General features: G+C 46.0%; 1 protein-coding gene across 1 annotated transcript; it reads right to left on the reverse strand.

The window, feature by feature from the left end:
- Window positions 1-21361: 21361 nt before the first annotated feature.
- On the reverse strand, window positions 21362-54492 carry BUB3 (BUB3 mitotic checkpoint protein). The gene is made up of 7 exons (XM_068258270.1): window positions 54383-54492; window positions 40533-40727; window positions 38568-38637; window positions 35727-35878; window positions 29021-29179; window positions 24569-24746; window positions 21362-22070 (listed from the first exon to the last, which is right to left on the reverse strand). Exons 2-7 carry the CDS (start codon window positions 40725-40727, stop codon window positions 21850-21852), a joined length of 975 nt encoding a protein of 324 aa, XP_068114371.1. The 5' UTR covers window positions 54383-54492; the 3' UTR covers window positions 21362-21849.
- Between the last annotated feature and the right edge of the window lie 17597 nt (window positions 54493-72089).

A 72089-nucleotide genomic window follows, 5' to 3' on the forward strand; every position in this document is an offset into this window, starting at 1 on the left:
GTGATCTCTCATTTTCCAAAGACTATGGTCTGATGTGTGTATGAGCCTTAAGGCTCCCTGCACACTGCATGCAATTCCGATTTTTAATCAGTTTTTACATCCGATTCCGATTTTTAATCGTTACTGCATGCTGCGTTTTTTTCCTCCGTTTTTCTGTTGATTGCATTCAGGAAAAATCGGAATTGCAAATTGGAATCGGAAACGGATTTGCAAAACGAATTTGCAGTGTGCAGGGAGCCTTAAACTGTTTATGGTAGGGTTCTCAAACATTGCACAGTTGGTTACTGGGTGACTGGGATTATTATTCAGGAAAGTGGGTGGAGCCTACAAAAGCCAATCAAAATTCACCAATTGATTTTCAAGGGGAATATTTAATTGCTGCCATTTGCTGCCACTCGCACTGTTAATGGCACAAGCCTCAAACCTGCTGCTGCAGTTGGTCATTGGGTGACTGGGGTTCAAATTCAGAAAAGGGGGTGGAGCCACAGCCAATCAGATTTGTTTCATTTCAATGCAAATTATTGATGCCAAAGACCACAAAGTTCACAAACTTGGTCATTGAGTGTTTGCGTTAGGGTTAGAAAAAGTGGGCGGAGCCAACTCCAGCCAAATACATACCCAAGCAATGTCGGGGACATCAGTGGGCGGAGAAAAATACAAATTTAATTGGGAAAATGTAAACTGCAGCCATTCTTACACTGTTAATGGTAGGGATCTCAAACTTAGCACAGTTGGCCACCGGGTGACTGGGATCAAAGGGAACCTAAACTGAGAAGGATATGGATTTTTTTCTTTTAAAATAATACCAGTTACCTGGCTGTCCTGTTGATCCTGTGTCTCTAATACTTTCAGCCATAGCACCTGAACAAGCATGCAGATCAGGTGCTCTTATTGAAGTCAGACTGGATTAGCTGCATGCTTGTTTCAGGTCTGTGATTCAGCCACTGCTGCAGCCAAAGAGCTCAGCAGGACTGCCAGGCAACTGGTATTGTTTAAAAGGAAACATCCATATCCCTCTCAGTCAAGGGCGTAACTAAGACCCACCAGGCCCCCCTGCAGAAATTTTAAGCAGGCCCCCTACCTCCCCCCCCCCCCCCCGGGACCCACTCAGGGCCAGTTTGGGGGGCTGGAGGGGTCGCAAAATGAGGGGAAAGCTATTGCCACACTCGGCGGGGAGGGGGTGGCGGTCCCCCCCTCCCTCACCTCGGGCTCTCCCCTCTGCGCTCCCCTCCAGCTTAAATAACTATATGTGTCTCTCTAGTGTCTCTCTCTAGTGTCTGACGCGACTTCCAGTCTATACAGGAAGTCGCGTCAGAGGCTAGAAAGAGAAGCGTCCACGCTGGAGCGCACGAAAGGTATGTAGCTGCCACTGCCCGCCGCTGCACACATATAGTTATTTAAGCTGGAGGGGAGCGCAGAGGGGAGAGCCCGAGGTGAGGGAGGGGGGGACCGCCACCCCCTCCCCGCCGAGTGTGGCAATAGCTTTCCCCTCATACTGCGACCCCTCCAGCCCCCCAAAATGGCCCTTTGAAGGGAACCTGAACTGAGTAAAATGATTTAAAATAAACATGATGTGAATATTACATACCGTGCTTACCTTGCCGTCAGTTCCTCTCAGAAGCTCACCATTTTCTTCTTACGATTCCTTCCAGTTCTGAAAAGATTTTGTCAGAATTTAAATAGATCAGTTGCTGTCAGTTATAGCTGAAAGGACAACTGGTAAGTAATGTGCATGTTTCTCTATGGCTCAAGTGGGTGATATTACAGTTAAACAGTGTGCTGACCCGGAAGCTGTTAGGGGAAAATGTCCATTTTTCAAATGGAAAACTGAGAATTCCATTGATCTCAGTGGACAAACAGAACGCGGGAGAAAAGAAAGAGATTGATGAGTAGACTACACCGGAGGTAATTATGACGGCTGCATGTGTATCTTGACTTTTAATTTTCAGTTCATGTTTGCTTTAAGATTTCTTTTAAAGGGAACCTGAGATGAGAGAGTTATGGAGGCGGCCATATTTATTCCCTTTTAAACAATACCAGTTGCCTAGCGGTTCTGATCCTGTGTTTTTAATACTTATGTCCAGAGACCCTAAACAAGCATGCAGCAGATCATGTACTCTGACTCAGCTGACTCTGGTTTTACTGGATTAGCCATATGCTTGTTACAGGGTTTTGACTCGGACACTACATATGCCAGATAATCAACAAGACTGTCAAGCAACAGGTATTGTTTACGAGAAAATAAATATGGCAGCCTCCATATCCCTCTCACCTCGGGTTCCCTTTAAGGATTGGTTCACAGTGGTCACTTGCATAACGCATGTGTTATAAGGAGCGTGAACTGCAATGGAGGCTTGACATAGACTTTGATACAAAGCCTGCATGCAGCGAGTTAGAATAATGTGATCCGCAGTACTGTGAACAGGCCCATAGAATTGTATGGGCAGTGAGATGACATGCAGAATTATTCTGCAATGCAACTGAGCACTGTGAACAGGGCCTCAGTTACGGTGACCATACGTCCCCGCTTTACCCGGGACAGGTCCCGGATTCGGGGTCCCCTGTCCCAGGCTGCGCTATATCCCGGGAAACTTCCCGCTTTTAGCCGTGGGATGACTCTGGCCACCGTACTATTGCATGAACTGGCCGTTCATAGCCCGCAGCCCCGCTCCAGCCTGCATAGTCTTCAGGCAGGCAGAGCAGGGCTACGGGAAGATTGTGTCCGAAGCCCTGTACTGGAGACTATTTGTGTCTCCAGTACAGGGCTTCGGGCGCCATCTTCCCATAGCCCTGCTATTCCATTCAGCGTGGGAGATATGCAGGGGCGTAGCAATAGGGGGTGCTGAGGTAGCCACCGCATCGGGGCCCTTGGGCCAGAGGGGCCCCGAAGGGCCCTCCCTCAAATACAGTATTAGCTCTCTCTTGGTCCTGTGCTGGTAATAATCACTTCTAGAGATACTTTGAATAGTAGTGATCACTAACAAACTGTTCCCCATCCCCTTCTTGCACCTCTGACACTGTGGTTGTCCTTGGCAGGTTTTGGTGCACCGTATCAATTGTCATGTATAGAGTGCTTGGGGGGCCCCATTGTAAAACTTGCATCGGGGCCCATAGCTCCTTAGCTACGCCACTGGAGATATGCAGGAGCAAGATGGTCCGGGGAGCTGCACACCAGAGGCCGGCCGGCAGGAGAGACTTCTGTCAGGTGAGTAAATTCTTTTTTTTGCAGGTGAAATGTTGCCCACATTGCGTTACTTTCTGCTAAAATGTTTCCCACTGCGTTATTTTCTTCTGAAATGTTGCCCACCGCGTTATTTCCTGCTGAAATGTTGCCCACGTTGCGTTATTTTCTGCTGAAATGTTGCCCACTGCGTTATTTTCTGCTAAAATGTTGCCCACATTGCGTTATTTTCTGCTAAAATGTTGCCCACTGCGTTATTTTCTGCTAAAATGTTTCCCACTGCGTTATTTTCTGCTAAAATGTTGCCCACTGCGGTATTTTCTGCTGAAATGTTGCCCACATTGCGTTATTTCCTGCTGAAATGTTGCCCACATTGCGTTATTTCCTGCTGAAATGTTGCCCACATTGCGTTATTTTCTGCTGAAATGTTGCCCACATTGCATTATTTCCTGCTAAAATGTTGCCCACATTGCGTTATTTTCTGCTGAAATGTTGCCCACTGCGTTATTTTCTGCTGAAATGTTGCCCAAATTGCGTTTATTTTCTGGTGAAATGTTGCCCAAATTGCGTTTATTTTCTGGTGAAATGTTGCCCAAATTGCGTTTGTTTTCTGCTGAAATGTTGCCCAAATTGGATTTGTTTTCTGCTGAAATGTTGCCCAAATTGCATTTGTTTTCTGCTGAAATGTTGTTCAAATTGCGTTTTTTTCTGGTGAAATGTTGTTCAAATTGCGTTTTTTTTCTGGTGAAATGTTGCCCACATTGCGTTTATTTTCTGGTGTCTAGGGTAACTGTTGCTGCATTTATTATTTAATGGTCATAGTTGGCTATATTTGCTGCTTTGGGGGTTACTGTTATGCTCCGCCCATACAATGTCATGGCCATGCCCATTTTTCGGCATGGCGTGCTATGCGCGTCACGAACAACCCCCCTCCTGATCCCCCCACGCCCATTTTTCGGCTCCTCCCACCCGTCCCAGGTTGGACCCAGAAAAATCTGGTCACTGTACCTCAGTGGTTCTCTGTAAAGTAGGCCTGAACGATTTTAGGAAAAAATTGATTTGCGTGATTTCTGTCCAAAATCGTGATTTTGATTCGATTCACGGTTTCCTTCAAGCTTTGTTCCACCTCTGTGCCTCTCTGTCCCCCTGTTTCTCTCTGTACCCCCTCTGAGTCTCTCTCTGTGCCCCCTTCTGTCCCCCAAGCTGCGGCAGTGCTGTACATAACTTCCAGCACGAGTCCAGCGATGCCCATCCATCCACTTCGCCTCCTGCAGGCTCTATTGCACGGCATACTTCCTGTATGTCATGTGCCATACAGGAACCAGGAAGTACGCCGTGCACAAGAGCTGGAAAACTGTGATAGAGGACAGACAGCGTTGGACTAGTGCAGAAGGAATGTTCGATGCTGTGGGCCGCAACCGCTGGGACTTGAAGGGGGGGGGGGGTTGAAGCTGCTTCTTCAAACTTCCCCCCAATGCGGAGATGACGCCATTGCAATAATCCCCGCTTTGACGATTCCGAAATCATAGTTACATCGTTATTTGGGTTGAAAAAAGACATGCGTCCATCAAGTTCAATCGTGATCTTGGTGATCGTGATTTCGGTTTAAATTAGATTTGTTGTTCAGGCCTACTGTAAAGCACTGCTGAAAGAACGTCTCTGCGCTATAGCAGCGTGTAAAACATATAAATAATCATTATTATTATTATTCCTCCAGTGGCGTAGGGTGATTTTATAAAGCCAATATCCTGCACCCTCCTTGATTAATATTTACGCACAAGCATCACAAAAGGACATCCACCCTGGGTCTTTCAGCAGCTGGGCGAGCCGTCATTTCCATGGAGACAATATGTATACTCTATTCAATCACCCCCACTTACCAAGCCGCACTTGCGATTAGGCCAAGGTGGAGGGTGGCAGCGCAGCAGAGTGGCGGGGCCCTTACCAAAATACCCCGTCTTCAAGTCCCTTTCCTCCAAATAGCTCTAATGCGCTCCTCCTGAAACCTAATTTCATAATTTACTGGCAGACAGGCTGGAAGAGAAATAAAATAATAATCATTTGTAGCCTCTGGACAACAAACTCTGCTATTCTTCTGAAAAGGTAATTAGCCCCTTACAAGAAGAAGAGAAAAATAAAATACAAAAACGCCATCTCGTACTAAGCTAAAATCTCATCAGAAGAGAAAGCGGGCCTCATTACAGGTAATTACGCAGAAATTAGAAACATCATTTAACGAAATGAGCGAATAATGCCGCCGAGATTGAGGGAATCTTGGTGCACTTCTGCGGAACACTCCAACTCGCATTACAAAAATTGTTACCCTTTAATGGAATAATTTCTCCTTCGTCCGTCTGGGCGGCTTTCAGGAGCTGCTGCCGGAGAGGGAGCTGACATGTAAAAGCCATCTCAGCAGGAAAGTGGGATTATAAAGAGCCCCTCAGACAGCATAATGAGCCAAATTAAGCTAAGGGCTGAAAGACGGGGAAGGAAAAAAAAAAGGAAAAACGCAGGCACTCTTTTTATGATCATTATTATTATTATTATGAATATCGGCCTTGTGTTCGGGGGAGATTGTGCTCCTGGAGCTCGGAGGGACTTGGTCAGGAGGATCAGGGAGCCAGAGGTTGTTGTGGCCTCATTAATCAGAATGAAGGGGCCCGGCAGGGCTCTCTGAGAAGCACAGGGGACCCCCTGGGTTGTTGAAGAGCCTGTAGCATGTTGGCAAGCTGACCTCAGCATCAGGCCGCTACGAGAGAACATCACCTCTAAGACTTGTGTATGTGGATACCGTGTATACCACAATAAGCGTTGAGATGATCATGGACTATAGAAGACACGCCCCCACCCCATCTCTAATCTGCATCGAAGGCAAGGAAGTTGCAAGAGTTCCCTGTGCCCGCCTCCTGGGGACAACTAACTCCAAAGACCTGACTTGGAAGGCCAACACCACCCAGAGGAAAGCCCAGCAGAGGCTATTCTTCCTCCGCAAACTGAAGAAGTTCAGCATGGACAAGAAACTTCTGGCGAGCTTCTACTCCGCTACGAATGAATCTGTCCTCTGCTCCTCCATCCTGGTCTGGTACGCTGGCTCCTCCGCCAACTGATGAAGTTCAGCATGGACAAGAAACTTCTGGTGAGCTTCTACTCCGCTACGATTGACTCTGTCCTCTGCTCCTCCATCCTGGTCTGGTACGCTGGCTCCTCCGCCAACGACAGACACAAACTGCAGAGGGTAATCAGATCAGCGGAGAGGATCATCGGGAAACCACTTCCCTCTCTGGAACTCCTCTATAACTCTAGACTGTGCTCCAGAGCAGAGAGGATTGCCAAGGATCCCTCACGCCCAAGTTTCCGCTTCTTCAGTTGGCTCCCCTCAGGCCGGAGGTTTCAGGCCATCTCCACCAGGACCTCAAGGCACAGGAACAGCTTATTCCCCTCAGTTGTCAACTTTTTGAACTTTCTTAACTCACTCCCCCACCACCCCACCCCTATCCTTACATCTCCTCCTGACTGAAATCTGACTGGATTAGCTGCATGCTTGTTTCAGGTGTGAGATTTAAATACTACTGCAGCCAAGGAGATCAGCAGAACTGCCAGGCAACTGGTTAAAGAGAACCAGAGGAAGCACCCTCATGTATTTTACCTTATCAGTGGGAACATGACAGTAAACACCTAATCTGCTCTTTGTTTCATTGTTCTTTGTTTCATTGTTCTTTGTTTAATCTGTTATCAACTCTGATAAGAATCCCCGACTGAGCACTCAGTCTAGCTTTGCTACGGAATGATTATAGCCGAGTCTGTTTTATCTGGTGTCTTTTCAAGCCCAAGCCTGCCCCCTTGTGGCTCTACTATAATGACTCAGCTATAATTATTCCCTGTAAAGCCAGACTGAATGCTCAGTGCGGGATTCTTATCACAGCTGATAACAGACACTTAGCAGTGAGGATGAAACAGAGAGCAGGGTAAGTGTTTTCTCTAATGTTCCCACTGATATATATGGTAAAATACATGAGGGTGCTTCGTCTCTGGTTCACTTTAAAGAGAATCTGTATTGTTAAAATCGCACAAAAGTAAACATACCAGTGCGTTAGGGGACATCTCCTATTACCCTCTGTCACAATTTCGCCGCTCCTCGACGCATTAAAAGTGGTTAAAAACAGGTTTAAAAAGTTTGTTTATAAACAAACAAAATGGCCACCAAAACAGGAAGTAGATTGATGTAGAGTATGTCCACACATAGAAAATACATCCATACACAAGCAGGCTGTATACAGCCATCCTTTTGAATCTCAAGAGATCATTTGTGTGTTTCTTTCCCCCTCCAGCTATCTTCCACTGAAGTGTCAGGCTATTTCTTCCTGCAGAGTGCAGACAGCTGTGCCTGTATGTAATTCCTCAGTATGTGAAAGCCCAGCCAGCTCAGAGGAGGATTTATCCAGCTTATAAAAGATAATAGAACAGAGAGAAGCTGCACTAATCTAAATATCACACAGGCAGTGTGCAGAGAGGGGCCTGGATGGGGGAATTCATAGCAGAACCACAACACTGAAGAACTTGGCAGCCTTCCAGACACAGGCCTGACAAGTCTGACAAGAGAAAGATAAGTTGATTTATTACAGAGATGGTGATAGTAGAACGTGCTGCAGTAAGCCAGAACACATTAGAATAGCTTTTGGAACTTGTAGGATGATAAAAAACAGGATGCAATTTTTGTTACGGAGTCTCTTTAAGAAGGAAAAAAACATGGCAGCTTCCATATACCTCTCACTTTAGGTTCTCTTTGATGATTGCTGAGGTTTTATCCCACCGGCCTCTTGCAGCTACTAAGTCCCGACACGATGAAGACATTATAGTGGAACTTGGGGGACACAGTGACATGGAACTGGCAAGGAGGCAGGGCACTGGGGCACTAATATTCACTACAATGATGAAATAGCGGTAATGGGGAGAGGTGATCTGCATGCATGTTCAGGGTCTATGGCTAAAAGAATTAGAGGCAGAAGATCAGCAGGAATGGCAGGAAATATGCATTGTTTAAAAGGAAATATGGTAGCCTCCATATCCCTCTCTGGAAAAAAGGGCGCAAAGCCCTTCCTGAAAAAAGTGCCTATTATAAAAGGCAGGTTTTATGGCAAAGAAGGGAAATTTGGGCACACGGTGGCGCCAGCTATCAGGTGCCCCAGGGTCTGAAATTTACCTTATTTTCCGCAAATCACAGCTTTGCGGAGGGGGTATGTTAAGGTTGGGTGGTTAAGTGTTGGGGGGGTTTAAGGCAGGTTAGGCTTCCGTAGAAGGAGGTCTTAGGGTTAGGCAACGACAGAGGGAGGTCTTAGGGTTAGGCATCCGTAGAGGGAGGTCTTAGTGTTAGGCATCAGTAGAGCGAGGTCTTAGGGTTAGGCAACGGCAGAGGGAGGTCTTAGGGTTAGGCAACGGCAGAGGGAGGTCTTAGGGTTAGGCATAGGCAGAGGGAGGTCTTAGGGTTAGGCATCGGTAGAGGGAGGTCTTAGGGTTAGGCATCGGTAGAGGGAGGTCTTAGGGTTAGGCATCGGCAGAGGGAGGTCTTAGGGTTAGGCATCCGTAGAGGGAAGTCTTAGGGTTAGGCATCAGTAAAGAGAGGTCTTAAGGTTAGGCATCGTTAGTGCGAGGTCTTAGGGTTAGGCATCAGTAGAGAGAGGTCTTAGGGTTAGGCATCGGTAGAGGGACGTCTTAGGGTTAGGCATCTGTAGAGGGAGATCTTAGGGCTAGGCATCTGTAGAGGGAGGTCTTAGGGTTAGGTATCAGTAGAGGGAGGTCTTAGGGTTAGGCATCAGTAGAGGGAGGTCTTAGGGTTAGGCATCGGTAGAGGGACGTCTTAGGGTTAGGCATCTGTAGAGGGAGATCTTATGGTTAGGCATCAGTAGAGGGAGGTCTTAGGGTTAGGCATCGGTAAAGGGAGGTCTTAGGGTTAGGCATCGGTAGAGGGAGGTATTAGGGTTAGACATCGGTAGAGGGAGGTCTTAGGGTTAGGTATCAGTAGAGGGAGGAGGTCTTAGGGTTAGGCATCGGTAGAGGGAGGTCTTAGGGTTAGGTATCAGTAGAGGGAGGTCTTAGGGTTAGGTATCAGTAGAGGGAGGTCTTAGGGTTAGGCATCAGTGGACGGGAGGTCTTAGGGTTAGGCATCAGTAGAGGGAGATCTTAGGGTTAGGCATCAGTAGAGGGAGGTCTTAGGGTTAGGTATCGGTAGAGGGAGGTCTTAGGGTTAGGCATCGGTAGAGGGAGGTCTTAGGGTTAGGTATCGGTAGAGGGAGGTCTTAGGGTTAGGTATCAGAGGGAGGTCTTAGGGTTAGGCATCAGTAGACGGGAGGTCTTAGGGTTAGGCATCAGTAGAGGGAGATCTTAGGGTTAGGCATCTGTAGAGGGAGGTCTTAGAGTTAGGCATCTGTAGAGGGAGATCTTAGGGTTAGGCATCTGTAGAGGGAGGTCTTAGGGTTAGGCATCAGTAGAGGGAGGTCTTAGGGTTAGGCATCAGTAGAGGGAGGTCTTAGGGTTAGGCATCAGTAGAGGGAGGTCTTAGGGTTAGGCATCAGTAGAGGGAGGTCTTAGGGTTAGGCATCGGTAGAGGGAGGTCTTAGGGTTAGGCATCGGTAGAGGGAGGTCTTAGGGTTAGGCATCGGTAGAGGGAGGTCTTAGGGTTAGGCATCGGTAGAGGGAGGTCTTAGGGTTAGGCATCTGTAGAGGGAGGTCTTAGGGTTAAGCATCAGTAGAGAGAGGTATTAGGGTTAGGCATCAGTAGAGGGAGATCTTAGGGTTAGACATCAGTACAGGTAGGGTTCTGTGTGAGAGTAAAGTTAGGTTAAGACATAGTAAAATATCGGTAAAGATTACCAACATTTTACTATTGGAAGTAGTGAAATACCTGTAATTCTAGCGATATTCTACTAGTACCAATGCCCTGCACCCTTTTTACCATGTGCCATTCACATGTATGTCCTTTCTGGACCCCTGGGATAGCATGCAGTGGCATGAGCACACGCTCTGTGATAACTGACAGCTACAGAGGATGTAAATATACAGTACTGCTGTCATCAGCTAGCTGGTGCACATACGGGGATGATGCCTGGATAATAAATCTCTTATATAAACTATACATTATTCCCATGAGTATACTGGGCATGCTGCCTATGTATGTAACTCCTGGTTGGATATGTATGGACACTTTTATGGGACATGTGTATTATTCTATATATCGACAATGGAAGCTATATGCTGGCCTGGTTTACTATGGCGAAAAACCATAAATCAAGATATACAGTGGCTTGCAAAAGTATTCAGCCCCCTTGAAGTTGTCCACATTTTGTCACATTACTGCCACAGACATGAATCAATTTTATTGGAATTCCACGTGAAAGACCAATACAAAGTGGTGTACATGTGAGAAGTGGAACGAAAATCATACATTATTCCAAACATTTTTTACAAATAACTGCAAAGTGGGGTGTGCGTAATTATTCGTCCCCCTGAGTTAAAACTTTGTAGAACCACCTTTTGCTGCGATTACAGCTGCCAGCCTTTTAGGGTATGTCTCTACCAGCTTTGCACATCTAGAGACTGAAATCCTTGCCCATTCTTCTTTGCAAAACAGCTCCAGCTCAGTCAGATTAGATGGACAGCGTTTGTGAACAGCAGTTTTCAGATCTTGCCACAGATTCTCGATTGGATTTAGATCTGGACTTTGACTGGGCCATTCTGACACATAGATATGTTTTGTTTTAAACCATTCCATTGTTGCCCTGGCTTTATGTTTAGGGTCATTGTCCTGCTGGAAGGTGAACCTCCGCCCCAGTCTCAAATCTTTTGCAGACTCCAAGAGGTTTTCTTCCAAGATTGCCCTGTATTTGGCTCCATCCATCTTCCTATCAACTTTGACCAGCTTCCCTGTCCCTGCTGAAGAGATGCACCCCCCAAGCATGATGCTGCCACCACCATATTTGACAGTGGGGATAGTGTGTTCTGAGTGATGTGCAGTGTTAGTTTCCTGCCACACATAGCGTTTTGCATTTTGGCCAAAAAGTTCCATTTTGGTCTCATCCGACCAGAGCACCTTCTTCCACATGGTTGCTGTGTCCCCCACATGGCTTGTGGCAAACTGCAAACAGGACTTCTTACGCTTTTCTGTTAACAATGGCTTTCTTCCTGCCAGTCTTCCATAAAGGCCAACTTTGTGCAGCGCCAACTGGAGAAATAATGCCAACACTGCCACTATCTCTCCCTGCTGTGCAATGCCCCGCCCCCGTTGCACAAAATGTCAATCATATGACCCAGCTGCAGAGTACCCCGACAGGGTCATATGCATAGCACCTTGCTGCCCCTTGCCCAGTGACATATTCCCTGCTGGACATGAACTACGTCACTGGGATCAGAGCCGGGACATGGTCCTCCAGCACCCAAGGCTAAGACACCAAAGTGCGCACCTCCATCCCTCCCACCCCAGCCGTCACACACTGATTGCTATTAGACTAAGAGGCGCCCCAGAGCCCCCAACACCTTCATCTCTTGTTGTCTGGCTTGCAGTCACTGCCATGTATCCCCTTGAGTTGTGCGCCCCATCCTACACTGCGCCCTGAGGCTGGAGCCTCTCTCGCCTCTGCATCGGCCCGCCCTTGCGCCCCCTACTACACTGAGCCCTGAGGCTGGAGCCTCTCTCGCCTCTGCCTGGGCCCGCCCTTGCGCCCCCTCCTACACTGCGCCCTGAGGCTGGAGCCTCTCTCGCCTCTGCCTCGGCCCGCCCTTGCGCCCCCTCCTACACTGCGCCCTGAGGCTGGAGCCTCTCTCGCCTCTGCCTCGGCCCGCCCTTGCGCCCCCTCCTACACTGCGCCCTGAGGCTGGAGCCTCTCTCGCCTCTGCCTTGGCCGGGCTCTGACTGGGATTCCCTGTCGTATTCCCATAATTTCTCACATGCGCGCCGCACTGCCGCCGCCAACATGTTTAAAATTCCTGCATCACCCACTGGCTTACATTACTTCTGCTGCATTGTCGCAGAATGACTTTGCGACGGCTGATCAGGTGACATGCCGTCTTGTGTGCGCAGACGCCGGAGGGAGGCTGCTAGACATCGCTGGAGGCTCGGTAAGTATGTAAATGCCAGCAAAAACACCCCAAAAACAAAGTCCCCGTTCTCCCATCAGGAATGGTGGTTAGTTGAGACTTCCGCTTGCCTGAATTCCGGATAACAGGGAAGTTTCTGTATTCTAGAATTCTATAGTGTCGAGCACGAATTTCGCAAAATTGCAATTTTGCGTCAAAATTTACAACTATGATGTGATTTGAAATGGTGAGGCGAAATATCAGGCAACTTCATAACTAATTTCACGAGTTATGTTCTGTCATTTCGCCATTACGCATAATTACACGAAAATGCGACACTGGATTCTTTGAAAAAAGTCAAAATAATAAAAAAACTAAAGAAAAGACAAAAAGGATTATAAACTCGGTAAAATGACATTTTTCTGTGATACTCTTCAGGTACCGGACCAGAAGTCATGTAAACGTGTGTGTATTTAAAAAAACTTGCTGCCGTTTTTCGCGTTGCACATGTGCGTAAGCATATTTTAGCAATACACTTGCATGGATGTCATCGATTGGCCACCAGGAAGTGAGCGTCTCTTGCTGCTTGGCTGGATGCCAGGTGGGGATTACCGCACACTAACGCGGTAATCCCCGAAGGCCTGTTTTTGGTGGTGTGGTGCCGCCCCCTGGGCCATGCTGCACCGCTGCCACCAGCCGGAAGTCTGAAGCCGGCCTAAATATTTACCAAGTTTCAAATTCTGTATACACATTTCCTACATTTTAAGAAAATGGACAGCGCAGGGTTCCCCTTCCCAGCCCTCTCTCACCCCTGCAGGCTGGTATAGTCAGATTTTGGAGAATGGCAGGAGTCGGGCTCCACAGCCTGAGCTATACCAGCCCACATGGTCCATGATAAGGGGGGGGGGGAGGGGGCGCTCCAGAAGAGCAGGGCAACAAAGCTCCTCCCCCTCCCTCAAAGCCCTTTTCCATACCATGGACATTTGTTTTTTCCCCACTTCTGGTGCCCTGTATAAAATGTGTCTGCACAACTCCGGGACTGTATGTATGAATTGTACTGCAGCATTTTACTGAGTTTAACCACTTGCGTACCAGCAGTCTCTGGCCACTTAATGACCAGAGACTGCTGGTCATTAAGTGGTCAAACAGCTCCTACTGACAAATCGCTGCAAGGACCCGCCACTCACCTATCGTAGCAGGCCCTTCGCTATGACAGCAGGCCTCTGTGAGCTGATTTCACTGACCCCTGACCCTGCGATCAAGGTGAGCCAATGGTTTACAGTGATCACGGGGTCAAGAGCCAATTAAATCAGCTCCTAACCAGCTCATAGAGCTCTGCCGTCATAGCGACAGCATAGCAAAGGGCCTGCGGCAAGGAAGAGACTGGCAGTAGCAGCGCTGTCTGTGCGGGCACGGTAATTGAAATCTACGCTCTGGCAGGAATAAGAGGCCACAAACAGGGTGTAAATATCAATTACCGCGGTCCGGAAGCAATTAAAAAACTTTTCATTAAAACAAAAAAAAAATCAATAAACACCTTTATTACCTCCCAAAAATTAAATACATTTTCTTTGAATTTTTGCAAATCGATTTTCTTAAAAACTACAAGGTCTTGCTCATTTGCCAGTTTAAAGAGGAACTCCAGGGTTTTTCAAAGTTTCACCGGTTATTGCATTTCATTTTTTTAAATGTTTGTACCCCATAGTTTTTCTTAAAACAGGGATGTTCATTTTTGTGTGGGATCTTTCAAGGTGGGAACACACTAGGCAGAAACGGTAGCGTTGCGTAAAAATCGCTAAAGTTAACGCCCATAATGTAAGTCAATGGGCCATTCTGGAACGTGCGTTTTTGAAAACGCTGAACTTGCTGCATATTTTTCCAAAACGCAGTTTGATGATGTATTACCCAATGATGAGCATAAAACGCATATAAACAAACGCATATGAAACACACAAAAATGCACTTTCAATTCATATGTGCAAAACGCAAACGCATTAAAACGCAAGCAAAAACGCAAACGCACTAAAAACACAAATGCATATGCAGCAAAGAGCAACCTTTCACGCAACGCCTAGTGTGTTCCCAGGCAAAAACAAAAATGTACTTGTTCCCATTATCTTCGCAAAAATATTACATTTTTGTTTGCTGCATTCATAATTTTGCGTAACGTGAAATGTAAAAACGGATTACGCAAAATCAGTTCAGTTTCAAAATTGTGAGTGTTGCGTAAGTCAATCGTCACTAGAATTCTGGTCACTTTGGCACGCCGGTGACTGTACACAAAATACCAGAGCCGTGGCTGCTGCGGGATTATACGAAGTTATGATGCAGCTATGTCAGAAATGTAGAAAATCCAAAATCCGAGTGGAGCCGCCTTCCCCCCACAGGGGACATGTCAGCAGCTCGGTAAAGGCCACACAATGGAGCTCTTCAGATTGTCAGACAGAAGCTGCTCCACATCAGCAGCCACAAAATGTTTAAATGTAACGCGATCCCTTAACCTGGCCAAATACAATTCCCTTATATTTCTCTCTCCCCCCTCAGCGGGCAGAGGTCCGTAGGACAATGGCAGCTTGTCTGAAGGCCTCATGGCCATGGTCCATGCTCATGAAGTAATTACCTGGCCACATCCTCACCTTTATCGGCACTTCCGATGCTACCTCTGTTCCTCTGATCTTCTGGTGATGGTTATCGGCAGCGGGGGCCAAGAGGGCAAAGGGTGAGAACGCACTGCTGCGCACCTGAGCCGAGCGAGAGGTCCCGGTGGGGTAATGGACTAGAAATGGACATCTTCTTAATCACCTCCCTAATAACAGGGAAGCCGAGGTTTCCGTCTGACCATGGGGGAGCTTGTCAGACCATCCAAATGACAATGCAGGTTATCAGCTACCCTCGTGTATCAGTAATAGACGATCAAGACTACAATGGGGCTCACTCATCGACGCACCGAGCTGACCACGGCCACAGGCTGCCTTTCTTTAAAGAGGCACCGCAGCGACGTAATATAGAAGAATGTAACGCATTATTCAGGATACCCAATTGTACATGAAAGGATACCAATAACCACCAGGGAGGGAAAAAGTTACAGAAACTTACATAAGGATACAAAAGATAAGGGCAGGCTATGGATCCCTTAGAGCAGTGGTTCTCAAACTTTTTTGGGTGAGGGTGCCCTTGAGGGCTTTGAAATGTTTTCAAGGCACAAACAACTACCGAAATGCTATTAAGACCCTTGTTAGGCAGCCCCCATACCATGTAGCTAGTGATGTTCATTAGGCTACAGCCTCCCTCTAAGTAGTCAATGACTGTGTCCACCCTCCCTCAGCAGCAACCTCCCCCCCTACTCCATAAAGTCAGGGACCCCCATGTTAGGCAGCACCCCCCTGAAGCATACCTATGAAACGGCCGCCGGGAGATATGGGAGCAGAGGAAAGCTGTTAACCTCCCTGGCGTTCTATTAAGATCGCCAGGCTGGCGACTGGACGTTTTTTTTTTTTTTATAAAAAAACAAACGATTGCATGCAGCCAACTGAAAGTTGGCTGCATGAAAGCCCACTAGAGGGCGCTCCTGATGCGTACTTCTGATTGCCTCCGGCGATCAGAAGCAACAAGAAAGGCCGCGATTAGCTGCCCTTCTTGTTTTGCTTTGCTCGTCGCCATGGCGACGAGCGGAGTGACGTCATCCGACGTCCGCCGCCTCCGATCCAGCCCTTAGCGCTGGCCGGAACTGTTTGGTCCGGCTGCGCTGGGCGGCTGGGGGGACCCTCTTTTGCCGCTGCACGCGGCGCATCACCACGCTGCGGCGGCGATCAGGTAGCACACGCGGCTGGCAAAGTGCCGGCTGCGTGTGCTCCTTTTTATTTGATGAAAATCGGCCCAGCAGGGCCTGAGCGGCAGCCTCCGGCGGTAATGGACGAGCTGAGCTTGTCCATACCGCCAGGCAGGTTAAAAGGCTCACCCTGCTCCAGAACAAGTCCCGGCGGCGTTAATTACTAGTCCCTCTCCAGGTTGCCATGGATAGTGGGGGAAAGATGTAATTCGGCTTCCAGCTATTGCTGGCGGACGAATTACAGTGTTTTTGTAGTCATTAGTGTTACGTCTTTTGACGGCACCCAAATCGCCCACTGAGCGCTGCTATAGCCGTAATTCCCATCACGGCCTATGGTGGCGCTGGCTGCGCTCAAATCCATGCATGTTTGTTGCTTCTGTGATACTATATAGCCGTCTCATTCTCTGCCTTCCCCTCCTCGGGGTTTGCCAGCATCGAGGTCTTCTCCAACGAGTCCTGCCTGCTCATGATGTGTCCAAAATACTGTATTTCAGCTCCATCTTCAGCATTGTTCCCTCCAATAAACAGGGTTAATTTCTTTAAAGTGAACCAGAGATGAAGCACCCTCATGTATTTTAGCATATATATCAGTGGGAACATTAGAGAAAACACCTACCCTGCTCTCTGTTTCATTCTTCACTGCTTAGCCTGCTTGTTATCAGCCCTGATAAAATCCCCGACTGAGCATTCAGTCTGGCTTTGCTCAGGAATCCTTATAGCTGAGTCATTATAGCAGAGCCAGAAGGAGTCAGACTTGAGCTTGAAAAGACATCAGAGAATACAAACTCATCTATAATGATTCCTGAGCAAAGCCAGACTGAATGCTCAGTCGGGGATTTTATCAGGGCTGTTAACAAGCAGGCTAAGCAGTGAAGAATGAATGAAATGAAAGAATGAGAGCAGGGTAGGTGTTTTCTCTAATGTTCCCACTGATATTTATGGTAAATTCATGAGCGTGCTTTGTCTATGGTTCACTTTAAGGACTGACTGACTGGATTTTCTTGCAGTCCAAAGGAATCTCAAAAGTCTTCTACAGCACAATTTGAAGGCGTCGATTCTTTGGCACTCAGCCTTCCTTATGGTCCAACTCTCACAACCACACAGGTATTTGATTATCTCAGTTTCAGCATCAGAAACACATCCTACAGTATCTCACAAAAGTGAGCATACCTCACATTTTTGTAAATATTTTATATTTTCTCACGGGACAACACTGAAGATATGACAAGCAGACTAAGGGCTGGAGTGGGACCATGAGACAAAGATAAGCTTATTTCGTTCAGATGGTGTCAGGCAGGTGTGCTGGCAACCAGGTGAGGAGTACAAAGACAAGTGTGTCTTGCCTACAGTAAAGCATGGTGGTGGAAGTTTTATGGTTTGGGGCTGCATGAGGGCTTCCGGCTCCAGGGAGCTACTGCTCATTGAGGGAATCATGAATACCAATATGTACTGTGATATACTAAATCAGTAAGGAATACCCAGAAAGCTCATGGTGACCTAGAAGGTATAAAGGCCTTAAAGAGACCAAAAAGCCCTCTATTAAAAAGCAATGCTAAATGTAATTTTGCCTTCTTCAAACAAAAGGGATTTGCAAAGGTAATTTGCGAAACTGGTTTCCCATGATGCATCACTCCCAAAAATGCAAATCTTTTTGCCCCCAAAAGCTAGGCTGCACATCCAGAACCACTTGTGTATAGTGAGCCTATAGCGTGCAAATTTTAAAGCCACACCAAACCAAGATACATATAGCCTGTTTCGGAGTTATAGGTCATCAGTGCATGGTATAGCATGCTGGTGTGAGAGCTCACCCCTAGGTTCTGGATAGCATGCTGGTGTGTGAGCTCACTCCTAGGTTCTGGATAGCATGCTGATGTGTGAGCTCACCCCTAGGTTCGGTATAGTATGCTGGTGTGAGAGCTCACCCCTAGGTTCGGTATAGCATGCTGGTGTGTGAGCTCACCTCTAGGTTCGGTATAGCATGCTGGTGTGTGAGCTCACCCCTAGGTTCGGTATAGCATGCTGGTGTATGAGCTCACCCCTAGGTTCGGTACAGCATGCTGGTGAGAGCTCACCCCTAGGTTCGGTACAGCATGCTGGTGAGAGCTCACCCCTAAGTTCGGTATAGCATGCTGGTGTGAGCTCACCCCTAGGTTCGGTATAGCATGCTGGTGTGAGAGCTCACCCCTAGGTTCGGTATAGCATGCTGGTGTGTGAGCTCACCTCTAGGTTCGGTATAGCATGCTGGTGTGTGAGCTCACTCCTAGGTTCGGTACAGCATGCTGGTGAGAGCTCACCCCTAGGTTCGGTACAGCATGATGGTGTGTGAGCTCACCTCTAGGTTCGGTATAGCATGCTGGGGTGAGAGCTCACCCCTAGGTTCGGGACAGCATGATGGTGTGTGAGCTCACCTCTAGGTTCGGTATAGCATGCTGGTGTGTGAGCTCACCTCTAGGTTCGGTATAGCATGCTGGTGTGTGAGCTCACCTCTAGGTTCGGTATAGCATGCTGGTGTGTGAGCTCACCTCTAGGTTCGGTATAGCATGCTGGTGTGTGAGCTCACCTCTAAGTTCGGTATAGTATGCTGGTGTGAGCTCACCCCTAGGTTCGGTATAGCATGCTGGTGTGAGAGCTCACCCATAGGTTAGGTATAGCATGCTGGTGTGTGAGCTCACCCCTAGGAATGGTATAGCATGCTGGTGTGTGAGCTCACCCCTAGGTTCGGTATAGCATGCTGGTGTGAGAGCTCACCCATAGGTTAGGTATAGCATGCTGGTGTGTGAGCTCACCCCTAGGAATGGTATAGCATGCTGGTGTGTGAGCTCACCCCTAGGTTCGGTATAGCATGCTGGTGTGAGAGCTCACCCATAGGTTAGGTATAGCATGCTGGTGTGTGAGCTCACCCCTAGGTTCGGTATAGCATGCTGGTGTGTGAGCTCACCCCTAGGTTCGGTATAGCATGCTGGTGTGTGAGCTCACCCCTAGGTTCGGTATAGCATGCTGGTGTGAGAGCTCACCCCTAGGATCGGTATAGCATGCTGGTGTGTGAGCTCACCCCTAGGTTCAGTATCACATGCTGGTGTGTTAGCTCACCCCTAGGAATGGTATAGCATGCTGGTGTGTGAGCTCACCTCTAGGTTCGGTATACCATGCTGGTGTGTGAGCTCACCCCTAGGTTCGGTATAGCATGCTGGTGTATGAGCTCACTCCTAGGAACGGTATAGCATGCTGGTGTGAGAGCTCACCCCTAGGTTAGGTATAGCATGCTGGTGTGAGAGCTCACCCCTAGGTTAGGTATAGCATGCTGGTGTGTGAGCTCACTCCTAGGAATGGTATAGCATGCTGGTGTGAGCTCACCCCTAGGTTCGGTATAGCATGCTGGTGTGAGAGCTCACCCCTAGGTTCGGTATAGCATGCTGGTGTGAGCTCACTCCTAGGTTCGGTATAGCATGCTGGTGTGAGCTCACCCCTAGGTTCGGTATAGCATGCTGGTGTGTGAGCTCACCCATAGGTTCGGTATAGCATGCTGGTGTGAGCTCACTCCTAGGTTCGGTATAGCATGCTGGTGTGAGCTCACTCCTAGGTTCGGTATAGCATGCTGGTGTGAGAGCTCACCTCTAGGTTCGGTATAGCATGCTGATGTGAGAGCTCACCCATAGGTTCGGTATAGCATGCTGGTGTGAGCTCACCCCTAGGTTCGGTATAGCATGCTGGTGTGTGAGCTCACTCCTAGGTTCGGTATAGCATGCTGGTGTGAGAGCACATCCCCTAGGTTCGTTATAGCATGCTGGTGTGAGCTCACTCCTAGGTTCGGTATAGCATGCTGGTGTGTGAGCTCACCCCTAGGTTCGGTATAGCATGCTGGTGTGTGAGAGCTCACCCCTAGGTTCGGTATAGCATGCTGGTGTGAGAGCTCACCCCTAGGTTCGGTATAGCACGCTGGTGTGTGAGAGCTCACTCCTAGGTTCGGTATAGCATGCTGGTGTGAGCGCACTCCTAGGTTCGGTATAGCATGCTGGTGTGAGAGCTCTCCTCTAGGTTCGGTACAGCATGCTGGTGTGAGCTCACTCCTAGGTTCGGTATAGCATGCTGGTGTGAGCTCACTCCTAGGTTCGGTATAGCATGCTGGTGTGAGAGCTCACCTCTAGGTTCGGTATAGCATGCTGGTGTGAGCTCACTCCTAGGTTCGGTATAGCATGCTGGTGTGTGAGCTCACCCATAGGTTCGGTATAGCATGCTGGTGTGAGCTCACTCCTAGGTTGGGTATAGCATGCTGGTTTGAGCTCAATCCTAGGTTCGGTATAGCATGCTGGTGTGAGAGCTCACCCCTAGGTTCAGTATAGCATGCTGGTGTGAGCTCACCCCTATGTTCGGTATAGCATGCTGGTGTGAGAGCTTACCTCTAGGTTCGGTATAGCATGCTGGTGTGAGAGCTCACCCCTAGGCTCTGTATATATGGCTTGTGTGAGAGATCACCGCTAGGTTCGGTATAGCATGCTGGTGTGAGTTCACTCCTAGGTTCGGTATAGCATGCTGGTGTGAGCTCACCCCTAGGTTCGGTATAGCATGCCGGTGTGAGAGCTCACTCCTAGGTTCGGTATAGCATGCTGGTGTGAGAGCTCACCCCTAGGTTCGGTATAGCATGCTGGTGTGAGAGCTCACCCCTAGGTTCGGTATAGCATGCTGGTGTGAGAGCTCACCCCTAGGTTCGGTATAGCATGCTGGTGTGAGAGCTCACCCCTAGGTTCGGTATAGCATGCTGGTGTGAGAGCTCACCGCTAGGTTCTGTATATATGGCATGCTTGTGTGAGAGATCACCGCTAGGTTCGGTATAGCATGCTGGTGTGAGCTCACCCCTAGGTTCGGTATAGCATGCTGGTGTGAGCTCACCCCTAGGTTCGGTATAGCATGCTGGTGTGAGAGCTCACCCCTAGGTTCGGTATAGCATGCTGGTGTGAGAGCTCACCGCTAGGTTCTGTATATATGGCATGCTTGTGTGAGAGATCACCGCTAGGTTCGGTATAGCATGCTGGTGTGAGCTCACCCCTAGGTTAGGTATAGCATGCTGGGGCAAGGAGTTCACTCCTAGGTTCGGTAGCGGGTTGGGAGGGAAACAATGATTTTCAGAACTGAGGTTTAAGCAATCCCAGTTAAAAAGTGCAAGTCTGCACAAATAGCCAGGCTATCATTTCTGAATAAATCAATACTCAGGCAGTAGTAACATCTTTGCTTTTACTTCACAAAAACAGAACTAGTATATAAACAATTAAAAAAGTACAATACAAAAGTTCTGACTTGCGAGCATTTATTGTCTGAAAAAAAACGGGTTTATTTACATAAAACACTCACAATCTAGACGGGGAATGTGACTTTATGTACAAAGAGAGAGAGAAAAGACTCAGGGAACAAAGAAAAAACCAAAGACAGACGAGCCAGAGGGCCGCACACATGTATAAAAAACACAGTAACCAGTGGCCTTTCCCTCCTCTGTGCAACTGAATGAAAGTCAACAGAGAGGAGCCCTCTGATAATGAGGGGCAAAAAATGCAGAGGAGGTCGACACGCTTCTGTATAAAACAACTGAGCATAATTTTATCTGTCAGACGTCTATCAACTGACGGATATTGAAAGCTTGGGAGGATGTGATAAAATCTCCCCCAGCCCTACAGTCAGCCACGGTAATCTTACTTTGCCATCAATAACGCTATTCATGAGGCAAAGGAAAATTAATAAAAAATCTGTGTGCTGGGGGGGAGGGAAGGCAGGTGACGCTGCCTCACTTGGGCTTTGTCTCTGCGTCTGTCACTTGGCGTATGAAGATAGCATCTTCAGGGTGTTCAATGTCATCCATTTCGTACATGTAGGAGGCGGCGATGGCCAGGATGCTGCCGTCGTTGCTGAAGGCCAGGGAGGCAATGCTGGTCGGGTAGCGGTGGAATTGGCACAGGCGCTTCTTGTTGAAAGGGTCCCAAATATTGACAAAGCCGTCCGAGCCACCTGCGGGGCGAACAGAAAAAAAAATACAATGTCACTTGAGTTTGTGGGGCGAACAGAAAAAAAGATACAATGTCACTTGAGTTTGTGGGATGAACAGGAAAAAGAAAGATACAATGTCACTTGAGTTTGCGGGGTGAACGAGAAAAAGATACAATATCACTTAGGTGTGCGGGGTGAACAGGGAAAAAAGTTACAATGTACTTCAGTTTGCAGGATGAACAGGAAAAAAAAAAAAAAGATAAGTCACTTGAGTTTGCGGGATGAACAGAGAAAAGAAGATACAATGTGTGATCCACACTAAATATACAGAACAGGAAAGCAATTGACCCTTCAGAAATAGAGAGCGCAGACAAGATTGTATTAAAAAGAGTGTAAAAATGATAGGAACACCTTCCTAAAAAATTTTTTTTTTAATTAGCCTGTTGCTCAGCTAGTGTGTTGATCTTCTGCTTCTGCTGTTACAGGTCTCAGAATACCACATTTGCTTGTCAGTCGGTGGTGCAGAAAGCATTAACGCCGTAATCCTAGGGTTTGTTAGGTTTGTTGTTGTTTTTTTTTTATATATATTTTTTTTAATTCTGCCACCCCCTCGAGATGTGGAAGTGATGCCCGGGTTCCAGTAATGCAGGGAGGGGGAGGAGTCCAGATGGAGCCAATTGTATGTGAGATGATTCCAAGTGGCTTTGAGCTCCATGGTGGTTGGAGCACACAGTGGGGTAATGTGACTCTGGAACTTGGGAGACCCTGGGGAGAGGAGTATGGGGACGTGTGTGTGTGTGTGTGTGTGTGTACAGTGTGCGTGTGTGTGTGTGTGTGTACGTGTGTGTGTGTGTGTGTGTGTGTGTGTGTGTGTGTGTGTACGTGTGTACGTGTGTGTGTGTGTGTGTGTGTGTACGTGTGTGTGTGTGTACAGTGTGTACAGTGTGCGTGTGTGTGTGTGTGTGTGTACGTGTGTGTGTGTGTGTGTGTGTACACGTGTGTGTACGTGTACATGTGTGTGTGTGTACGTGTGTGTGTACGTGTACGTGTGTGTGTGTGTACGTGTGTGTGTACGTGTACGTGTGTGTGTGTGTGTGTGTGTGTGTGTGTACGTGTGTGCACGTGTGTGTGTACGTGTGTGCACGTGTGTGTGTGTGCGTGTACAGTGTGTGTGTGTGTGTACGTGTGTGTGTACTTGTGTGTGTACGTGTACGTGTGTGTACTTGTGTGTGTACGTGTACGTGTGTGTGTGTGTGTGTACGTGTGTGTGTGTACGTGTGTGTGTGTGTGTGTACGTGTGTGTGTGTGTGTGTGTGTACGTGTGTGTGTGTGTGTGTGTGTGTGTACGTGTGTGTGCGTGTACGTGTGTGTACGTGTACGTGTGTGTACGTGTGTGTGTGTGTGTACGTGTACGTACGTGTGTGTGTACGTGTACGTGTGTGTGTGTGTACGTGTGTGTACGTGTACGTGTGTGTACGTGTGTGTGTACGTGTGTGTACGTGTGTGTGTGCGTGTGTGTGTGCGTGTGTACGTGTGTGTGTACGTGTGTGTGTGTGTGTGTACGTGTGTGTGTGTGTACGTGTGTGTACGTGTACGTGTGTGTACGTGTACGTGTGTGTACGTGTACGTGTGTGTACGTGTACGTGTGTGTACGTGTGTGTACGTGTACGTGTGTGTACGTGTACGTGTGTTAATGTATACCAGGATTTTTTTTTGCAGTGGGAGGGGTAACAATGTATACCAGGATTCTTTTTAGAAAGGAGGGCATAGCCACTCCCCATGGAAAGAAACTGAGTGCGAGTGCTGCCGAGTGATATGGGAGAGAGTGACAGCTACAATTCCCAAGGGGCCTCTGCAGTGAAACAGTGGCCACACAAGCTCACCACGAGAGTATTTAATTTTTTCCCATCACTTTAGGATTCCTTTAAGCTACAATTTTTTAAAATTCAAACACATACTGGAAGCTACGCTATTTCCTTTACAGCTTATTTATAATAAGGCCTGCAGAGATACAATAAAGGAAAAAAAGTAAGAAGGGACAGAACATATCTTCCAGTTTAACAAAGCAATTGATGCCCTTTTTTGTTGGTTTTAGACTCCAGGCACAGACATATCCCTAGTACACAGCAGACAGCGCAAACCAGATTACACCTTCCCAGCCATGCATACCAGACCACACTCTCCTTGCTGTCCGCAAACCACACACCTTCCCGGCCATGCAAACCAGACCACACTCTCCTTGCTGTCCGCACACCAGACCACACCTTCCCTGCCATGCAAACCAGACCACACCCTCCAGCCGCACGCAAACCAGACCACACCCACCTTGCTGTCCGCACACCAGACCACACCTTCCCTGCCATGCAAACCAGACCACACCCTCCAGCCGCACGCAAACCAGACCACACCCACCTTGCTGTCCGCACACCAGACCACACCTTCCCGGCCATGCAAACCAGACCACACCCTCCAGCCGCACGCAAACCAGACCACACCCACCTTGGCTGTTATGTACTGACCTGTGGCAAAGGTGTTGTGTACGTTGTGGAAGGACACCGCATTGACAGGGTAGATCTGCTCAATGTTGTTCTCCTTCAGCCGGTGACACTTGAAGGCGTATTTCTTCTTCTGGACTTCAAGGCTTGGGTCCAAATATTCCACAGCGACTCGTCCTTCGATGGAGCTCAGCACATAGCCCTGGTGCACGGAACAAAGCAGCAGTTAGAGCCATCAGCAGTTCTACCTAAAGCAGACGTCAATCAGGCAGCAATCTCTACTGAACAAGTCTTCCAGGATTTCAGAGACTTGTTTAATAATAAACCAATAGCTGGCTTCCCTCTCATGCTGGAGACATTTAATTAACAAGGTGTAACGATGAGAAGAATCCCAGTGTGGAAAGTCAATCAGTGAAGTGATCGCACTGTTGTGTTCCGTGGCTCGGGGCAAAGATAAAGAACAAGATGTCAGTGAGCAGGAAGAGGGAGCCCTTGTGCTGGACGTGCCGCTGTCGCCTGAGTTGGCTGGATAGTGTACTGGTTAAAGGACAAATGAAGTGAGAAGAATATGGAGGCTGCCATATTTATTTCCTGTTAAACAATACGAGTTGCCTGGCAGCCCTGTTGAACTATTTGGCTGCGGCAGTGTTTGAAGAACACCAGGAACAAGCATCAACCTAATCTGGTCAGATCGGACAATGTCAGAAACACCTGATCTGCTGCATGCTTGTTCAGGGGCTATGGCTGAAAGTAGTACAGGCAGAGGGTCAGCAGGGCTGCCAGGCAACTGGTATTGTTTAAAAGGAAATAAATATGGCAGCCTCCATATCCTTCTCACTTCAGTTGTCCTTTAAGGGCTCTACCTCTGACACAGGAGACCAGGGTTCTAAAGTTGTCTCTTCCTGGTAAGTAAGCCAGCACCTGTTCAGTAAGGAGACCTTGGCCAAGACTCCCTATCATTACTATTGCCTATCGAGCTCTATGTTATTTGTCTTGTCTTGAGTTTAGTACAAGCGGGAGACCAGCAAGCCGACTAAACTACTCGCTATCCATGGCCTTCATTGTGCTGTACCGATAGATTTTATGCTGTTGTTCACGCCCAAATTTTTGCTTAGGAATGACCCGATTGCCGCAGAATAAATAATGAATTCTTCTGCAGACTGGAAGCTCATAACCCAAGCTGGTCAACCAGATGCCAATAGTCGTATCTTGTATGCACATTTAATGCAAATGGGAGGAAACTTAGAATTGGACTAATGAAAATGGGCAGAAAAGGCACCTGATTGGGCGCAGTTCCAAGCGGCACACAATCTCCATTCATGACCAGCTCTACAGATTTCCATTGGATGGTTAAAGTAAACCTAAAGCGGATCCAAGATGAAAAACTAACTAGATAAGATATATAGACAATTTACTTGTTATAAAGTTTAGATAGTTTACACAGCAAATCTAGCTGCAAACAACTTCAAGTTTATGGTTATTCAGCCATGTTCTGTTTGTCACATTGTCCCAGGCTGAGGGCTGGAGATGCTATCAGCTTGCCTGTGTGTAAATTCAGTCCCCTCCTCTGCCTCTGAAATCAATGGCTAGTAACCTCCTCCTCCTGCCCAGACTAAAGCTCCCATAAGCCCTTGCTACAGTGCCAAGGCACAAAAGGAGCTGTGGGCGAGGCTTGTTTAGTTTATAGGGAATTAGAGTATTAAAACAAAACCAAAAAAATATTTGGCTTGAGGAATGCCCTATAAACTATATGAAAGGAACACAATTATGCAATGAGGAAAAGTTTATCTCGGATCCACTAAGTCATTTACAAAACTCTCGCATCCAAGACTTCTCAGGGGCAGTCCCTCTCCTTTGGAACTCTCTCCCTCAGCCGGTTCATCATGCCACGAGTCTGGAAACGTTCAAATGTACTCTGAAAACACACCTCTTCAGACAAGCCTATAATTTGCTATAGGCAGCACTGAAGGCACACTGGCTCACCCACTAATCCTTGTGTTTCCTTCCCCTTTGTTTCCTCCCCACTACCCTCTAGATTGTAAGCCCGCAAGGGCAGGGACCTCCTCCTAGTGTTTCTCATACTGCTGTTATTTTAACATATGTACATGTACCAACTACATATCAACTATGTATGTATCTGTATTTATTCTATTCAATGTCATGACTGTACAGTGTCTTGTATTTCTTATGTATATTTGTTCCCCATTATTTGTTTGTACTATGAACAGCGCTACGGAAGATGTTGGCGCTATATAAATAAAAAATAATAATAAATACCCGCCTACTTATGGAGAGGCAATGCTCTAGATCCCATCAGGCATCTCTTTCTGTGCTCTCATCCCACAGCTGTCTATCCCCCCCCCCCCCCCCCTGGAGTCCTTGAAAAGCTTTAGAAGCACTTGTGTCCCCCAGTGATTCTGAAGACGATCTGGAGCTTCTGAGCTGCCCGTCTTCATAAACGCTGGAGGAGGCGTTCTTCTGAAGCCTCCCGAAGGCACGGGATTTCAAAGGGGGACATCGGGGGACCAGGAAGGCTCTATGGGATCCACAGCCTTCCCTCTAAATAGTTAAGCATCTAACTTCTACTTTAAAGCGTACCAGAACTCAGAATTTCCTCTCTGCTCTAAGAGATACGCAACCACATAATAACCTTTATAGAAAAGTATTCCTATGTTACAGCTGATACAAATCCTGCAATAAATCTGCAGTGTTTCTACTTCCTGTTTCATGGAAGCAGACATATTGTTTATAGCCTGTGCGTTCAAATGGGCTTATCTGCCATAGGCTGTCATGTGACACGGGGAGGAGGTCAAATTACAACTTGAGAAAATATACAAACGAGGGGGAATTAGACGGCCTAAACTCTCTAAATACATACACAGTGCATTTCTTTGTTTTCCTTCTGTCTTGTGCAACAGTTCAGGTCCACTTTAAGCACACTTCACATTAGCTTTAAAGGGAACCAGAGACGTTGGGGGAAAGCTGTTATACATACCTGGGGCTTCCTCCAGCCCCATACGCACGGATCGCTCCCACGCCGCCGTCCTCAGCTGCCTGGGTCCGCCGGTACCAGGTCCCGTCATTACCGCCAGTCGGCCGGCAGACGCGGCCAATTGTCTGCATCACAGGGGGCTCCCTCCATATAAGTACGCGTGAGGCTGCATACTGCGCAGCCGCATGCGTACGGGTATGGAGGGAGCCCCTGTGATGCGGACAATTGGCCGCGTCCGCCGGAAGTGACGGGACCCGGTACCGTCGATACAGGAAGCGGTGGACGGCGGCGTGGGAGCGATCCGTGCGTATGGGGCTGGAAGAAGCCCCAGGTATGTATAAAAGCTTTTTCTGTTTTTAACGAGCGTTCCTCTCTGGTTCCCTTTAAAGAGTATCTCTAAAAAAAAAAAAAAAAAAAAAAAAAAAAAAGTGCCCCTGGGGGATACTTACCTCAGTCCTCTGCAGTAGCCCCGATCTAGTGCTGGCTCCATCCGAAATTCTGCTGGCAAGCTTTCGGCAGATGCATGAAGACGCAGTAGCGCCTGCAGCACGCGGTGGCGTTTACCTTTTGGATCCAGCGCATGCACAGCACCATCTTCCTCCTCAGGCTCCAGAGGGAACAGCCCGAGGGGGAAGAGGGTACTGCGCCTGCGCTGGATTCAAAATATTGCCGCCTGCAGCAGTCTCGGGGTCCCAGCGCTGATCGGGCCTACTGTGGAGGACGGGAGAAGACTCAATAGAATCCAGAGACTTCCCCCTCCTCAGGTAAGTACCCCCCAAGGGCAAAGATGAAACAATGTAACGTGACATGATTGGAACCCCCCGGCACTTGCTTGGGGACAAGATATTGGACAGAAGAGCATCATACACGTGTTTATTTGATTAACCAAAACAAAAAAAACCAGCCTAACTATGTTCAATCAAATATATCCATTAGGACATTTCAAAATCTCACAAACTATAAATCAAAGCGTCCATGGCATAAATAATAACAACTGACCAATCAACTAGTCAAAGGAGTAACAATTTATTCAGGACTTTTCCAAAAACCATTAAAAACAAGCAGCGGTGAGCATGTCAAATGATTTAAATACAATTATAGTGGGTATGAGTACAAATACATCCAATACAATCACATATACATAGCCAAACCGTTCCTAGATCTAGAACTGTAGATAACGCAACCTAGATCTAGGAACGGTTTGGCTATGTATATGTGATTGTATTGGATGTTTTTGTACTCATTCCCACTATAATTGTATATAAATTATTTGGCATGCCCAACGCTGCTTGTTTTTAATGGTGTTATGTTTTTTTGGATAAGTCCTGAATAAATTGCTACTCCTTTGACTAGTTGATTGGTCAGTTATTATTTATGCCATGGACGCTCAGAATGATCCACCGGAGTGAACGCTGGGCGTGATCCGTGTGCACAAGACCTTGTTCTAGCATCGTATAACAGTGCCCGGGGAATATCGGCGTTACCTGCTTGTTAGGAAAGGCTCGGATACACCGGGTTTGGTATTTAAGACTGGATTCCCTTCTCTGCTGTACGTAGCCCATGTTCCGCAGGTCCCACACCAGCACCCTTCTGCCAGCTGTGCCCACGATCAGACGGTCTCCGGATACAGACAGCGTGTACACCTGGCGAGGAAAGAAAAGTCACGCTCAGACTGATGATAAAGGAGAGACTGACAGGACTCCACCAATCGCAGCAGGGAATGAGAAGAAGGGGAGGGGCTGCAGCTGTTCACACTTGTATAAAATTGCTTCTCCAATAAAAAAAAAAAAAGCTTGCGGCTTTAAAGGGAACCTAAAGTAAATGAAGAAAACAAAAAAAGTTTAAGTTACCTGGGGCTTCTACCAGCCCCTGCAGCCATCCCGTGCTTACGCCGTCACTCTGCGATGCTCCCGTCACCAGCAGCACCCCTCTTCCTTCTGGATGCGCGGCCTCAGTCCATGCACCTCCTGATGGATACGCAGCGCGAGAAAATCTCTATGCGCAGACCGCTCCCAGCGACGGGAGGAGGTTTCAGGACGTGCAGAGCCAGGGATTCGCATGAGCAGTGGCCACTGACTCACTGACTCGCTGAGTCGCCTGGCCGAAAGAGGGGCGCTGCGGAGGATTGGAGGATCGCTCAGTGACCGCACAGGCGGGCTGGTAGAAGTCAAGGTCAGTTAAATGGTTTGTTTTTTTCCCCCATATGCTTTAGGTTCCATTTAACTACTATAAGACCGCTCCACGCCAACTGGCATGGACGCGGCGGCAGCCCTAGGACCGCTTAACGCCAATTGGCATGCAGTACTGGGGGTGTGTTTTGCAGGTGATTGCGCGCGCTGATGAGTGCGCATCTCTGCTACGCTCCGTCATCAGCCTCCCGGCAGCGATTGCCGTTAGGAGACTGTACATTTACAATGTACAGCACTGCGATCTACGGCAGCGATGTACTGGGGACAGTCATGTTACACGGCTGTCCCCCTGTGAGGTTCAGAGAGCGATCGGCTGTCATAGGCCGATGTCTATGCGAGCCGATCGCTGGGGTTGGGGGGAGGGGAAATGTGTAAAGAGGAAGAGTGAGATGTGTAAGCCTACGGTCAAGTGGTTAAATGTCTCACGGGATGATGCCATAAACATTTTCACTTTTGATTTATTTTTTTTTTATTTATTTTTTTTTTACTAAATTTAACTTTCAAAAGAAATGCCAAGATTGAGAAGAAAAAAAAACGAAGCCTAAAAAAAAATGTCAGCTGGCTGCAGGAGTCACTCCCGAGACAGCAGTGATATCAGTTCTATGATGAAATAAACCATGCCGAAACTATCATAATATCACACCATGATGGACAGTCATGCCTGGTTTGACTGTGCCCCCCCCCCCCCCCCCCCCAAATTATTAAAGAGAAACCGTAACCAAGAATTGAACTTCATCCCAATCAGTAGCCGATACCCCCTTTTACATGAGAAATCTATTCCTTTTCACAAACAGACCATCAGGGGGCGCTGTATGGCTGATATTGTGGTGAAACCCCTCCCACAGGAAACTGAGGACAGTGGTCTGGGCAGTTTCCTGTCAGTGAACCTCGTTGCATTGTGGGAAAGAGCTGTTTACAGCTGCCAAAAAAGCAAGCAGCAGCTACTTCCACTGACATCACCTGCCAGTAGTAAAAATGTCCCCAAGTCAGAATGTAAATCAGGGAGAGGAATGATTTTACAATGGGCAAACACTGACTAAAACATTTATACTTAATTATTGTAAAAATAAAGCACTTTTTTTTTTTTTTACATTATTTTCACTGGAGTTTCTCTTTAAAGAGAATCTGTATTGTTAAAATCGCACAAAAGTAAACATACCAGTGCGTTAGGGGACATCTCCTATTACCCTCTGTCACAATTTCGCCGCTCCCCGCCGCATTAAAAGTAGTTAAAAACAGTTTTAAAAAGTTTGTTTATAAACAAACAAAATGGCCACCAAAACAGGAAGTAGGTTGATATACAGTATGTCCACACATAGAAAATACATCCATACACAAGCAGGCTGTATACAGCCTTACTTCTGAATCTCTAGAGATCACTTGTGTGTGTTTACCTTCTGACCCCTTCAGCTCCCACCCACTGAAGTGACAGGCTTCCTGCAGACAGCTCTGCCTACGTGGTTAATTCCTCAGTATGTGACCTTCCAGCTCCTTTCACAGCCTAGGATTTTTATCCAGCTCTCTTCTATCACTGATAAGATAGAGAAGCTGCTGGCTTATGTAAATAAAACACACACTGGAGTGTGCATAGAGTAACAGATCTGCACTGAAGAGTTGGCAGCCTTCCAGACACAGGCCGACAAGTCTGACAGGGGAAAGATACATTGATTTGTTACAGAGACTGTCATAGTATAAAGTGCTGCAGTGAGCCACAACACATTAGAACAGGTTTAGGAACTTGTAGGATGGTAGAAAAAACTTTGTAATTTTTGTTACAGAGTCACTTTAAGTCACTAACCTCCAAGTTTCAGTTTATAATACGTTAACCAGCACAACCTGAAGTGGGAAAAAACACTTGATATGAAATGTATGTGTAGTATGGATAAGAAATAGAACATTAGTAGCAAAGAAAAGAACCTCATTTTTATTTTCAGTTATATGGCCTGTTTCTTTTTTTACAACACTTTTTTTTACAACACTGCATCATTCTGCCACATTTGCAGTCTAAAATCAACACTTTGGGCTTGATTCACAAAGCAGTGCTAAGTGTTAGCACGCTTGTGAAAAGCCCCGTATCACGCCTAAAGTTAGTTTAGGCGTGATAAATAGAACCCGCGCGCAACGTCACATGATGAAAACAAAAGATCGCATGGGGTGCGACCTTCACGTCGCACAGTGCAACATTAAAGAAAACCTGAACTGAAAATTAAAAGTCAAAACAAACTTACACAAGTCATACTTACCTCCCGTGTAGTCTACTCCTCAATCTCTTTCTCCTCTCCTGCGTCCTGTTTGTCCACTGTGATCAGTGGAATTTTTCGTCCTCCATTTTGAAAATGGCCATTACCCCATAACAGCTTTCTGGTCAGCACACTGTTAAACTGTAACATCGTCCACTTGAGCCATAGGGAAACATGGACATTACCGGGCACATCAGTTGTCCACTCAGCTGTAACTGACAGCAACTGATATATAACTGACAGCAACTGATATATAACTGACATATTTCAGATCTGACAAAATATTGTCAGAACTGGAAGGGATAATTGTCAGAAGAAAATGGTGAGCTTCAGAAAGGAACTGATGACAAGGTAACTATGTAATGTTCATTTGAAGTTGCCTCGTGTGTTTAAGTTAAATAATTTTGCTCAGTACAGGTTCTCTTTAAGGTTGCACCCCACGCGACCTCATAGGTGCATCGGGTGCGCCATTTTCGTCGTGCCACGATGCGACATTGCGAGCGCAGAATTTCCTGCACGAGACTTTGCGCGCGATGCGATTTTAAAAACCGGTGCTAACCTGCTTAGCACCCTGGTTAACACGCCCAAAGTCTTTAGACGTGCTAAGTAGGTTAGCACCGCTTTGTGAAACTAGGCCTTTGTCTTTTAAGCTATAAAAACAAGCAGAAATAGTTACCGTTATTCTTTGAGCTTTCCTGCAGTAAAACCTTATCTCAAGCCGTCTCTCGCCGTTTCTTAGCTGTTTAAGTGCTTCAGAAAACAGGACTGAATTCTACCCAGCGGGTGAACGGCTCAGAGAAGCTCTCTTGCATAGATAACAATTGAAGTTTTTTTTTAACTCTTCCTGTACTGGAAAGCCTTATGAGACACTTCTTTGCTACTGACGTTCTATTTCTTAGCTGCACTACACATACAATTAAAGGGGCACTACAGTGAAAAACTGTAAAATTTAAAATCTGTGCAAACATATACAAATAAGAAGTACATTTTTTTTCAGAGTAAAATGAGCCATAAATTACTTTTCTCCTATATTGCTGTCACTTGCAGTAGGTAGTAGAAATCTGACGGAAGCGACAGGTTTTGGACTAGTCCATCTCTTCATAGGGGATTCTCAGCAAGGCTTTTATTCTTTATAAAGATATTCCCTGAAAAGGATTTAAAAAATGATGCTGGCCAGCTTCCCTGCTCCCTACACAGTTTTTTGGCAGTTGGACAGAGCAACTGCCATTCACTAAGTGCTTTTGAAAATAAATATATCCCTGAGAATCCCCCATGAAGAGATGAACTAGTCCAAAACCTGTCACTTCTGTCATATTTCTACTACCTTCTGTAAGTGACAGCAACATAGGACAAAAGTAATTTATGCTCATTTTACTCTGGAAAAAATGTACTTCTTATTTGTATATGTTTGCACATATTTTACATTTTACAGTTTTTCGCTGTAGTGCCCCTTTAATTTATCATAAGTTTATTTTCGCTTCAGGTTTGCTTTAGGACCTTACAAGCTTCCTTGACTAGGTGCCAGCTTTCCCCTGTATGCGCAATGGATTCTATTGACTGTGAAGTCACCATTCAGTCACACAGTGTGTGCAGAATATCCTCCCTGCGAGATGCTGACCCTCTTCACCTGCCCTCTGGCGTCTTCATACATCACAAGGGCCGATGGCTCTATGCATGAGATCCCGCCTAGCACTAATCACTGCCTGACGTGGGGAAGCCATAAGTAATCACTCCTCATCGCTCCTGGCTGGATTCCCTGAGGAGGGCTGCTGGAGCGTGCCGGGAGACGAGGAGCTCCCGGCCTTCTGATAAAGACGGCTCAGCCATCGGTAGTCTAATGAGACCTTCACTCAATCCATACCAAGAGCATCCAGGCAGGGGTCACACTTGTCTTTCAGCTTACTACACTTTTCAGAAAGCTGAAAGACAAGTGTGTCCCCTGCCTTGGTCACGGTTTCTCTTTAAAGGACAGCAAAATAGACAAACATATCCTCAATCCACAAGATTACATTATGTTATTTATACATGCGTTTCAAACAGAATAAAAATGACATTTGTATTGGTTACTTCAAGTGCCACGGTTATTGTATGTTCTATATGAAATATTCAATCTTTGTAAGCTGTAACGTGTGCCTCGACTGCAGAACAAAGATTATTCAAATGGAAGGGGTGGGTCCAAAAGTCAGAGGAAATGAAAAGGATTGTCACAGGTCACATACGAGGCACACATTTTCTGCAATCAGACATGTATGTCAGAAATTCAATGAGCAAGTATCATCGTTCTTATCTTGACTTGCTTTCAATTAAGAACAATTTGCTGCAAGTTCACTTTAATAAAAGGAGGGGCAAGCAGTTAGCTGCAGACATGCGCTGACAAACAGGTAGGTTTGGGGCGAAGCTTTGCTTAGAGCTGTACAAGCAGTACAGCTCTGACCAAAGCCCCGCCCCAAACCTACCTGTTGGTCAGCGCATGTCTGCAGCTAACTGCATGCCCCTCCTTTTAAAGTGAACTTGCAGCAATTTGTTCTTAATTGCAAGCAAGTAGACAGTAGGACGCTGAAGGAAAGGGCACAAAACTAATTCTTCTGGGCTATCTGAATCATAAAACTGTTAGAAACTCAGGATGAAACATTCAGCAAGCAATACCTCCCATACATTTTATACGTACATTCCTAACCAGGCAATGAAACAATGTGTGTGTGTGCTGTGTAACGTGTATAAATTACGCCACAAGCCTATTGTGAATCAGGCATTTCAGAGGACGCCCGATTTTTCCTAGCTGGGTCCTGGTGCTGCACGTCTCACAACACAACTTGCAGAAAATGGAGGAAAAGTTAGGCTGGCCCAACGCCGCTGAGGATTGTAGGAAAAATTATAAATGAGGGTAGCAGCTGCAGCCACTTTACTCTAATGCCACAGGTACGACTTCTGCCACCATTACCAAGACATAGTGCGGCTAAAGCGCGCAAGGAAAGGAGAAAGGGGGAGGGGGAACGAGAAAGAACAGGGCCTAATGAAACAATCTTGCCGAGAATCCTAAATCTTCTTTACAAACTGGTGTCACACCTGGATTGGAAGTAGTCTTTCTGGCCAGCGGGCTCATCAATCACCCCCAAACCAGCGTGTCAAGCCTCCGAGTGGGTGGACACATTTATCAGGAGTATGAAGGGGGGTGTAGAGAAAGAAAGAAAAAATCCCAGAGAAAAAAAAAAAAAAAAAAAAACAGCATTGACATGCTGGGCTGTCTCCGCCGATAGGTAGGCGGCTTCCCAGTGGCTGTCTATTATGTGCTGTCCTGTCAGCTATTCATCACTGGCTTTTACTGGCCACATACACCCATAAATCACAGAGAGAAACAATGCAATTATTCTGCTCCCGCACAAAGGTCTCACCAGAAGTAGATTCAGTCGTGATGGGGTAAAAATGACGGCCATTTAGATGGAGTGGAGAGTCGGGTAATGATGCCGGCGAAACCGGCCGGTGTGTTTTAAGGGGGAAGCGCGGGCGCGGAAGTGCTGTGTTGATTTACTGGACGGAAAAGCTTTCCTGCTTCATCTTGACACGGTAACTTAGTGGAAAATATGGAGGAGGGAGAGGATGTAATAACTTAAATGGCGGCGCTGTAATCTTACGGCGTCCTGGCGGCGGGGAAACGATCGCTTTTAGCTGAGCCCTGGACAGCACTTCGAGGAGGAGTGGAGGGGGCACAACTTCTCCAGGCGAGTTCAGGACAGGTACGACCAGACGCAATCGATACAAACCTTGTCCGGCTGAGAGAAGGTCCCGGCGTTGCACGGAGTCCGCGGGTCCCATAATTTCACGGTCTGGTCCCAGCTTCCTGTCACCATGACATTGACCTCCGGGCAGAACTCCACGCATCGGATTGGGGCGTCATGACTCCCGACCACAGATTCTGCAAACAGATACAATGGGCCCGATTTAACAAAGCATTGCCGACAGTTATTTCTTCTTAAAAAGTTCTAACCAGCAGGTAACTGCTCTGCAAGATAATAAGAAACTTCTTAAAGAGAAACTCCGACCAAGAACTGAACTTTATCCCAATCAGTAGCCGATACCCCCTTTTACATGAGAAATCTATTCCTTTTCACAAACAGACCATCAGGGGGCGCTGTATGACTGATACTGTGGTGAAACCCCTCCCACAAAGAAATTCTGAGCACGTACTCTTGGCAGTTTCCTGTCTGTGAACCCTGTTACATTGTGGAAAATAGCCGTTTACAGCGGTTTCCAACTGCCAAAACAGCAAGCAGCAGCTACATCACCTGCCAACAGTAAAAATGTCACCATGTAATAAATGTCAGAATGTAAATCAGGGATTTAAAAGATTTTACAACGGGCAAACACTGACTAAATCATTTATACATTATTATTGTAAAAATGAAGCACTTTTTTTATTACATTATTTTCACTGGAGTTCATCCTTCTTAAGATTGGCAGTTTAGCGCTAATTTCTAGAACTGCACTACAGTTCCAAATAGTGCGAATCCATCCCTAAACAGCAGCAGATTAACTACTTAAGGACCGCGGTGTTAAACTCCCCTAGCGACCAGGCCATTTTTTCCTAAATAGACCACTGCAACTTTTATGGCCTCGCTGCAGGGCCGCTCAACTCAGCACACAAGTGATTCTCCCTTTTCTACCCACCAACAGAGCTTTCTGTTGGTGGGGTCTGATCGCTCCCCAGATTTTTTTTTATATAAATATTTCTTTTAATATTTTTTAAGTAAATAGCTCTATTTTTTTTTAAACAATTTTTATAATCTCCCACCCGCCAATTCAGCCTATGACAGCAGATCGCCTTTGTGCCTCTGGAGGGGACAGCCAAGTGACACGGCGGTCCCCAGTACAGCTCTGCCTTATATTGCAGCACTGTACAGTGTTAATAGATGGCGGTTTCGCCGTCTAACAGTCCCCGAGCGGCGATCGCCACTGGGAGTCTGATGGCGGAGCAGAGCTCCGTCATACATGCGGAGATGCACGCGATCTCCTGCAATCTCCGCCCGCAGCCATTCACGCCAATCGGCGTGGAGTGGTCCTGGGGCTGCCGCACTGCTCACGCCAATGGGCGCGTAGCAGTCGTTAGGAGGTTAAAGTGAACCTCCGGACTAAAGATCTACTCAACAGAACTGAAAAGGCGTGGTGTTTCTGTGGGGGGTTTCTGAGGAGAAAAACTGCCACTTACCTGGGGCTTCTATCAGCCCCTGCAGCTGTAATGTCCCACGCCGTCCTGCGCCCATCCGCCGTTCCCGGCAGCCGGCACCGGGCTATTATTCGTCTGTCACACCTCCGCTCGCGTCATCTGAGGCTTACTGCGCAGGCGCAGTACAACGTTTTCTTGTACTGCGATTGCGCAGTAAGCTTCCGATGACGCAGGCGGAAGCGTGCGGGTGCGCGGCCACTGTAGCACAGCCGCAGTTGGATCCCATGCCGCGCTAGACCGGGGCCGGCGGTGGAGAACGGCAGATGGGAGGAGGACTGCGTGGGACATTACCGCTGCAGGGGGCTAATAGAAGCCCAAGGTAAGTGTGTTTTTCTCCTCAGAAACCCCCCACAGAACTCCTTTAACAGTTTCACAGCATCAGAACTTTGTTTTTCTTACCAAAGCATCATTTTTAGCTGCATTTTTTAGCTAAGCTCCTCCCATCAAAGAAAACTGCCCGTTCATTTTTCCCCTGATGCTGTGCAAAGCATGATGGGATTTCCTATGATGTTATTCATGTTGCCTAGCAACTGGGAGGGGTGATCAGCACACAGGACAGCTGGAACTGTGTCTCATGCTCCCCATCACCTCCTTTCAACCAAAAAGATGGCGGCCCTCATGAAAAACATTTGCCTGTTCTTTTAAAACAGGGTGGGTAAGAGATTATATTACCTACCTATTTTAATTAACATAACTAATGTAACTTAATGACAGTATGTTTGTTTAGGCTGGAGTTCCTCTTTAAGCAGTGCTAAATAGCACTTGCACAGAATGTGCAGTGCAGGCTAGTCATGATTTGTGAAGAGCTCCTCCCCACTGCTGAATTCCTCCCTCAGAGCCTGCCGGTATCAATACAACTGAGAAACCTTCCTAACTCCTCCTATTTAATACGGAAACTGTGCATGGATTTAAAAACCTAAAAACCTACCAATCTTTTGTCCCAGACACTCTTAATAAATGCCCCCCAAAGTGAAGGCAATTTACAGGGGGGCTTACACCCAACAGGCTAAAATACGGTGCTGCTGAACTAGTAATCTTTCCATTCAAAGGGAACATGCTCTGATGCAACATATTTTGGCGTGAGGTTTGCCATTACTTTTTGTAGAAGGGAACAAAGTTGGGGATAAGAGGACATTAATCAAGATTGTAAGTGTTAAGGCGTCCATACAACTCTCAGTTTACATTTATTAAGAGTCAGATTGTTTTTTTCCGGATTCAGACTCCAGGTACCCAAAAATGACTCTGATTACTTAGCCCCGGCTAAAGCACTAAACTTGGAGACCGATTTATTTGTTTTGCCCTCGACAAATATGGAGTGCACTTTAGATCTGGCAATTTGATGTCAGATTTTGTTGGGAATCATTACAATAGGCATACTTACCCGAATCTGTGTTCAAGTCATGCATCTTTAACTGATGATCTAAACCTCCACTCCAAGCGCGAGTCGGGTCCTGCAACACAAAAGTCACTCATTAGTAAATATAAAATGTACCATAGATACAGCACTAAAGTGATCCTGTAGAACCCTGTAGATCCTCTCTCCCCTATACAGTTCCCTGGTGTCTAGTGGTCCTGCTCCCTCCCTTGTAGTTCCCTGGTGTCTAATGGCTCCCGTCCAAACCCTATACAGTTCCCCGGTGTCTAGTGGTCCTCCCTCCCCTATACAGTTCCCTGGTGTCTAGTGGTCCTGCTCCCTCCCTTGTAGTTCCCTGGTGCCTAATGGCTCCCCTCCAAACCCTATACAGTTCTCCACCTCCAGTATAGCCCCCTGGTGGCTAGAAATGGCCAAACAATGCAAAGTGAGGAAACCACGGGCAGGGAACAACGACAAATTGAATGGCTCCGAGGGCCAGATATGTCCCGCAGGCTGGCATTTGACATGTATGCATTAAAGAGTACTTCCAGTGTAAATAAAGAGCCTGTGATGTAAGGTTGTCATTGCTGCAGGATGCTCACCAGTAATTTATAAGGCTGGTGAAGCTAGTTCTGCGCTGATATGTAAACACTGAAGGTTAACCCTTTCTGTGCTCCCAGGAATTAAGGAATTTTATTAAAGAGACACTGAAGCGAGTAAAAAACTTGCTTCTGCTCTTATATTCAGCAGGGGCATGTGTGCCCCTGCTAAACCGCCGCTACCCCGCTGAACAACGGGGATACCTTACACCCCAATTCCCCCCTGCAAAATCAACGACCAAATTGGTCAGATTTTGCTGCTCCTAGAGGCAGGGCTAACGGCTGCAGCCCTGCCTCACAGCGCGTCTATCAGCGGCGCATCGCCGCCTCGACAGACGCGCGTGAGGCAGGGCTATAGCCGTTAGCCATGCCTCAATGCGGAAGAGATCCCCGGCGAGGACGGAGGGGATTTGGGGGGTAAGTGACCCCCGTTGTGAGGCACGATAGCGGCGGTGAATATAAGAGAAGAAGCGAGTTTTATACTCGCTTCAGATTCTCTTTAAGGTGTGTACACATGCATAATGACTGTTGCTTATGGTACTGGAAATTGATTCTTCGGGTGACAGTTCAGGGTCAGAGTGCTGTACAGATATGTTGCTAGGCTACAGGCTTGGGGTGCATTCTGTTGCTATGTAGGATAGACAACCACATGGCACACAAAAGGTGGCCACACACCATACGATTTTTATTTTTTATTATTCTATTCGAGCATTCCGATCCAATTTTCCAATTGCTCGGACGTTTCCAGGTACCACAGAATTGCATTCCAGAATTGGAATTTTAGGTGCTCTCATTCGTGACGGAAACCTTCTCTGGCACTTGTATTGACCCGAGGAAGCAGATCAAGACCCGTGAAACGTGTTGTCTGTTGTGTATCACTATACCTTTTCCTTTCCATCTTTGTCCTGAGCGTAAGACTTTACACTTCTCCTCTATATAAATATTTATAGTAGAATATCATCAAGGGCGCCTCCCCCAGCGTTTTAAAGAGAACCCGAGGCGGCATTTTCAAATCTTAATAGGACACAGAGACATGTCCTGTGCACAATGACCTGCCACTGTGTCATTGTGCTGCAGCAACATTTAAAGAAAAACATTTATCTGTTACAGCTGATACAATTCCTGCAATAAATCTGCAGTGTGTATACTTCCTGCTTTCATGGAAGCAGACATATTGTTATCAGCCAGTGTTTACCAGTTAGCTCTGCAAAGGGAGCCAGCTGACATGCTGAGAGATCAAATTACAGTTGTGATTAGTCACAGATGAGGAAGGATTAGACAGGCTAAACTCTCTAAATACACACAGGTGCATTTCTCTATGTTCTCCTTCAGTCCTGTGCAAGAGTTCAGGTCCACTTAAAAAAGGGATGAAGACGACGACCTCCATACTTACATAGAAGGCACAGTCCAGGACGGGGCCGGCATGCTGGTATTTCAGCCGCAGGGTGTTGGAAGGAACATCGTAGAGGCGGACTGAGGAGTCCCAGGAGGAGGCCAGTAAGAACTGCGAGGTGTTTGGGCTGAACTTCACTGCAGACACCCCGTCTTCTGGGGCCTGGCTTAGCTTAAACTCATTGGATCCGGTCATCTGAGAATAGAAGGGAACATGTATTTGTACAAACAGTCCAGCATAAATGATAATCTGAATATAATACATCATTTAAAATAGAATTCACTGCTTCCTCTAGAACCTGGGCAGCATGGTGGAATAGTGATTAGCACTCTCGCCTTGCAGCGCTGGATCCCGGTTAAAATCCCAGCTGAGGCGCTATCTGCAAGGAGTTTGTATGTTCTCCCTGTGTCTGTGTGGGTTTCCTCTGGGCACCGCAGTTTCCTCCCACATACCAATAACATGCAGATAAGTTAATTGGCTTCCCCCTAAATTGGCCCTTGACTGCAATGGGCATATGACTATTGTAGGGGTTAGATTGTGAGCTCCTGTGAGGGACAGCTAGTGACATGACTAGGTACTCTGTAAAGTGCTGCGGAAGAGGTTGGCGCTAGATAAATACTAAATAATAGCCTGCTTTGGATATCTGTTATGCTGGATACACACGGTTCGTTCCCGCGCTCGATTCCCGTCACTGCGCCGCTTGATTCCCGATGCGTTTATTTCCGACATGTCCGATTCGCAGTTCGATAAATCGTTAGGTCGATTTGCAATACTTTACATGGCAATCGACCTAAGAATCATCGAAAAGCGCTCGGAAATGTTCGGGAATAATCGATTTGTCGGAAATCGAGTGGCGCATTCGATGCGGGAACGAACCGTGTGTATTCAGCATTATTCACACATCAGGTCGGAGTCCTCTTATCTACGTATTGTGTAGATACCAGATCACAGATCTGGAGACTCAGAGGAGGGCGTGGCCCTGAGGTTGGGGTGGCGCCTGGACAACAAGAAGCATACAAGAACAACAGAGCACAGCAGTCTAATGAAAGAGGTTACACCGCCTATCAAGTAGAACCACCCCATAAGTGTGTGGGGATTGGGCATCATGCCGAAGAAAAAAAAAAATGAACATTGGCTTTAAAGGGGAACTTCAGCCTAAACAAACATACTGTCATTAAGTTACATTAGTTATGTTAATTAGAATAGATAGGCAATATAATTTTTTATCCACCCTGTTTTAAAAGAACAGGCAAATGTTTGTGATTCATGGGGGCTGCCATCTTTTTGGTTGAAAGGAGGTGACAGGGAGCATGAGACACAGTTCCAACTGTCCTGTGTCCTGATAACCCCTCCCAGCTGCACATGCTAGGCTTCAAATGTCAAATTCCAAATGTTAAAAAAAAAAAAAAAATGGCACCAAAACAGCAGAACGAGAGCAACAACATCAGAAATCCCATCATGCTTTGCACAGCATCAGGGGAAAAAAGCCCGGGCAGTTTTCTTCTGTGCAGCTAAAAATGAGGCTTGGATAAGAGAAACAAAGTTCTGATGCTGTGAAACTGTTAAAGAAACACCAAGCCTTTTCAGTGCTGCTGAGTCGATTCTTAGTCCGGATGTTCACTTTAACCACTTGAGGACCAGAGTTTTATACACCGCAGTGACATTTACAATTTACAATTCAGCACTGGGCAGCTTTAACGGTTTATTGCTCGGTCATACAATTTAGCACCCAAATGAATTTTTACCTCCTTTTCTTCTCACTAATAGAGCTTTCTTTTTGGTGGTATTTGATTGTTGCTGTAATTGTCTTCTCCGAGGGACAATTAAGTGACAAGGCAATACTCTGTGCAGCGCTGCATTAGATGTCAGCGCTATATAAATACGTTTATGTATTTAAATAGAAAAGACAGCCTGCCAGCTCTGATCAGACGCTGGCAAGCTGATCGCTGTGCCCTGCTCTGTTTATTTACAGGACAGCACGCTCGTGCGAGCTCCCATCCAATCTCGCCTCTCGCAAGATGACCCTATACGGCAGCACGGAGGAACAACATGTTCACTCTGCCGCTGCAATTTTGCGTTAGGCGGTCGGCAAGAAGTTAAAGAGAACCTGAAGCAAGGGATATTGTGGCTGCAATATTTACTTTTATTTGAACAATGAACATTGCCTGACAGTCCTGCTGATCCTCTGCCTCTCATGCTTGTAACCATAGAGACCCTGAACAAGCATGCAGCAGATCAGATGTTTCTGACAAATCTGAAATTATTTGCTGCAGGCTTGTTTCAAGTGTTTCATACCAGTTGCCTGGCAGTCCTGCTGATCTATTAGGCTGCAGTAGTGTCAGAATCACACCAGAAACAAGCATGCAGCTAATCTTGTCAGACAATACAATACAATAACATTTCTATAGCGCTTTTCTCCCATAGGACTCAAAGCGCTTAGGCTCTCTCATTCAGTAATTGGTAGTAGGATGAAGTATTCACACAACAAAAGTTATATTTCTGCAAAAGCCAAACTGAACAGGTGGGTTTTCAGTCTGGATTTAAACTCGTCCAGGGATGGAGCTGTCCTGATCTGCTGAGGTAAGGAGTTCCATAACGTAGGAGCAGCATGACAGAAGGCTCTGGGACCAAAAGATTCCAGGTGGACTCTGGGTATGACTAGATTATTAGAACCTGTGAATCTGAGATTGCAGGGGTTGCTACACAGCTGCAACATATCTTTCATGTATTCAGATCTGACAATAATGTCAGAAACACCTGATCTACTGCATGCTTGTTCAGGGTCTATGGCTAAAGGTATTAGAGGCAGTGGATCAGCAGGACTGCCAGGAAACTAGCATTGCTTAAAAGGAAATAAATATGACAGTCTCCATATCCCTCTCAATTTAAGGACAATAGAATGGCTGTATTTTTGTAGGGAGAATCCACTTATTGCCAGCGGTGCAGGTGGTGTAAAACACTGAAAGATGCCACACAAAAGTGAATGCAGGTAGTCCCAGTTAACGGACGAGATGGTGTCGGGTAGGTTCATTCTTAACCTGAATCCGTTCTTAAGTCAGAACACTGTGCCATCTCTGTCCCCTGTAACTCCTCTGTGCTACCTCTGTCCCTGTTCCCTTAGTGTCTCCATCTGTGCCAACACTGTGTCCCTGTCCCCCGTCTGTGTCCCTTTGTCCAAGGCTTGATGCAGTATAGTGCACTGCAGCAAAATACCACTTTACTGAGTTTAAAAACCTTTTTTCTTTGAGGGCTTGTTTCCACTGTTGCGACGCGATTTCGGCCGCATTCCGACGCTTGTAAAAACGCATGCGGATGCGTTTCCACATGCGTTTTTACCCGCGATTTCGCATGGCAGGGTGCCATGCGAAATTAACCATGACACTGCCAGGGCTAAATAAAATTGAAAAAGGTGCGAAATCGCACGCGAAATCGCAGGTAAAAACGCATGTAACAAACGCATGCGTTTTTACTATTAAATACATTAGCGGCGATTCGCACGGATTCCCGACGCAGGCGAAATCGTTGGCTCTTTTGTGCGTTTTTTTCACGCTGAAAAAAACGCACCTCAACAACGCTACAGTGGAAACAGGCCCATCCACTTGTATTACATGTGCGGATCTGCATGCGTTGGACGCATGCAGATTCGCGATAGTGGAAACGAGCCCTGAATGTTTTTTAAATTGATTCTCAAAAATTATAAAGTCAATTTGAAAAAAAAAAAAAATGTTTTGACTTGTTCTCATTTTCATGCAGTTCAAAAGTATTCCTATTTTAAGCAATATTTTTCAGCAGATTCAAACTATGAGATACAAACATAAAACAAAAAATAAAAAATGGAGACGCAATAGAAGAACCAAATAATAGAATAGTAGAACCAAAGTAAAACTTTAAATGAGCCCTGGAGTTCCCCCTTAAACCGGCAAACGAGCAGATAATGGAGTTTGAGATCAGTGGACTGCGTTTTGTGAAAGATGCAAGCTATCATACTGAATCTTCCTAACAAGGCTTGTTCTGGTGGCAACTATATTAATAAATGAGCAAGGAATGTCTTCCCTGTAACAAGATCTGTCACTAATTACTAAGTATTTTAACCTCCTAAATTACCAGAAACTAAGATTGGTTTAAACAAGACATATGTCTTTAATAAGCCCAGGCCTCTATGAAGCCACTAATGAAATAAAACAAGGGCCCACTAACGCAGCTCATTTCCTCTCAGATCAATAAAGTAATTATGTACTACAGACGTTTAAATAAAAATATGCCAGTGGCTTGGAGCAAATTTAATTTCACAGATTCTCTCCTACAAAACAGCCTGCATAAACAGGCCCATCTCAATTAACCCTGCTCTGTTCCCAAGATCTGCTGGTAATTGTGCTGGCCTCATTATATCAAAAGGGGGCCGGCCGGTTACCATAAATACACAGGTGCATCTTGTCAGCGTGGGCCAGGCCAGTCACAAGCGCCCGCTGTGTATTCCCGTCATGGCTTGAGAGCCAGTATCAGCTCCACCAAACTGCCCCACCCCCACATATCCACATAGAAGGTGGCAACATAGGGGGTTCCAAATCTACAAGGCACTTGTGTTCCAAAGGCAATGTTCAAGTAGGAGACCTTGGGCAAGACTCTCTAAGGGCTTGTTCACACTATAAGAGTTTGCGTATTTTTTTTTTTTAAGCGCTGGCGATTTTAGAAATCGCCCTAAAAGCGCTTTTGCAATGATTCCCTATGAGAGCGTTCACTTGCGATCCACTTTCAAAAGCGCTGCCTGTACCATTTTCTGAATGCTTTGGCTCAATGGAAGGTATAGAGAAATCGCAAATCGCTTGAAAAAGTGCTTTGTATAGCGATTTCACGAGCGCTCCTATGAATAAATACACTGTATTGATTAATTTATGGGTGAAAGTTCACTTCCTGACTGTCATCAGGAAGTGAAAAAAAGAATTGCTCTGCAATAGCGCGTAGAAAAGCGAATACAAAAAAAAAAAAAACAACTTTTTTTTAAATCGCAATTAATCGCTCAGTGTTTGCAATAGCACTGGCGATTTATAATGTGAACACAGCCTCCGGGCTAGTGCACACCAAGATCGCTTCTGAGCGTTTTTCAGATTGCCAGTGCTTTGAAAAGCCCTTGGCTAATGTTACCCTATGAGGGTGTATCCACAGTAGCATTGTGATTTTTCTAAAATCGCAAACCTGCTGCATGTTGCATTTTTTGGAGCGATTCAGCTTGAATGGATGAGCAAAAACACTCATTCATTCAAAAATCGCTCTGAAAATCACTTCACAAAATCGCTATCGCAAATTGCTAACAACAGCGATTTTGGTGTGCACTAGCCCTAACTCTGCGACTGCCATTAAAGTGCATCCTTGCGGCTGCAGCTCTGGCGCTTGGAGTCCGCTAGGAGAAAAGCGCAATATGAATGTTATTTGTCTTGTAATCAAGATGCTCATAAATTAAGTAAGCCTTATATAGAAAGTAAGGGCTGTGACCAACTATAATAATAAATAAAATAAAAAAAAAATCACAAAACGCTTTTTATAGCGATTTTAGCAGCATTTTCTGGAAGGATTTCTGGTCATTTTTAGGCCTCTTCCACAGTGCGACATTAAAGTCGCTCGTTATAAAATATTTTAACGCAGAGTAACGCACAGCAATACAAAGTCTGTGCGACATTCACAGTGCACACGTTGCGTTAGTGTGTAACGTGTAGCGTTATTAGAAAGTGCTGCATGCTGTGCGTTTAGCGATTAATCTGCTGCATTACTTGTGTTGCACATCCTCAGTAATGTTTTTTTCTTTTTTAAAATGTTCCGCATGCGCCGTTTTCGTTCTATAGTAAATACATTTTCTAACATGTGACTAAAGTCGCACTGTAATAGTGTATATGCTTTGCGTTAGGGCCACGTTGTGCGACCTTAACGTCGCATCAAACGCAACGTCCTACTGTGAAAGTAGCCTTAAAATGTAACTGTCGGGCATAAAATCAAAAATCAAGCCTTCATTTTTATCTGGTAAAATAAGGATGCTAACCAGGCAATCCAAAAGTCAAAATCACTATTACTTTTCTTGTTGATAAATGATCATTCCCCAGTTTACTTGACTCTTATTTGGTACTCACAAAATTTAGTATACAAAGGAAGTTGCAGGGCATGCTGGGTTGTCCTTTTTGCTTCTCTACTTCCCCTCAGACTTAACTAATGCAGCCTGATTGGCTGAAGCCTCTTTCCCTTCTGTTGTCCCCTCCCATACCTCTGTTCCTCTCTGATTGGCCAATACTTCTCATGCTGAGACAATGCACTTTCTATAGTGAAAGGTGGGCAAATCAGGCAGAGGAGTGTAAGGAAGGAAATGACATCGGTATTGGCTTCAAAATAGCCACACTTAAAATGGGAAATGCTAGGAAGAATTTCCTCTTTTGTACTGTAGAAAAATCACTAAAATCAAAACCTGGACAGTGCAATACATTAGTCATGAAATGATGAAAGTAGAGCAAGTATCTATCTATCTATCTATCTATCTATCTATCTATCTATCTATCTATCTATCTATCTATCTATTTAGGGAGGGGGGGTGGGGTTCTGAGATAGTATGGCTGACAGCACCTCTTTAAGGGATTATGAATTTAATTCTAGCAATGTGTACAGCAACTGTGATTTTCTTTTTTTGCCAAACTTTGCCACCACGTACTGCTGACATCAAATCAAACAGACCAGCTGATCCTCTCCAGACCTTGAGCACACACTGCACAGGGGAAAATGCATGTAAACATCGCATGGGATGCAAGTCTATGGGCTGGTCTACTCCTCAGATTTGGCCCCGTCTGATAATTCCTCCAATAGCTGCCACATTTCCAAATGATTCAGTTCAAGTTTCTAACCCCAACACACATGCCTGTTGGATATATGGCACCAACAATATTGTTCATTTTGGGATGATGTGTTAGCCACTGTGAGTTGGGGCCAGCTCCTTTTAAAGCGGACCCAAACCAAAATTTTTTTTAATTCAAAATATTTAGTTGCACAACTGACACATACAAAGATAATTAACACTCCTTCAAGCCTATGAGCATTTCAGTGCATGCTTTTCACCCTTCTCTTTTCATAACTAGGGTTATACTGGGGGCAGCCATTAGCAATTCCTCCTTTGCTGGACACCTACTCCACCAGTTTGCCGAATTCTGTCCCGGCAATATGAAAGGAAGGGAGGGGTTCCTCCAATAAATGTAAAATATTTTAGATTTGTCATCATGCAGCTGAAACAATGCTGCTATTTATTATAATAAATTTACAAAATAGATTTTATTTCTGAAATCTTGTATTTTTAATTTGGGTCTACTAAGTTTTGCTCAAACGTTTACATACCCTGGTGATTTGACCTAATAACATGCACACAATTTGACACAAATGGGTTTAAACACTTCACCTCCAAGGTTTTTTCCATTAAAGGGAACCTGAAACAAGTAAAATTATTTACAATAAACATGACGTCCGTTCCTCTCAGAGGCTCACCATTTTTTTCTTACAGTGATCCCTTCCAGTTCTGACAATATTTTGTCAGAACTGAAAATTACTAGTTGCTGTCAGTTCTGTATCAGCAGCTGTCAGTTACAACTGAATGTGCAAGGTAATGTCCATGTTTCCCTATGGCTCAAGTGGGTGATATTACAGCTTAACCTCCTTAGCGGTATGGACGAGCTCAGCTCGTCCATTACTGCCGGAGGCTGCCGCTCAGGCCATGCTGGGCCGATTTACATGAAATAAAAAGCAGCACACGCAGCCGGCACTTTGCCAGCCGCGCGTGCTACCTGATCGCCGCCACAGTGCGGCAATCCGCCGCGTGCAGCGGCGAAAGAGGGTCCCCCAAGCCGCCCGAGCCCAGCCGGAACAAACAGTTCCGGCCAGCGCTAAGGGCTGGATCGGAGGCGGCTGACGTCACTCCGCTAAGCAAAACAAGGAAGGCCGCTCGTTGCGGCCTTCCTTGTTAATTCTGATCGCCGGAGGCGATCAGAATGACGCGTCCGGAGCGCCCTCTAGTGGCCTTTCAAGCAGCCAGCTTTCAGTTGGCTGCATGGAATATTTTTTTTTTTTAATTAAAAAAAAAACCCTCCCGCAGTCGCCTTGGCGATCTTAATAGAACGCCAGGGTGGTTAACAGTGTGCTGACCAGGAAGCTGTTATGGGGTAATGGCCGTTTTTAAAATGGAGGATGGAGATTTCCATTGATCACAGTGGACAAATGGGACGCAGGAGAGGAGAAAGAGATTGAGTAGTAGACTACGGTACACCGGAGGTGAGTATGACCTGTGTATGGTTATTTTGACTTTTCATTTTCAGTTCAGGTTCACTTTAAAGCAAACCTGAACTGAAAATTAAAAGTCAAAATAAACATACGTGTCATACTTACCTCCTGTGTAGTCTATTCATCAATCTCTTTCTCCTCTACTGCATCCTGTTTGTCCACTGGGATCGATGAAAATCTCCACCTTCCATTTTGAAAAATGGCCATTACCCCATAACAGCTTCCTGATCAGCACACTGTTAAACTAGAATATCGACCACTTGTGCAATAGGGAAACATGGACATTAACTTGCTCATCATTTTCCTTTCACTGATGTACGTATTACGTATGTAATATTAATTTGCAGGTATATCATGCGTTTATTTTACTTGGTTCAGGTTCTAGCCAGGGACACACAACCATTCAGTTGATGACACAGGGACACTTGCATTTTATTCTATAGGATTCGTTGTGCAAACTCAGCAGAAATGGCCCTCGTCAAGGTGGTCAACGACCTTACACTTGCCAGAGCTGAAGGCAGTTACTCCATCCTGCTCCTCCTCGACCTATCATCCATATTTAATATGGTAGACCATTCCTTCCTCCTCAAATAACTAGTCTTTGGGCATCCCTGTTCTCACCTTGTTCTGGATCATCGTCTACCTCTCCAATCGCTTCTTCACTACCTTCTTCAATGGCTCCTCCTCTACCCCCACCGGGAGTCCCCCAGGGCTCGGTTCTGGGCCCCTGCTGTTCTCAATATACACTTTCATGAATGCGGCAGACTCCTCCATTGTTCACACCGCTCTGCTTTCACGTCTCCACTCTGCAAAGCCCTACGCTGGCTTCCTGTCCACTTCAGGATCAGTTTCAAGATTCTGCACCTGGCATACAAACCTGTGCTCAAAACTGGCCCTACTTACATCTCAGAACTTGTTCACACCCCTTTCGGTCCACCAATGACCTTCAGCTGACCACCCCATGCATTTCACACTCCCATCCACTCCTTGCCACCTCCACCATGCCATAAATCCATCCGCCTATCACCTATACTACACGCCCACCTAGTGTGTCCTACCCTCCCCCGTTAGATTGTAAGGCTTCAGCAGGGCCCTCCTTTCCCTAGTGTATCCCACGTGATCATGCGCCCTCATCAATGGCACCTTCCCATTGACTGTCTCGAACTTAATATACTGGACCCTTGCAACCAGCTCCCACGTTGCATGTTCAGGTTTCCCCTTTTGCCTTGTATAACCTTGTCTTATAATGTATAACCTTGTGTTACTATTGAATGTATCCCTACTTATTGTCCAGCGCTATGTAATATGCTGGCAGATCTCATGATGGCCATGGAGAAAGGAAGCTGGTAGAAAGTTTCATCGCTTAAAGCGGATCCGAGATGAAAAACTATCTATAACAAGTAACCTGTCTATATATATTATCTAAAGTTTAGATGGTTTACACAAATGTAGCTGTAAACAGTTTTAATAGAATATATTTATTCCTGTGATACAATGACAGGGCCATGTTGTTTGTAAACATTACACAGAGGCAGGCTTATCTGTATCTTGAGCCATCAGCCTAATCCCCTCTCCTCCTCCCCTCTGCCTCTGAAATCTCTGGCTAGTAACACCTCCCCCTCCTCCTGCCCAGACTGAGCTCCCATGAGCCCTTGCTACTGCCAAGGCTCTCTGAAACTCTGTGGGCGTGGCTTTTTTAGTTTATAGGGAATTAGAGTATTAAAACAAAAACAAAAAAAGTATTTGGCTTGAGGAATGACTTATAAACAATAGGAAAGGAACAATTATGCAATGTGTAAAAGTTCACCTCGGATCCACTTTAACGTCGGAACACGAGTAACATCTCGCTGTGGCCTAGGACAGGGTTGGCCAAACTTTTTAGACCAAGGGCCATATCGCCGTTCTTGAGAGTGCTAGCTAGGGGGCCAAACTAGTATAATTAAACAATTTTTGCTGACTGCAGTTAGGTACACTGTGCCTGTGACATTTCCACGGGAATCGACCCATATACTGTGCGCAGTTAGCACAGTGGCAGCTGCTAATCCATGCCTGTTACTACTGCTGACCCCACCACAGCTTTGGACACGCCTGGCCTAGGAGGAGGGCAGAGCACTCAGGGAAACCATCCTGCTGGCATCCCTGATTATGCAACTCCCTAAGCGAGCGCTCAAGTCAAAGGCCACCCCTGAGCACAACTGTACAGGTGCCACATCCATCTACCCGAAATAGAGTCTTAAAGTGTAACTGTCGGGCATAAAATGGAAAATCAATTCTTTATTTTTATCTGGAAAAAAAAATAAGGATGCTAACCAGGTAATCCAAAACTTAAAAATCACTATTACTTTTCTTGTTGATAAACGATAATTCCCCAGTTTATCCGACTTATTTCGTACACACAAAATTTGGTACATAAAAAGGAAGTTGCAGGGCATGCTGGGTTGTCCTTTTTTTGCTTCTCTACTTTCCCCTCAGATTTAACTAATGCAGCCTGATTGGCTGAAGCCTCTTTCCTTTCTGTTTTCCCCTCCCACACCTCTGTTCCTCTCTGATTGGCCAGTATTTCTCATGCTGAGACAATGCACTTTCTATAGTGAAGGGCAAGCTATGCATACACAATCAGGCAGAGGAGAGTTAGGCCTGGAACCCACTGAAAACCGCAAAACGCAACCGCTAGCGTTTTGTCTGAGCGGTTTGCAAGCGGATTCATGCGCGTTTTTGGTCGTGTTTTGCAACATTGTATTTTTTTCCCCAGCGGGTGCCTAGCGTTTTGCGTTTTTATCCTGATTGGTCCTGTGAATTATTTTTCATTTTGTTACAGTGTGCTGAACTGCAAAACGCTAGCAAAACCGCTCAGTTTAGGTTTTGCTGAGCGTTTCTGCTAGCGTTTCAATACTTTACATTGAAGCGCTAACGCTCCCAAAATGCTGCAGGTCCTGCGTTTGCGTTTCTGGGAAACGCAAACGCTCCTGTGGAAGTTGCCCCATCCATTAACATTAGCCCAGCGTTTTGGCAAACTGCTAGCGTATCGCAGTGCTGCCAAAACGCTGCCAAAAGCGCTCCTGTGGGTTCCAGCCCTAAGGGAGGAAATTACATCAGGATTGGCTGCAAAAAAGCCACAGTTAAAATGGAAAATGTTTTACTGTAAAAAAAAAAAAAAAAAAAAAAAAATCACTAAAATCAAAACATAGACAGTGCAATACATGTTATGTAATTAGAGAAAGTATTTATCTACTTATACATGTGTTTTCTTTCTAAGATTAGTATGGCTCCTCTTTAAAGTGTACCAGAGATATTTGAAACAAAAGAATTTAGTCAGTCTGCTCCCTTGTTGTCCTCTCTGTTGGGCACTAGTCTACCTTAGGGGACCTAGTAGGAATTCTCCTAGGGAGATTCAGCTAGCGCGATTGGGTGGACAGCACTGTAACTGCTGTTTCCAACAGGTTGCAGAAAACTACGCCCACACACTATTAGGCCAATCACAATGCTTTGTGCTGTAGAAAGTGTTGTGATTGGAGAACTGATCCCTATGAGATTTCCTGCAGGGTCCCCTAAAGTAGACAAGGAGCTTCAGCTGCTCTGCTTCCAGCCCCAGTAAAGTCCACAGGGACTACTGCACATGCTCGGCCACATGCACCTGCTATTGTGCTTCCATGGCAGGAAAACATCCGGCACAAGCACAGAACGCTTCCGACCAAGGGAACTACTGTGAGCCATGCAGCCTGGACTACGCACAACCCGGCTGGATCGCAGACTTCAACGCAGCTCAATGGAGAGCAGGAGGAGGCCCCAGGTAAGTAAAAGTCCCTTAGTTTCATGTTACATGTTCACTATAAAGAACCTGAGATGAAGCAAAAAATAAATAAATAAATTCATACATTCCTGGGGCTTCTTCCAGCCCCATTCTGCCTGATCGCCCCCTTGGCACTGTCCTCCACCTCCTGGGTCCCCCGGTAACCTCGGGAGTGGGGCTTGCTGTGCATGCGTGGCCCGGTCACACATGTGCACCCCGCCATGCTCCCATCGCTGGGAGTGTTCTGCACAGTACTACTACGCAGAGCTCTCCTGGCTATGGGAGAGCGTCAGGGAGCCCACATGGCCGCGCTGCGCATGTGCCAAACGATTAAAGCCAATGGGTACCAATGTAAAAATAAAAAAGTCAGTTACTCACCTAAGGAGAGGGAAGGCTCTGTCCTAATGAGCCTTCCCTCTCCTCTCCCGGTGCCCTCGGTGCTGCGCTGGCTCACCCGTTTGCATCCGCCGCCGCAGGGACTTCGGAGGTCTTCGGGAGCACTTGGGCTTCCGAAGACGGGACGCTCCATACTACGTACACGCGAGTGCGTCATAGAGGGCGCTTGCGTACTATGGAGCGGCCCCATCCTCGGGAGCCCAAATGCTCCCGAAACATCCCTTCGGCAGCGGAAATGGCAGTATTTGACCGAACTGGTCGAATACTGCTACGGGGGATCCTGCGCGGGACCGGGAGAGGGAAAGCTCATTAGGACCGAGCCTTCCCTCTCCTTAGGTGGGTATCTGACTTTTTTTTATTTTTAAATGGGTAAACATTCACTTTAACCTATTGCCGACTGCTCCACGCCAATTGGCGTGAGCACTGCAGCAGCCCCAGGACCACTGCACGCTGATTGGCATAAACGGTCTTCTATGGGGCTAGCAGGAGATCGCATGCAGGATGCGCACACATCTCCTGCTTGGGGGCAGAGTTCCGCCCCGACTTTTAGACGGCGGCTTCGCCTTAAAGCTGCAGTGGCATTTTAGTCATAAATGTTCTGGTCACTAGGGGTGGGGGGGTTAACACTGCAGTCCTCAAGTGTTTAAAGGGGTCCTCTTGTGGATTTAAAAAAGCTAAAATTGACACTTACCTGGGGCTTCTATCGGACCCCTGCAGCTGTAATGTCCCGCAGTCCTCTTCCGATGCGCCGCCACCGGTGTAATTATTCATGTAACTAGACGAATAGAAGCCGTGCACATGCTCACTCCCACACGTCATCGGAGCTAACTGCGCAGTACAAGAAAACTTCGTACTGCGTCTGCGCAGTAAGCTCCCAATGGCGCACGCGAGCACGCGCATGGCTGCGCAGCCACAGTTCTATTCATCTAGTTAGACGAATAATTACACCTGTGCCGGCGGCAGAGAACGGATGATCGTAGGAGGACGGCGCGGGACATTACAGCCGCAGGGACCAATAGAAGCCCAGGTAAGTGTCAGTTTTAGTTTTTGTTTTTTTTAAACCTACAAGAGAACCCTTTAAAGTTACCAGGAGCCCTTATGGAGTAGCCAGGAGGCACAATGGGAGTGATCAGGCCGAAGGAAGTCCTGTATGAATTTATGTTGGTTTCATCTCAGATACACTCCAAGCTGCCCTCTTGGCAGAGCATTTCCAGCGGGGTGGAGAAGCACAAGGACTGAAGAGAGCTCTCCCCCCAGCAGGCCAGGAAGCTGCATGCAGAGATCTCATCACCACAGCAGGAGAGCCCGACAACCAGCATCCCCTCATTAGCCCCCCGGCTCCAGCCCGCATCCCCCCGGTACTCACCGTGCCGCTTATATCTCCTAACCGCCGCCGCTCTCCAACAACGCGCCGCCTCACAGGACGGTTTCAAAAGCTATCGCCTCTCCTATTCGCTGGCTGCGCCTCACAACCGGAAAAGGCGGGCTCCGAGCTCCCGGAAGCGCGTCACGCAGGCAGCAGAGCAGAGTGGTTGGCGCGGCTCCTGGGAACACGTGACGTGCAGCCATGCTGTGGTTGGCGCCAGTGTAATGTCAGCTATTGCCGCTGTAATGTCAGATATTGCAGCCCGGAAGCAGCCTTCCTCACTGAGTATTGCGCATGCTCAGTGGGAAGTTAGACATTATTTAGCTGAAATATCTCCGCTTCCGCACTACGTACACTCCCGAAATTTTCAGGGGCGGGAGGGGACCCCCAGATCCAGCTCTGTGTCGAATTGCAGCCCCCTAGCCCCGGTAGTTCCCGAGATAGGTTTGCTGCAATCAGTCTCGGGAACCAGCGGGGCTCGGGGGCTGCAATTCGGCACAGAGCTAGATGTGGGGGTCCCCTCCCTCCCCTGAAAATTTCGGGGGTGTACGTGGTGCGGAAGCGGAGATATTTAGGACGTTTCACACGTGGCTGCACAATGTAATGGGGCGCAGGCTCCTACTGCGCATGCGGGGCTGCAAAATCTGAGAGGCTGCAATAGCTGACATGACACCGCCCGCACGTTGTGCAGCCCCGCATGCGCAGTAGGAGCCTGAGTCGGACGGTAGGAAGTGGAGTTCAATGCTGAAATGTAATCTAGTCTATCACTCGTGTTTTGGCTGATGTAACTCTATACCTCCCAACTTTTTCAGATGAGAAAGAGGGACACAAACCACGCCCCTGTCACAACCCTGATCACACCCTTGCCACGCCCCTAGTCACGCATACCATAAAGATTTCATAAGAAAAATATGTTGTTCTATAATTCAAACCACACTGGTGCTTTCTATCCTGGTTCATTTTCCTTCATATGAACATATTTAAATTAGTAAAATGATGGGAATAAAGTTTAGAGTCAATCAAATGCATTTTTAGTAGAGAAATATATATATTTACATAGAAAGAGGGACAAAGTCCTGAAAGAGGGGGGACAAATGAGGAGGAAAGAGGGACAGAGGGACAGGGCTCCCAAAGAGGGACTGTTCCTCGGAAAGTGGGACAGTTGGGAGCTATGTAACTCTGAAGCTGTGCAAATAAAATAATGCACAGCTCCCAACTGTCCCTCTTTCCTCCTCATTTGTCCCTCTTTCAGGACTTTGTCCCTCTTTCTGTGTAGATACATATATTTACTAAAAAAAAAGTGTTTGATTGAATCTAAACTTTATTCCCATACTTTAAATTGATATATTACTAATTTTAAAATGTTAATATGAAGGAAAATGAACCAAGATAGAAAGGACCAGTGTGGTTTGAATGATAAAACAACATTTTTATTATGAAATCTTATGGTATGGAGTGATTAGGGGTGTGACGGGGGCGTGTCTTAAGTGTCCCTCTTTGTCATCATAAAAAGTTGGGAGGTATGCTATGTAAATATATGTATTTTATGACAATTTTGTAAATTCAGCTGTCACTATTGATCAGTGGCGTAGCTAAGGAGCTGTGGGCCCCCAATGCAAGTTTTATGCTGGGTACACACGATGCATTTTTTCCATTGATTTTCCGTCCAATCGATTTCCGATTCGATTTTTTGATCGATTTCCGATTTCAGTCCCTTATCTTTTCTTATCTATTTCCATTCACTTCTTTGAGAAATCGATCAGAAAACGATCGAAAATCAGATCGGACATGTCGGAAATTATCTAACGAAAACATCTATCTAACACAACATTGTATGGTGTGTACCTGGCATTACATTGGGGCCCCCCAAGCACTCTATATATAACAATTGATACGGTACACCCAATCCTGCTAATGGAAACTACAGTGTTAGAGATGCAAGAAGGGGATGGCGAACAGTTTGTTAATGATTACCACTATTCAAAGTATCTATAGAAGTGATTATCATGAGCACAGGACCAATAGAGAGCCAATAATGCAATTGAAGGGCCCCCCTGGCCCAAGGGCCCCAATGCGGTCGCAACCTCTGCAACCCCTATGGCTACGCCCTGGCTATTGATACATCAATAACTTTTTGAGTTACTTATGCCATCAAAGTCTTACACGTAGTTTTTTCAGGACAATCTAGGCTTTCTTTGGGTAATATTTGTTTTCAAGAATTATTTTATTTTACAGGCATTTGATATGGAAAAAATAGGCGTAAGCGCAGAAAATACACGTTTTCATATTTCACAAATTCTACGTAAGTGCCCCAGTTATAAAACATATCAAAATAGGTTACTTGTCTTTTCCCGGTTAAATTGATACCCTACATGCCATATTTCATCACCAGTTGGGAATGTTGCGTACCATTTTCGCCAGCTTGCGCGTTTGTAGCAATTGGACCTGATCGATATATGGCGCAAAGTTTGGGGACCTCAGTGCTGTACAGATACATTGCTAGGCAACAGCACAGTAATGCAAATGTACAGTGTTGGGTCCCGGAGCCGTCGCCCTTTCGATTGCGTGCAATCGCTACTGGTGGCAGCCATTACAGGTGTCCGCTAATATTAGGGCTAAGTATAGGTGACACAAGGGGTTAATTAGGTAGGAGTTAATAGTTTACTTGGGGAGGGAAGAGAATCACTTTATTATTTAATGGGGACATGTCACTTTAATACTTTTTTTCCCCTTGGTTTCATGAATGAATGCTGCTATTAGCAGCACTTATTCACAGTTCAATGAATGCACGCTCGAGCACGTGCACGCGTGGGAGAGTGCGTGGGAACGCTCGGCGCCTTTTGAACTGTAGGACGTGAATTTCACGTCCTGGAATCTTAAGTGGTTAATCGACTCTAAACTTTATTTCCATGCTTTAAAGAGAACCTGTAACAAAAAAAACGCTGTTGCGGCTCTCAGCACGGAGATAGGTGAAAATAGCCGATCTCTGTCGGGTCCGCTGTACTGCACAGGAGTAGGAGACTTGCACCTGCGCAGTAGAGCGGGCCAACAGCCATCTGCTATTTCCGCCTATCTCCGAGCGGAAATAGCAGTAAATAAGTTTAGAGCCGATACTGCGCCTGCTCTGGAGCCGGGAAGGTAAATATTTGCATCCCCGCTGTTCGGGGAGCTTTATCGCCGCCGTCGTGGGACTGAGGAGGACGGGGGAAGTCTCAATAGGATACGGGAGGCTTCCCCCATCTGAGGTGAGTACCCCCCAGGGGGGTTTTTTTTTGTTACAGGTTTTCTTTAAATTGATATATTTCTTGTTTTCAAATGTTAATATGAAGGATAATGGACTAGAAAAGAAAGGACCAGTGTGGTTTGAATTACAAAACAACATATTTTTCTTATGAAATCTTCATGGTAAGCGTGACTAGGGGTGTAGCAGGGGTGGGACTCAAATGTCCCTCTTTCTTATCTATTGTTTTTTTTCTTTTTTTTTTACTCTTTACTTTTTTTCTCGGCCTGACTAATCCAGTGTTGGTCGGGAGGGCTAAGTAGGTGTGTGAGATCGGCAGTTGGCTGCAGTGCCCCGACGGCTGGGGGGAGGGTCATAGTCCAAGGGATGAAAGTTGTCCGGCAATGAGACCGGCAGGAGGCCGCAGTGTCCCCGACGGCTGGGGGGGTGCGAGGGTCGTAGTCCAAGGGCTGAGAGATCAAGTCGGACACACAAAATCAGAAATGCCCCTGTAGGGAACACACATAGCCACAGATGTATGGGGGAGCTTGAGTCGCTACACTGCTGAACATTTGGGGGAAGGGGACGCCCCTGATGGGGTGTCAGGCAAATTTGGCAGCAATAAAAGGGGCCTTAATATTGCTTGGAGGGGGTCTGGCAGTGGTCCCCAAAGTTAATTTTGTCCAGTGGCCCCATTGTACCTAGAACCGGTCCTTTTTGGCTGAGGTGGCCATTAACAGACCACTCCAGCAAAAAAAAAGTAAGCAGTTGAAATCTGACAGAACCGACAGGTTTTGGACTAGTCCATCTGCTCACAGGGGATTCTCAAGGTTTTATTTGTTTTCAAAAGCATTTCCTGAATGGCAGTTGCAAAGTATAACTGCCAAAATAGTGTGCAAGTGAGTAGGGAGGCTGGCGTCTTACTGTTTTGGCTGTTAAACTGGCATTCAGGACTAGACCAAAACCGGTCAGATTTTACCTGCTTACTTTTTACGCAGGAGCCGTCCTTTGTGGACCGTCTTGGCCAAGAATCTATTTTCTATACAGAAGCGCTGTCAAGTTTTGCCGATCGACCGCTATACGCATCATTCTCCTTCTCACCCCACCCACCAGAAGCCGACCCATCGAGCACCATGTGTCATTCCTTCTGCCTGCTCCATAGCAAGCCTATAGGCTAGCGATGCATCTGCACAGCATTCTGACTTGAACTGTCGCCCGAGAGATTGAGTCCTGATGCTGGCGGGTGACTGTAATTGTGTGTATATAGCTTTTCGCAGGGCACCCATTACCCAATTTTCAATAGATTAGATTAACTTGCAGCTGTTGCAGGAACAGAGATATTAGATTACTCCTCTGCCGAGATTCGCTCTCATATCGAGTGGGGCGCCGAGGCAGAATGGAGAATTATCATCAGGTACCCATCATCCACATCTTATGTAAGTGTGTGGAGTTTTACGGAGGAGTCGCTTACAAGCGAGCAGCTACTGTGTCACTTTACACACCGCTGTCCCCTCCAACAAGTCAGCGGCAATACAATCTCCACTTAAAGTGAACCTCCGGACTAAAAATGTACTCAGCAGAACTGAAAAGGCTTGGTGTTTCTTTAACAGTTTCACAGCATCAGAACTTTGTTTTTCTTACCAAAGCATCATTTTTAGCTGCATTTTTATCTAAGCTCCACCCATCAAAGAAAAAAAGCCCAGGCTTTTTTTCCCTGACGCTGTGCAGAGCATTATGGGATTTCCTATGTTGTTATTCATGTTGCCTAGCAACTGGGAGAGGTGATCAGGACACAGGACAGTTGGAACTGTGTCTCATGCTCCCTGTCATCACCTCCTTTCAACCAAAAAGATGGCTGCCCTCATGAAATCACAAACATTTGCCTGTTCTTTTAAAACAGTGTAGGTAAGAGATTATATTACCTATCTATTTTAATTAATATAATTAATGTAACTTAATGACAGTATGTTTGTTTAGGCTGGAGTTCCTCTTTAACCTCTAAAGAGGTAAGTCCTATTTATGTTTTCCTGCTGCAACACTCGACAATAGAATCGTTTTTATCTTTCCTACATGTTAAATGGCTTGACTTTAAAATATTAGTTTGGTACAAATTTGGTAAAAGTCAAAATAAACATACACAGGTCATACTTACCTCCCATGTATTCTACTCCTCAATCTCTTTCTCCGATAATCAGCAAATCAACGTGCGTTTGGTGACTGGAATGCCAATCTCCTGATTGAACGTGCTCATACATCATATACAAACTGGCTATATGTTCAAACGATCGATCAGTGATAAATATTGCGCGCATACAGAAGCGACATTAGAGTCTGTTGATAATGGACTCTGCGCATGCACACAACGATCATTATCTAACCATATCCATACACACTTTTAGAAATAAACGATCATCGTTCAATCAGACCCATCGCAGCCGGTTTGCCGATCGCAAGAGCATCGCGGTGCTCATTTCCCGCTAGTGCGTTTTCTTACCCGCAGGCAATCACTGCAATCGTGCTCCGTCCCGGACTGCTAAACAACACAATCACGGCTAGTGGAATTTCCTGCTTGCGCAATCACAACAGAGCACAATTGCGCTTGCAGTCACATGTAGCAGTGTAAAAGATCCCTTAGGGCCTATTCACACTGGAGCGATATGCGGGCGTTTTCCGTATTGCCAGCAATCGTTAGCGCTTTGAAAAGGGCTAGTGTAATATATATGGCAGTCATGTCACTGCCGTAGTCGCCAGCGGTTCGCAATTTGTGGAAAAGAAAACGTGGTGCATGCAAAGCTTTTCCATGATTTTAGATCGATTGCGGTTCAAGTGTTAAAAATTGCGATTGCTTAAAAATTGCGGATATGTCCAGTGAAAAATTGGGAAAAAAAACAAATTTTGCAAAATGTAATTTTGCTAGCGTTTTGCGATCCTCAGTGTGAATGGGCGCTGAGTCTGTGGTGTCCTCTGTGTGCTGGGTACTAGCCTGTGAGTTTGGCCATAGAGAACAGGTGTGATTGGCTCTATGTATTCTCAGGGCCAGTGCACACCAAAAACCGCTAGCGGATCCGCCATCGCTAATGGTTTTTGAAGAGGTTTTTCAGAGCAATTCTAGGTATGTTTAGAAAATCTCTCTAAGGACTGGAACCCACTACAAAACGTTGTCGCTAATCGCAATCGCTAGCGTTTTGTATGAGCGGTTTGCAAGCGATTTCATGAGCGTTTTCAGTAGCGATTTTAAAAAGTGTATTCAATTTGTCAGCGGTTGTGTAGCGATTAGCGATTCGCGTTTTTAATTCTGATTGGTCCTTTCAATAAATTTTCATTTTGTTACAGTGTGCAGTAACTTCGAAACGCTAGCAAAATCGCTCTGTGTAGGTTTTGATGAGCGATTAGGCCAGTATTTATATACCTTACATTGCAGAAGCGCTAACGCTAAACACGAAAAATGCTGCCTGTTTTGCGATTTGGTAATCGCAATCGCTCCAGTGGAATTTAGCCCATCCATTAACATCAGCTGAGCATTTACGGAAATCGCTAGCAGTTTGAATCGCTCCCTAAACGCTCAGAAAATCGCTCTAGTGGGTTTGAGCCCTGAAGTGATTTTTGGAGCGTTTTTGTGTAGCAGATTTTATATTTTGTTAGGCCTAGTGCACACCAGAGCGGTTCTGCTGCGGTTTGCGATCCGCTTGCGGGTGCGGATCCGCTAGGGTAATGTATTTCAATGGGCTGGTGCACACCAGAGCGGGAGGCGTTTTGCAGAATCGCATACTCCCGGGCTGCTGCAGATTTTGGAGGCGTTTCTGCCTCAATGTTAAGTATAGGAAAAACGCAAACCGCTCTGAAAAACGGCACTTCAGAGCGGTTTGCGAGGCGTTTTTTGTTACAGTAGCTGTTCAGTAACAGCTTTACTGTAACAATACATGAAATCTACTACACCAAAAACGCTTCCCAAAACCGCAAAATGCTAGCTGAAACGCTACAGAAAAAGAAGAAAAAGCGTTTCAAAATCTGCTAGCATTTTGCGGATCTGCTAGCGGGTTTTGGTGTGTACCAGGCCTTACAGTAAAGCTGTTACTGAGCAGCTTCTGTAACAAAAACGCTTGGAAAACCGATCTGATCTAGCGTTTTTTAGAGCGATTTTCCACTTTCCTATACTTTACAATGAGGCAGAAACGCCTCAGAAAACCGCAAAAATGCTGCAGGACCCGCGTTTGTGTTTCGGAAGAAAAACGAGCCAAGCAGTTTTCTCCCGCAAGCGTTTTAAAAACCGCTCAGAAGCGCTCTTGGTGTGCACCAGCCCTCAGTCTGACTATATAAAGCGCTGACGCTATATAAACATTCAGAATCAAGTTCCCCCATCTAATCTTCCTTTTCCAGGGATGCGATATGACATTAACAAAGGCTGCTAATTCACTCTAATCTAATAAGCTTCCCTTCTCTTCAAATCACTTAGCTGCTATGACTGATGGAACACAGATCAGATCTGCGGATTAATACTGCGCACAATTCACAGCGCTATCTATCGCTCTGGAAAAATGACAGAATTTTCACAAAAACAGAACATTATTCAGAGCATTGTGCTGCCTTTCAAGAATTAAAGGGATACTGTAGGGGGGTCGGGGGAAAATGAGCTGAACTTACCCGGGGCTTCTAATGGTCCCCCGCAGACATCTTGTGTTGGCTCAGCCACTCTCCAATGCTCCGGCCCCGCCTCCAGTTCACTTCTGTAATTTCTGACTTTAAAGTCAGAAAACCACTGCGCCTGCGTTGCCGTGTCCTCGATCCCGCTGATGTCACCAGGAGTGTACTGCGCAGACACAGACCATACTGGGCCTGCGCTGTGCGCTCTTGATGACATCAGGGGGATCGAGGACACGGCAACGCAGGCGGAGTGGTTTTCTGACTTTAAAGTCAGAAATTCCAGAAGTGAACCGGAGGCGGGGCTGGAGCATCAGTGAGCGGCTGCGCCAACACAGGATGTCTGCGGGGGACCGTTAGAAGCCCCGGGTAAGTTCAGCTCATTTTCCCCCGACCCCCCTACAGTATCCCTTTAAAAAAAAACATACACACACACATACATACACAAAACAACCAATTATTTTTTTATTATTATTATTATTTTAGGCCCTGTTCACAGTGGTCAGTTGTGTTGCAGAATAAATCTGCATATCAGCTCACTGCCCATACAGTTCTATGGGCCTGTTCACAGTACTGCTTATCACATTATTCTAACTCGCTGCATGCAGGCTTTGTATGAAAGACTATGGCCAGTCTCCATTGCAGTTCACAGTCATTATGACGCGTGAGTTATGCAACTTGCCACTGTGAAACCAGCCTGAGGCAGGGAACACTCTTGACAGTTTTTTCATACGTATTTCTGCACAGAAAAACTGATAACTCATGTTAATCAATGGGCTCGCGTGTCCATCCATGGTGGGCTTTTTTTGAGGCGTTTTTTTTTTTCTCCAATTCTCGGCGCTTGGGTGGGCGATTCCTTTTTGTGGTTAGCGGTTTCTGATGCGTTTTTCCTGCGCGTTTTGGTAATTCACTCCCTGACGCAAGTCAGGACGTGAACTCTTTGATCCGGAAAATAATAAATACAATGTATTTATTCTTAAAAACGCGAACGCACTTGCGCCACAAAGCGATTTTGTGAGCGTTTTGTGTTTTTTTCTATACCTTCCATTGAGACTAAATCGCCTCAAAATTGGCTCATGCACCGCTTTACAAACGAGCCGCTCATCTCACTATCTCATACAGAATCATTGTGTAAGCGCTTTCAGGGCGATTTTGAAAAATCGCCCGCGCTTAAAAAATAACAAAGATGCCTGCAGTGTGAACAAGCACTTAGGCCTTGTTCACATTGCGTTTGGCTCGTGTGTCCGTCCGCGGTGGGGTTTTTTTCTATGTTTTTATAATGCGTTTTCCTCCGTTTTTGTAAGCACTTTTGCAGAGTGATTTTGTCTTTTGATCTGGAAAAAAATCCGGATACAATAAATACAATGTTTTTTTTTTTTTTTTTAAAACGCACAAGCAAATGCTTGCCAAAGCAATTTTGTGAGCGTTTTGCGTTTTCCTATACCTTCCATTGAGGCAAATCGCCTCAAAAATGGCTCCAGCACCGCTTTTCAAAGCGGATCGCAAACGAACCGTTAAGATATGAACTCTCTCATAGAGAATCATTGCACAAGCGCAATGATTATATCTGTTTTTCAAAAACATATATAATGTGAGCAAGGCCTAAGGCCTGGTGCACACCAAAACCCGCTAGCAGATCCGCAAAATGCTAGCAGATTTTGAAACGCTTCTTCTTATTTTTCTGCAGCGTTTCACCTATACTTAACATTGAGGCAGAAACGCCTCCGCAATCCAAAATCTGCAGCAGCCCGGGAGTATGCGTTTCTGCAAAACGCCTCCCGCTCTGGTGTGACCCACCCCATTGAAATACATTACCCAAGCGTATCCGCAGCCGCAAGCAGCTGCAAAAATGCCAAAAAACCCGCTCGGTGTGCACCAGCCCTAAGGCCTGGTGCACACCAAAAAACTCTAGCAGATCCGCAAAATGCTAGCAGATTTTGAAACGCTTTTTCTTATTTTTATGTAGCGTTTCAGCTAGCATTTTGCGGTTTTGGGAAGCATTTTTGGCGTAGTAGATTTCATGTATTGTTACAGTAAAGCTGTTACTGAACAGCTACTGTAACATAAAACGCCTCGCAAACCGCTCTGAAGTGCCGTTTTTCAAAGCGGTTTGCGTTTTTCCTATACTTAACATTGAGGCAGAAACGCATCCGCAATCCAAAATCTGCAGCAGCCCGGGAGTATGCGTTTGTGCAAAACGCCTCCCGCTCTGGTGTGCACCAGCCCATTGAAATACATTACCCAAGCGGATCGCAAACCGCAGCCGAAACGCTCTGGTGTGCACTAGGCCTATATGTGTTTTTTTTCGCGCAGAAAAAAAACTGACATTCTGCATCATGATTCTGACAATTCTTCAGTTTTCTGTATCAATTACATCAGCTGCTGCAAAAAAACCACTCTTGGTGTGCAGAAAAAGTACGCAGAAAAATCGCACGCAGAAAAATGAAGGACAAGTGTGTTCCGTGCCTAAGGCTAGGTTCACAATGGAAGGTGGATAAAACGCAAGGCAAAGTGGCAAGTAATGTGCTTGCGGTGGCATGCGATGCAACAAAGGAATAAGAAAATTGCATCATAGGTGTGCGTCGTTTGTGTTGCACATTTAATAGTATAAAGCTCCGCCTTTTTTAAAACAGATGTGTGCATGTGCAATGCCTATAACGTAGTGCAACGCAACGAAAAACAGGCCAGCGTTACCATAGACTAACATTGAACACGTCAACGCATATATTTGCATACACGCAGAGCAGGATTTGCGTTATTGTTACGTACCCCGTTGACGCTCATTTCACGCATGCACTGTATGTCGCATTTACTTTTCATTACTGTGCTATATTATCCGTTAAAAACCCTCCGTTATGACGCAACGTAACTGAGCACTATGAACCTAAGGCTACCGTCACAGTGGTGCGTTGCGCAGGACAATACAATCACAGTGCTAAGGCAATGCAATTATATTGTAATGGCACATTCACAGCACATTAGAATTTTGGTGCAACGTATCTGTTGGTAATAAGGCGACACATTGCAGTGCGTTACCGCATAGTGCGTGTGTTAATTTTGTATGCTTTGCGCAGCAGGCATAATGTGCAATGCGACTTTTTCTATTGTTTTGCGTCCCTATTATATAGGGAATGCAGTGCAACTACCCATTGTGAGGGCTTGATCACACTGCGAGCGCTTTTGGATTTTGAAAAGCAATTTAAAAGCGCTTGAGCAATCTTATGTGAGTGTTCTCACATGAGCGACGATCTTTCTATCCAATCGCAAACGCGGCTCCTGCACCATTTCCTGAGCGTTTGCGCTTCAATACAAAGTATAGGGAAATCGCAAAACGCTTGAAAAAGCGCTTTGAAAAGTGAATTGTTAAGTGCTTTCTAAAATAAATACATTGTATTTATTTAGTTCCAGGTCAAAGTGTTCACTTCCTGATTGTCGTCAGGAAGAAAAAAACATTGCCAAATAAAAGCACTTAGAAAAGCGCAGGGAAAAGCGCTTAGGGCTGGTTCCCACTTGGCGATTCTTCAGCGCTAGGCTGATCGCCGGCGATCAGCAAAGCACTGCTACTAATGAATCCTTATGGATACATTCACACTGCAGCGGTTGCGATTTCGATCAATCACAAACGCGCTGCATGCAGCGTTTCAGGGGCGATTGCGATGTGATTCTCGTTCTATCAAACGGGAATCACAAGCGCAAATCACACTTGAATTGCGAGATTTTATTTAAGATAGCAGAGCCGAACGCGATCGCGGGCTAGTGGTGCTCCATGCGCTGAGTGTGAACTAGCCCTTACAAAAGCGCTCACAAAAGCGCTCAGCGCTTGTTATTGCGCTGGCGATTTATAATGTGAACAAGGCCTAAGGCTACTTACACACCAAGACGTTGCGTTTAGGGGACGTTATGGTCGCATAACGTGCCCCTAACGCAACGCCTGGTGCTCTTAGATGTGGACGTCAGAATGAGCCGCGTTGTGCAGCTCACTCTGGCGTCCGTGATGCCGTGATGCGTACTCTTGGACGCATGCGGCATCACGTGGTCCCGCCCGGCCAATCGCTGCACAGAGAGGCCGCTCCAGGAAGTAAACACTGCACGTCACACCGTGCAGTGAATATTAATTAGCCATGTGGCTGGCCGAGGAGGAGGAGGGAAGACCTCCTCCTCCAACACTACTGATCATGTGCAAACAGTCTAACGCGGCTTAGCCGCGCATAACGCCGTAGCATGCAGCACATTCAACTGACGTACTGCGTTACAATGTAATGCAACGTGGGCACTGTGAACAGCACATTGATTTTTCATTGCTGTGAGTTGGGCTGCGTTACAGGCTGCTCTAACGTGCGCCTGTAACATCCCACTGTGAAAGCAGCCTAAAGGTAAACTTTCTAAAGCCTGGTACACACTTTTAATTATGATTGGCCAACCACTGACCAATTTTACCACCTCCATGTAGTCTGACGGTTCACAATCTGCTCATAGAACTCAATATCTGTTGACCTTCATACTGCATGGAGGGAGTAAAATCAATCAATGATTGGCCAATTGGTACACACTTTAAATTTGGATTTGCGATTACTACATTTTTTAAAGAGAAGATGAAAAATTATCTGCTAGGAGAAAACTCAGGATAAAAAGCTAATTGAATAGGGCCAACGTTTTGTGTGTAACGCCTGCGATACAATGTGAATATAATGCAATGCACATCTTGCATGTAAAAAACACGCATGGTCAGTTGTTTTGGAACGCGCATATTTTCACACACACATTATCCAGAAACGCACTGTAGAAAACACGTAAGGACAACGTGATCCATTACAATGCAGAGGTGAGAATGTTACCATACAATTGTATTATTAGTGCGGTGATACGCAGCAATGCAGTGTAACGCAGTGCGCATGGGGTGATTGCACCAGTTATGGGGCCCTAGGCGAGGTAGCAGAGTTCCCACCCCCTTGTGGTCCTTCTGATAAGCTGAAGTGGAGAGAGAGGTCAGAGTGAGAAGGTGGCAGTGGGCCCCCTTCACACCCACTAGGCCCCAGGCACTTGCTTAGGTTGCCTGGTGCATATCCTGCTCTAAAGTGCACCCTTAAAGAGACACTGAAGCGGAAAAAAATATGATGTAATGAATTGGTTGTGTAGTACGGATAATTACTAGAACATTAGTGGCAAATAAAATATTCTCATATTTTTATTTTCAGCTATATTGTGTTTTTTATAACATTGCATCATTCTGTAAAATTTGCAGTTTACACACTACTCAGCATTCTAAATGTTTTACAGAGCAGTCTTGTGAACTATTGACCTTTCCTCTGGGGAGAAAAAGAAAATACAGTGACTGACAGTTGAGATAATAAGCTTCAGAAGACAGAGCTCTCTGTGACTTCATGGAGCTCAATGGCTTTTTTTTTAACAGATAACTACTGGAGTTTATTAAAGGATACCCGAATTGACATGTGGCAGCATGAGATAGACATGTGTATGTACAGAGCCTAGCACACAAATAACTATGCTGTGTTCCTTTTTTTTCTTTCTCTGCCTGAAAGAGTTAAATATCAGGTATGTAAGTGGCTGACTCAGTCCTGACCCAGACAGGAAGTGACTACAGTGTGACCCTCACTGATAAGAAATTCCCCTTTTTATCTCTTTCCTGCTCTCAGAAGCCATTTTCTGCTAGGAAAGTGTTTTATAGTTGGAATTTCTTATCAGTGAGGGTCACACTGTAGTCACTTCCTGTCTGAGTCAGGACTGAGTCAGCCACTTACATACCTGATATTTAACTCTTTCAGGCAGAGAAAGAAAAAAAAGGAACACAGCATAGTTATTTGTGTGCTAGGCACTGTACATACCCATGTCTATCTCATCCTGTCACATGTCACTTCGGGTATCCTTTAAAGAGACTCTGTAACATTAAAAAGATCCCCTGGGGGGTACTCACCTCGGGTGGGGGAAGCCTCCGGATCCTAATGAGGCTTCCCACGCCGTCCTCTGTCCCACGGGGGTCTCGCCGCAGCCCTCCGAACAGCCGGCGACTGTGCCGACTGTCAGTTCAATATTTACCTTTGCAGGCTCCATCGGGGGCGCTGTGGCGGCTTTCCGTTCCGAACTACACGGAAATACCCGATCTCATTCGGGTCCGCTCTACTGCGCAGGCGCAGGAAACTTGCACCTGCGCAGTAGAGCAGACCCGACGGCGATCGGGTATTTCCGTGTAGTTCGGAGCCGACAGCCGTCAGAGCGCCTGCGCAGGAGCCAGGAAGGTAAATATTGACGTCACCGCTGCACGTACTCCACGGAGGGCTGCAGCGAGACCCCTGACGGATGGAGGACGGCGTGGGAAGCCTCATTAGGATCCGGAGGCTTCCCCCACCCGAGGTGAGTACCCCCCAGGGGATCTTTTCATGTTACAGATCCTCTTTAACTGTTCCTGTACTGAAAACAATATTAAGGTGGCCATACATGGTACAATTTTTCATTTTTTTTCGATTAGATAATTTAGTTTGATTATTCCGTTCGAATATAAAGATCGAATATAACGATTTTTCCAGCATGTCCGATCTGATTTTTCTCGAATAAATGGGATAATCCTTCGAATTTCTTGATCAGAAAAAAAATATATTTTCAACTTTCATACGATTCGATCATTTAGATCGAATAAACGGGATAATTGAACGTTTTTATTGTACCATGTATGGCCACCATTAGACTCACATCTCTGCTCCTAATGTTTTATTTCTTAGCTGTACTACACATACAAATCATTATATCATATTTTTTTTTCACTTCAGTGTCTCTTTAAACGGGTATAAAAATGTACAAGTGCTGTTTGCGCACCGGTAGTATTTATGAGGGCCAATCTGCCATTCTTCTTGTTTCTCATCTCCGCTTTTTCCAGTCCTCTGAACAAAATGTGTGAGAGAAAAAAAAAATAAAATTAATAGCAGCCACTCCGAAAGTGCAATTTGCTAACACGATCTAATTAAACCTCTCGCTACAATGTGAGCATCAGATATAAATGACAGATTACAATTGATTGAAACTCATCAATATCATGAGATTCTGTTAACCGAAAGCGTCCAGGGCACAGGGCCTAGCGTATAGCCTACAGTGATGGCCGCGCACAACATATTTCACTATGACATCATCAGGCAGGCCTGCTTCACACTGCAAGAGCTTTTTCTATGCGCTAGGGTTTTGTAAAGCTTTTGCTATTGCAATGCTATGGGTGATTTTTAAAGCGGACCTGAACTCAGAACTTCCTCTCTGCTCTAAAAGACAAACAACAGCATAATAACCTTTGAAGGGAAACATGTTTTTGTTACAGCTGATACAAATCCTGCAATACATTGCCAGTGTGTCTTCTTCCTGCTTTCACGGAAGCAGACGCATTGTTAATATCCTGTTTTTAAAAAAATCAGCTGCTCTGCCCAGGCAGCCAGCTGGCACAGGTGAGAGATCAAACTACAACTTGTAAGTTATACTGGCTAAACTTTCTAAATACATACAGGGTGCATTTCTTTATGTTTTCCTTCTGTCCTGTGCAAGAGTTTAGGTTTACTTTAAAAAATCACATCGCTCAAGTGGGATCACACACATAGCATTACAAGCAAGAGCTTTTCAAATCACAAGCGCTAGGCCTAGTGCACGCCAAAGTCACAATCACCAGCGCATAGCGATTGATATTTTGTAAAGCGATTTTCAGAAACGATTTTTGAATCAAGGTGCATTTTTGCATATTCATTCATGCTGAGTCGCTACAACAAGCAGTACGTTTGCGATTTTTTTAAAAATTATAACGCTGTTGTGGGAACACCCTCATAGGGTTACAGTAGTCAAGCGCTTTTCACACTAAGACATTGCGTTTGGTGCGACGTTAAGGTCACATAACGTGCCCCTAACGCAACACATGTTAGCTTTGAAGTTGGACGTTACATTGAACTGCGTTATGCGTCTCTTGATGCGCACATGATGCATACTTTTTGACGCATACGGATTGAACGAAAACGGCGCATGCGGCACATTTGATAAAAAAAACAACATTACTGAGCATGTGCAAACAGTCTAACGCAGCCAAATACGAGTATAACGCACAGCACGCTGCACTTTCATTTAACGTGCAGCGTTATACTCGTATGCAAGGTGGGCACTGTGAACAGCACATTGATTTTTCATTGCTGTGAGTTGGGCTGCGTTACAGGCTGCTCTAACGTGCGCCTGTAACGTCCCACTGTGAAAGCAGCTTAAAAGAAGCTCTTGCGATGTGTACCAGCCCACAGTAACGTATTTCCTGCTGTGAGGTCATAATGTACTTGAATCTCTTTAGCCCCCAAAAAACGTAGGTCTTAGGCCCTATTCACACTAGAGCGTTTTGCCACGATTTTGGCAAAACGCTCAAACGCTAGCGCTTTTTAAAAGCTCTAGCGTAATGAAACCCTATGGGCCCGTTCTTACTTGGGCGATTTGCGCTAATCGCCGCAAATCGGCCCAAAATGAGCAAAAACGCGAAACGCAAACGCGTCGCCTGCACCATTTTCAGGCGATTTCCCGGCGATCGCGTTTCAGTGCTATAGAAGCGTTAAACACAATCGCGGCAAAATCGCTGCAGTGTTCAGTGATTTTTCCATCTGAAATTGCGGAAAAATCACTCCTGCAAAACACCGGAATAAATCTGTTGCGTTTTGCGTTTCTAAGTGTGAATAGGGCCTCAAACCGACTAGCAGCCTTTTCTAAGCGCTAGTGTTTTTAAAAGCTCTCACTAATGCAATGCTATGGGGGATCTTTATAACATCACATCCCTCTAGTAGTGGGATCACACCCATAGGGCTTATTCACACTAAGAGCGCTTTCGCTCTTTTTGAAGCTGGCGATTTTATAAATCGCCTTAAACGCGTTAGTGAAATGATGCTCTATTTTTCTCACGTGAGTGATGCGCGTTCTATTGAATCGCAAACGCGGCTCCTGCACCATTTTCTGAGCGCTTGCGATTCAACAGAAAGTAGTGAAATCACAAAATGCTGGAAAAAGCGCTTTGAATTGCGATTTCCCGAGCACTTTTTATGAATAAATACATTGTATTTATTCATTTCCAGGTCAAAGAGTTCACTTCCTGACTGATGTCAGGAAGTGAAAAAATCATTGCTCAACAAAAGCGCTTATAAAAGCGTTTTTCTAAGCAAAAATTGCTCACAAAGCGGTTGGAAAAGCGCTGACAAAATCACCCTATAAATCACCAGGGCTTGCGATAGCGCTGACGATATATAATGAGAACAAGGCCATAGCATTACATTAGCAAGAACTTTTCAAATCACAACTGCTTAGTAACGGCTTAGTAGGGTACTGCTGGTGGGTTCCAAGCCTTACTGACAGTAAGTAAATTACAAGTCAGTAAGGGAGGGATCACACTTGCATCTGTGAAAATCACAGACAATTCCATGCAAGGATTTGGACGCACAATCGTGCGTTTTCGTGTACGTTTTCAGGCATGCGTTTGTGTACAGTAGCCATTGATTGAAATGAGAAAATACATGCGTTGTGCGGAAAAGTAGTGCAGGTTGCATTTTTTTAATGCAATGCGGAATCGCAGAGGCCTCCTGAAAACGCAGCAGCACGATAGACAATCATTGCGTGCGTTTTTACTGTGCGGCAGAACGCTGTCATTTTTCACAAGTGTCCTGCCTAAAGCGGACCTCAATTCAGAACTTCCTCTCTGCTCTATAAGATAAGCAACAGCATAACAACCTTTAACGCTTGTTCACAGTGGGACGTTGCGTTGTGATGTGACGTTTAAGTCGCAACGCAGCATTACAACGCAAAAGATGGTAACACACATTAACAATGTGTTACTGTCGCATACAG

This window comes from Hyperolius riggenbachi, chromosome 10 (genome assembly GCF_040937935.1).
Source record: "Hyperolius riggenbachi isolate aHypRig1 chromosome 10, aHypRig1.pri, whole genome shotgun sequence".
Classification (NCBI taxonomy): domain Eukaryota; kingdom Metazoa; phylum Chordata; class Amphibia; order Anura; family Hyperoliidae; genus Hyperolius; species Hyperolius riggenbachi.

Bases quoted from the DNA above. Each gene is read 5' to 3' on its own strand.
- BUB3 (XM_068258270.1), bottom strand. From the start codon at position 40,727: ATGACCGGATCCAATGAGTTTAAGCTAAGCCAGGCCCCAGAAGACGGG. The intron at 29,180-35,726 runs GTTTGTATCGAT...TTTCCTCGCCAG, and splicing joins CCTTCTCTCAGCCGGACAAG to GTGTACACGCTGTCTGTATC. The intron at 24,747-29,020 runs GTAACGCCGATA...TCCGTGCACCAG, and splicing joins GAGCCTTTCCTAACAAGCAG to GGCTATGTGCTGAGCTCCAT.